At 37.8% G+C, this 72,089-nt stretch overlaps 4 protein-coding genes and 1 pseudogene across 9 annotated transcripts; 1 reads left to right on the top strand and 4 right to left on the bottom strand.

Moving 5' to 3' along the window:
• Positions 1-29,931: 29,931 nt before the first annotated feature.
• LOC122002828 lies at positions 29,932-31,391 on the bottom strand (annotated as a pseudogene).
• Positions 31,392-32,248: 857 nt separating this feature from the next.
• On the bottom strand, positions 32,249-49,905 carry LOC122024146 (transmembrane protein 184A-like). 5 transcript variants are annotated; one of them, XM_042582703.1, is made up of 7 exons: positions 49,502-49,905; positions 49,249-49,424; positions 34,075-34,148; positions 33,748-33,906; positions 33,289-33,574; positions 32,986-33,219; positions 32,249-32,884 (listed from the first exon to the last, which is right to left on the bottom strand). In XM_042582703.1, the coding sequence occupies exons 2-7, from the start codon at positions 49,393-49,395 to the stop codon at positions 32,537-32,539; spliced, it is 1,248 nt and encodes a 415-aa protein (XP_042438637.1). In that variant the 5' UTR covers positions 49,396-49,424; positions 49,502-49,905; the 3' UTR covers positions 32,249-32,536. The 5 variants fall into 5 exon arrangements, with proteins under 5 accessions (XP_042438637.1, XP_042438644.1, XP_042438661.1 ...); XM_042582710.1 differs by having other exon boundaries at positions 33,748-33,897; positions 49,502-49,899; XM_042582727.1 differs by lacking the exon at positions 49,502-49,905 and adding an exon at positions 49,104-49,205 and having other exon boundaries at positions 49,280-49,417.
• LOC122024179 lies at positions 49,700-50,327 on the bottom strand. The gene is made up of 2 exons (XM_042582741.1): positions 49,942-50,327; positions 49,700-49,839 (listed from the first exon to the last, which is right to left on the bottom strand). Exons 1-2 carry the CDS (start codon positions 50,202-50,204, stop codon positions 49,719-49,721), a joined length of 384 nt encoding a protein of 127 aa, XP_042438675.1. The 5' UTR covers positions 50,205-50,327; the 3' UTR covers positions 49,700-49,718.
• A 9-nt stretch (positions 50,328-50,336) lies between these two features.
• LOC122024138 (protein CHUP1, chloroplastic-like) lies at positions 50,337-52,746 on the bottom strand. 2 transcript variants are annotated; one of them, XR_006123344.1, is made up of 8 exons: positions 52,151-52,746; positions 51,822-52,073; positions 51,616-51,747; positions 51,341-51,522; positions 51,142-51,253; positions 50,823-50,966; positions 50,556-50,718; positions 50,337-50,450 (listed from the first exon to the last, which is right to left on the bottom strand). XR_006123344.1 is itself a non-coding variant. In XM_042582697.1 (7 exons), exons 1-7 carry the CDS (start codon positions 52,565-52,567, stop codon positions 50,635-50,637), a joined length of 1,323 nt encoding a protein of 440 aa, XP_042438631.1. In that variant the 5' UTR covers positions 52,568-52,746; the 3' UTR covers positions 50,466-50,634. The 2 variants fall into 2 exon arrangements, 1 of the variants encoding a protein (XP_042438631.1); XM_042582697.1 differs by lacking the exon at positions 50,337-50,450 and having other exon boundaries at positions 50,466-50,718.
• A 3,311-nt stretch (positions 52,747-56,057) lies between these two features.
• On the top strand, positions 56,058-56,776 carry LOC122002819 (40S ribosomal protein S30). The gene is made up of 3 exons (XM_042558170.1): positions 56,058-56,202; positions 56,291-56,428; positions 56,529-56,776. Exons 1-3 carry the CDS (start codon positions 56,199-56,201, stop codon positions 56,573-56,575), a joined length of 189 nt encoding a protein of 62 aa, XP_042414104.1. The 5' UTR covers positions 56,058-56,198; the 3' UTR covers positions 56,576-56,776.
• The last annotated feature ends 15,313 nt before the right edge of the window (positions 56,777-72,089 follow it).

The following is a 72,089-nucleotide window of genomic DNA, read 5'->3' as shown; positions in this document are numbered from 1 at the left end:
CATTTGTGATACGTGTTGCAGTTTCCTTGTGGTATCTCATCTTGTACAGTTGGTACTAGATTAGACATATCTTTTATTATTTCCTTAAGAACAAATTTTCTTATGGGCACATGGTTTATTATATAGTCCTTTTCTAAAAATCGGTCATTGATGCTAACAATGACCTTCTGATTTTTAAGACTATAAACCTACTTTCATTTCTCTAGGATAACCCACAAACAAGTGAATTCCTGTCCAACTTATCATTGTCTCTCTTCTGCATATGTGCTGGACTACCCGAATCCGAATATATTTCGAAATAGGCTTACGCCTATTCATCAATTCTATATGAGTAGAGAGTTCTATCTTTGGAAGGTACTATATTCATTTCTGTTTCCAGAGTATATCCTTAAAATGATTTTGGTAATAACTCATCAATCTACTTATTTCCATAAGAGTCCAATACCTTCCTTTTTCTACACCATTCTGTTGGGGTGTACCAGGTGCAGTTAGTTGGGATTGAATCCCTACTTCTGATAAGTGACTCCTAAATTCTCCCAAGAGGTACTTGCCACTACGATCTTACCATAGTGACTTTTACTTTAACATTTCTCTGCATCAGCCTTGTACTCTTTGAACTAATCAAAGTACTTAGTCTTGCGGTACATTAAGTAAATTTATTTGTATCTTGAATAGTTGTCTAGATGAAATATTCAATACTACCTCTTGTCTGGATAGTCATAGGATCACACAAATCAAAATGAACCAATTTCAACATATCTTTGACTCCATACCCCTTAGACTTAAAAGCTTCTTGGTTATTTTTCCTTTCAAGTAAGACTCGCAGGTTGGAAAGATTTCCACTACTAATGAACCCAAAAGTTCATCAGCTACCAATGAATCCTATTCAAGTTAATATAACCTATCCTTAGATGCCAAAGATATAATTGGTTCATTTCTGAAGGTTACTTTCTCTTAAAGTTAGAAGATGTGTTACTAATTTCCATTTGTTGCATCATGAGAGTTATTGGATTTATAAATTGTCAACCAACGTACCAGAACAGATAACTTCCCTCTTTTTCTTAATAACAACTTTAGTATTAAAAGAGACAGAATATCAAGTTCTTTGAATAGTTTAGAAACTAAAAACTAGTTCTTTCTAAACTTGGTGCGTAAAGACAATTACTCAAAAATCCATGTTTTATTCTTATCAAAAGATAAACATCTCCCACTGCAACAGCTACCAATTTTACAGTAGTGCCCATGTGGACGGTGTTTTAATTTTCATTTAGTTGTCGGGTTTCCTGGAACCCTGCAATGAATTGCGGACATGATTAATGGCATCTGTATCTACACTCCAGGTTCTGGTAGATAACACCACTAAACATGTTTCAACTAATGAATTAAATACACCTATATTGTTCTTAATTCTAAGAAGACAGTCTACCTTAATGTCCAAGTCTTATTTCCAATCATTACAATTGGGATTACTAAGTCTTTTCTATAGTATGACTACTAGGGGATCGACAAACATTTTAAATCCTAAGAATCACAAAAATATTTGGTCAAGATCAACTCCTTAAAATCTCCATGAATTTTGTATGCCACGATAGTGTGAACGTATACAAAATCGAAGAGGAGATTTTATTCATTAATTTTATTATCTCGTCAACTTTACTTTATGACGAATAAAATTAATAGTTGATCTGTCTTTGATCAAATATTTGGTCAAAACTTTTTGAATTTAAAATAACATTGATTCCTCAAACAATATTATTTAAATTCACCAACACCTCAAACACCGTGAATTTTGCATGCCATGATAGTGTGGACGTATACAAAATTAAACATTTGTAAGAGGAGGGGTTTACCCATTAATTACCTTGTCAATAAATCTTTATGACAAATAAAATTACCTCAAACACCGTGAATTTTGTATGTCACGATAGTGTGGACGTATACAAAATCAAACATTCGTAAGAGGGGTTTTTAATTTTATTATCTTGTCAACCTATTTATTTGACAAATTAATAGTTGTTTTCTTCGGTCACACAAATAATAGCAGTGACTCCGATGGGGAGGATACTATTAGACGTGCCTAAGTGTATACCATTACTTGACACTAAGTCCATTAATAAGATTATGCCCCTTCCGATGGGGAAGATCACACGCTCTTAATTAACTTCCTATAGTCATCCAAAATGAAAGTTTAATCTAGTGATCTGCAAACAAGCTCATCCGATATGGAGGAAGGCACTCAGAGCCAACGCTCAAGCTTGTTGCATCACTTATAAACCAGTAATGGAGACCGTGGAATTTATTTAAAAATAAATCCCTCTCCCACTTAGTTATTTAAAGTGAGGAATTTTGCCTATGCTAGTCTACCTAACATGCATACTAACAAGCACACACAACACAGCATAAAAAGCAATAAATAGAAAAATTAATTTTCAACTATTATGGCTTTTATCTATTGCTGTCCTCCGTGTGTCGCCAACCCTAGCTGCTGCCATCTTTAGCCACCGCCACCGGGACTAGTTGTCGCATCCATCTTGCTCCTTGTTCCGCTGCGCCTCTGGTCCTCAAAAGGTTCCACGCCTTGCAAGATTCGATCCGCAACATAAATAGAATTTTACATTTTTCGATCCTATATTCCTCGAAGGAATGTACATGTAAACTAGATCGAACATAAAATAAAATTTACATCCATTGATCCTATATTCCATAAAAGGAATATACATGTAACTAGATCAAAAAATAAAATCTTAATAAAACTAAATACAGCTCCTGCTGTATTTTATAATACAATCATGTACACAGAATAAAATGCCCTTGACATGTCCAAGGGTCCAATCACACACATAATGACTATAAACCATAATAGTTGGATCATGCATCCACAAAGTTAGCACATCCTACTATTATCCTGCCTAAATTATGTATGACATGTGCATAATTAAACTAATACCAAATACACAGAGGCAAAACCCTAGCTCTGATACCAATTGTTGGTTGCTACTCGGAAAACCTAGAGGTTCCACTGTACAAAAATTTTGTACAAAGGTATGAACCTTTTCCTAGCTACCATGTGTTCTTTTAAATTAAATTTTGGATCGCCTGCGGAACTTAACACGTTTGATCCAAAACTTAATCTATTCGTTCTTTTAGGTTTTGACTTGGGTCTCCTGCGGAACTCAACACGTTCGACCCAAATCACCTTAAGTTATTAATTCCATTAAATATTAATTTCCATAATTGGTTCCCAGTACTGACGTGGCGAGGCACACAACCTTCTTGGATATGGGAGCAACCACCACCGACTAGACAAAACCTTTTATGGAAAGCTAATATTTAATTTCCTAAAATAACTTTAGGTTAACCAAAAAGAACAATCAAATCACAAGGAAAAATAAAACAAAAGAACACAACATCGAAAAACATATTCGAAATACTAGAATCGTAAGCCTCTTGTATTTGGTATTATTTTCATAAATAACTAGTATGATGCGGAAAGGAAAAATTACTAGTTATACCTTCTAGAAAGACCTCTTGATCTTCTACCGTATTCCTCTTCTAACCTCGGACGTTGTGTGGGCAACGATCTTCCGAGATGAGAAACCACCAACCACCTTCTTCTCCTCCTAGCTAGGTTCGGCTACAATAAGGAAGCTTTACTAAGGATGAAGAACAAATCACCAACCAAGCTCCAAGGGATGCAAGCTTTCTCTCCTTCTTCTTTTTTTTCTCCAAGTAGTATCCGGCCTCCACAAGATCTCAAAGCAATAGGGATGATTCGGCCACCACAAAGAGGAAGAGAAGAAAAGAGGTTGGCTGACCACAACACCAAGGAAAAGAGGAAGAGAAATAATAGAAGTTGTACCTCATGAAGGCACCCCCTCCCCTTCTTTTATATTCCTTGGCCTTGGTAATTTTAGGAAATTTAATTACAATAAAATTTCCTTAATTTTGCTTGACATGAATTAATTAAGAAAAATTAAACAAAATTTCTTAAAACAACATGTCTTGGCAGGCCACATCAAAGAGAAGCAAATTAGACAAGTTTCAATCAACAAATTAAAACTTCCTTATTTGTCTTTGAAAATTTTAAAAAATAAAATTTCCCTTTATAATCCCTTTATGGTTGATAAAAGAAATTTCTATAATTTTAATTTTTCAACATGTGAATAATTTTTAAAGAGAAAATAAAATATTTCTCCAATCTACAAATAAGGAAAGAGATTTAATCTTTTTCTTTAATCTTTTGTAGATCCTTTTCAAGAGAGATATTTTAATTTTAATTCTCTTTAATAAATTATATCTTCCACATAATAAAAATTAAAATTAAAATTCTTTTTAATTTAATTATGGCCGGCCCCTCTAGCTTGAGTTCAAACTAGGGTCGGCCACCCTAAACCATGCTTAGGTCGGCCCTAGCTTGATTCCAAGCTAGCCTGGTCGGCCCCCTTTAGGTGGGTATAGAAGGTGGGTATAGGTGGGTATAGTACTCTATAAATAAGAGGCTACGATAGGGACCGAGAGGAGGAATTGGTTTTGGTCTCCCGATAAAATTAAGCATCCCGTGTTCGCTCCGAACACACAACTTAATTTTATCAATAATAATTCATTCCACTAGAGAACTATTATTGAACTACCGCACCAATCCCAAATTACATTTTTGGGCTCCTTCTTATTATGAGTGTGTTAGTCTCCCTGTGTTTAAGATAACAAATGTCCACTAATTAAGTAAGTTACTGACAACTCACTTAATTAATATCTAGCTCCAAGAGTAGTACCACTCAACTTCATCGTCATGTCAGACTAAGTCAACCTGCAGGGTTTAACATGACAATCCTTATGAACTCCTCTTGGGGACATTCTCAACCTAGATTACTAGGACACAGTTTCCTTCTATAATCAACAACACACACTATAAGTGATATCATTTCCCAACTTATCGGGCTTATTGATTCATCGAACTAAATCTCACCCATTGATAAGTTAAAGAAATAAATATCAAATATATGTGCTTGTTATTATATTAGGATTAAGAGCACACACTTCCATAATAACTGAAGTCTTTGTTCTTTTATAAAGTCAGTATAAAAGAAACGACCTCTAATGGTCCTACTCAATATACTCTTAGTGTACTAGTGTAATTATATAGTTAAGATAAACTAACACCTAATTACACTACGACCTTTCAATGGTTTGTTCCTTTCCATCATGGTCGTGAGCTACTGTTTATAATTTATAAGGTACTGATAACATGATCTTCTGTGTGTGACACCACACACCATGTTATCTACAATATAAATTAATTGAACAACTACATTTATCACAAATGTAGACATTTGACCAATGAGATTCTTATTTCTAGATAAATGTTTTATACCAAAAGTTAGACTTTTAGTATACATTCTAACACTTTCAACCCAAAATTGCAGCGCGAAATAATAATAAATGCCTACCTGGAGTTATGAACATAAGTCTTAAATACTTACACCAGTGGCCATCTTGGTATGGTTGTCGGCTAGCTCAGTGGGCGTCAGCATCGCCGCCCGGGACCTGACATCGTCCCACACTTGGGCTAGGGGCCCTTGGACCTTGATTTAGTGCTTCGAGGAGATTTGTCGTCCACCCTCCTGCTGCCACTTGGGGAAGGGGAAGTGAAGAATAGTTGTTATTTGACGTCGCCCGCCAGAGCCGGATGACTCAGAGATTGCCTTACCAGTCGACCTGCTCGTGGAGGGGAGACTGGCCGCTCGGATGGAGGAGCGTTGAATCTTCGGGGTGAGAGGTGCGAAGGCAACCGAGGGCGCGATTATAGCCCCCATAGGTAGCTCTGACAGTGACGATGTCCTCTCAAAGGACATTGATGGCCAAAATTCAGAAGCCCCCAGTTCGGCAAAGGGGGTGGTCGTCAAGCGCTCAGGGGATGGAAGTATGTTGAGCGTGCGGATGACGGATGTGGCTGAGCGGGAGGATTCCTTCCCTAGTCACCTCTTACGACGCTTTAACGGTTCCCCCGAAGCAGTTGAGTCGGAAGGTATGGCAACCGGGGTCGTGGCTTACTGCGCGGGGGAAGTATGCTCGGGAACGGCTTCGCCCTCGCTAGGCAAAGTCTGACTGGCCTCTTCGAGGGACTGCATAGGAGTCTCCTCAACGTCGATCGGTGACTCTTCAGTGGTCCCGACCGGGGTCCTGCCTCGGCTCGCTAGCTCCTCGGCAGCGATAGCGTTGATCTCTTCATCAGTAAGGGGGATCTTGCCAATCAAGCACACCCTCAACATAGCTCTCATTGCAAAATAAAGAGAGAATCAGTAAGATTCAAAGATAAAGAAAAGAAAGGGCGTACCTAGATGGGGAGATAGTCGCTTGCGGATCGGACTCAGATCGAAGATGTACAATATGTTGATACAGTCTGACCTGGCTGTTGTTTTGATGTTGACACGGATTTAAGTTTGTATCAGATGTTAATTAAACTCGGTTTGATTAATGATCAAGGTTGATCAAGTGGAAGGAAAAAGTCCAAGTTGGAAACTTGGCACGCGAAGTCAGAGAGGGCTCGGAGAGAGCTCGTTCTCCGGACTAGGTCAGAGAGGGCTCGGTAGCTCGTTCTCTGGACCTGATGAAGTCGGAGAGGGCTCGGTAGCTCGTTCTCCGGACTAGGTCAGAGAGGGCTCGGTAGCTCGTTCTCTGGACCTGACGAAGTCGGAGAGGGCTCGGTAGCTCGTTCTCCGGACTAGGTCAGAGAGGGCTCGGTAGCTCGTTCTCCGGACTAGGTCGGAGAGGGCTCGGTAGCTCGTTCTCTGAACCTGACGAAGTCGGAGAGGGCTCGGTAGCTCGTTCTCCGGAGTAGGTCAGAAAGGGACCTTAGTGGACATTCCATGGTACATTGGATCGGTCGGCAGACCGATCCAGTGATACATAAGATAGTGGATCGGTCGGCAGACCGATCCAGTGAAACTAAGTTTCCATGGATCGGTCTGGTGACCGATCAGGAAACACTCTGAAATCAGAGATTTCTGATCGGCCCTCCGGGAGAGGTTCAGAAGAAGGCATGGATCGGTCGTGGAGACCGATCATGGAGTCGATCGGTCTCCACGACCGATCGGGAATGCGAACGATCAGATATGTCCGATCGATCCATGGATCGGTCTGGTGACCGATCCACACACAATCAGATTTGTTCGCTGTTTCTGCGATTCCTCCACTGCATTTGATCTGCCTGATTCATGTGATATAATCCTCTGTGCTGTTAGCTTTTGAGTTTGCAGGATCACAGGTATCATTCCAAGCCTAATTTCAAATTAAGTCCATAAGAGGAATACGACAAATGGCCTTTCTGCTGTGATTCGCGGCGCATGGTGCATTTGAAGCAACAACGGCTACTGGTGTGATCTGGCTGCGATCCGCTTGACTCCTGGTGATTGGTTCGAGCTCAGAAGACACTAGTGAAGACTGTGATTTCATTGGTGTGAGTTTAGAGAACCAGGTAAGGAGGAAGAGGGATTGGCTGCAGCGACGATTCTGTGCAGATTGACCACGATCCGTGACAGTAGAGAACAGAGGCTTAAGAAGCAGTAAAAACCGAGAGGAAAGAACAACAAGAAAGCAAGAAAGAAAAAGAAAACAAAACGTTCTGTTGATCGTTGTGGTGTGCTAAGTTCTTGAGCTCTCGGGTGAGAAATTGCGATCTGTGAGTTCTCTGTTTCCACTGATCCTCGCTTGGTTGTAAGCGTTAGTTCATTCTTCTTTGCCACCGAGCCCTGTAAGTCTTGTGCTTTAACATATATATTCCTTGAGACTTTGTGGAGAGGTTACTCCACCGAGAAGGAGGATCTTTAGCCGGAATTTATCCGGGGTGCGATCTACCGAAGATCGAGGGATCGTCCACCTTACGGACACGCCGAGGAGTAGGGGCAAGTTATCCCCGAACCTCGTAAACCCGTGTGTTAGTGTGTTTGTTTCCTCTTTGTTTTAGTTTCCTAATTCCGCTGTGCTAACAAGTTTCTTTGTAGAAATTTGTGTTTTAGTTTTAAGAGGCTATTCACCCCCCCCCCCTCTAGCCATCTAAGATCCTAACAAGTGGTATCAGAGCCTGGTGCTCTTCATCTGGACTAACATCCTAAGGAGCAAGAAGATGGCCATGAAGGAAGGATTCAGCACCAACAGACCACCCTTCTTCGATGGAGCAGATTTCCAATATTGGAAGAGTCGCATGGAGTATTACCTCAAGACTGATATCTCCATGTGGTTCTCGGTCAAGGAAGGATTCACACCACCGAAGGACGAAGAAGGTAAGGAACTCGATTCATCAAGGTGGTCTACCGAACAAACTCGTAAAGGGCAAGCCGATGCCAAGGCAATAGTCACCTTACAATGTGGGATTGCCAAGGACCAACTCGTCAAGGTAGGTCCATTCTCGAGTGCAAAAGATTTATGGAACAAGCTTATCGAGCTCCAAGAAGGAACTCGAGATTCTCGGATAGCCAAGAGGGACCTATTCTTGAATCAACTACAAAATCTCACCATTAAGGAAAACGAAACGGTAAGTGAACTACATGGGAGGTTCAAGGAAATCATCAATGGTCTACATTATGTGGATGAACGCGTGGAGAATCGCGATCTAGTAAGGTACGCTCTTAAAGCCTTTCCAAGGAATGCCTTGTGGTCATCTATGGTAGATGCCTACAAGGTTTCCAAGGATCTTTCCATTGTTAAATTAGACGAATTCTTTTGTGAAATGGAACTTTATGAACTTACTAACAAAGGTCAAAGAGAGAAAGGTATTGCCTTAGTTGCAGGACCAAAGAACAAGGATGGAAGAAGAAAGAGGGAAAAGAAGAAGGAGAAAGAGATTTCTTCATCTACATCCTCCTCCGAGTCCGATGATGAAGGTGGATCATCATCAAGCGAGATGGCAAATTTTGTGAGGAGGATCATGAGAAGAAGCCGAAGATACAAAGGAAAAGGTAAACCTAATGATCAAAATATCGATAAGACTAATGTTACATGTTATGAGTGTAGCAAGAAAGGCCACTACCAGAGTGAGTGTCCAAAACTCAAGAAGGAGGAACGGGCCAAAAAGAAGGAGGAAAGAGCCAAGAAGAAGAAAGCTCTCAAGGCCACTTGGGATGAATTTTCCTCAAGCTCATCGGAGGAGGAAGAGAAGAAGGAGAAGAGTACTCGGCAATTGGCACTCATGGCAAGGGAGGAGTCCGAGTCCGAGAGTGATGACTCAAGCACTTCAGCCGCGGCTTCATCATCTTCGGATGATGAAGAGGTAACCTCTTCTCACTTAGAAAAATGCTATAAGACTATTACACATTTGTCTACCTTGCTTAAAAAATCAAAAACAGAAAATAAATCATTAAAAGAAGAAGTAGAAAACTTGAGGGCCCTTAGGGAAGATGAGGTTGATGACCTACATCTAGAGGTCCTTGAGGATGAGAACAAGGCCTTGAAGGGTGAGGTTGAGAAACTCAAGAAAATGCTTGAAAAATTCTCAACTAGCTCTAAGACCCTAGACATGATTCTAAATGCCCAAAGGGCGGTCTACAACAAGGCTGGATTAGGATACCAACCTAAGGAGTCTAGCTTTATTTCTTTAGTGTCAAGAACCCAATTTCATAGATCGCATGTTTCTAGGGTTCATGAGACTAGGAAGAAGGTAACAAAGGCATGGGTGCCTAAGTCTTTCATTGTAGATGCATTAGGTCCCAAGATTTGGGTACCTAAAACATCTATCTTTCGTGTCTTGTAGGCATTGGTAAAGGGGGAGCGTCTATCAACTTGGTTTGTTGATAGTGGATGCTCCAAGCACATGACCGGAGACAAGTCACTATTTTCTACCATTCAAAACAAAAATAGAGGTAATGTGTCCTTTGGTAATAATGGTAGCCTTAAGGTTATAGGGGTTGGAGACATTCATATATCCGAATATCTCCAAATCAAGAATGTCCTTCTAGGCAAGGGGATGACTTTTAATCTCCTAAGTGTCAGTCAATTGTGTGATACGGGTTACACAATTGAGTTTCATTCGAGTCAATGTCTAGTCAAAAACATTGACACACTTGACACGGTACTAGTAGGCACAAGGGTAGATAACATTTATCAAGTTTCTTTTAAAAGTGCTACTAATGCTCTTGCTAAGTGTTTCATGTCAAAAGAAGAAGAATCGTGGCTTTGGCATAGGAGGTTGGCTCATGTTAACATGAAGAATATCCGGAAGCTGGTCAACAAAGGGTTAGTGCGAGGCTTACCAAGCATCAAGTACCAAAAGACCAAATTGTGTGATGCATGTCAGAAGGGTAAGCAAACTAAAGCGCCTCATAAAGGTAAAAGCGATGTAAGTACAACTACTGCCTTAGACTTATTACATATGGATTTGTTTGATTGTAGTAGTGTTATTTCATTAAATGGAAGTAGATACTGTTTAGTGATTATTGATGACTTTACTAGGTATACATGGACCTTTTTTTTGAAAACTAAGGATCAAACCATAGATATTTTTATTTCCTTTTGTAGAAGAACTGAAAATGAAAAATCAACAACAATTAAAACCATTAGAAGTGATCATGGTGGGGAATTTCAAAATCATAGGTTTTTAGAATTCTGTCAAGAAAAGGGATATAGACATGAGTTCTCTACTCCAAGGACCCCACAGCAAAATGGGGTTGTGGAGAGAAAGAACCGAGTCTTACAAGAGGCTGCACGAAGTATGCTCAATGAGTACTCACTACCGAGTTACTTATGGGCTGAAGCTATAAATACAGCTTGCTATGTGCAAAATCGAATCCTGATACATAGGTTTTTAGGAAAGACTCCCCATGAACTTTGGTTTGGAAAACCCCCTACAATTAAACATCTTAGGGTGTTTGGTTGTAAGGTATTTATTTTGAACACCAAGGACCATCTTGGAAAATTTTCGGCCAAGGCTGATGAAGGGATACTGGTCGGGTACTCGCTCACCAGCAAAGCCTATCGAGTCTACAACAATAGGACTAAATTGATTGAAGAGTCCTCTGATGTAGCTTTTGAAGAAATCCCTAACTTAAATGATCAAACAAGGGATGTAGGAGAAATTCAATTTGAACTTAGAAGGCTAAGTTTGAATGATCGAAACATAGAAAGAGTCGAAGTTGACTCTGATGATAATGAGCAAAGGCAACAAAGAACTCAATATGATCCTTTGCCTGATATTGAGTCCTTGCCTGTGCCTAGTGATACCATTCATGAGGCACCACCAACACCAAGACAATCTAGGATAGCCACTAGTCATCCCCAAGACCAAATTGTGGGAGACATCCAACAAGGGGTTAGGACTAGGTCATTCTTTAGAAATGAGTCTAATGAAGTCGCATTGATTTCAGAGATTGAACCAAAATTAGTTGATGAGGCATTGCGCGATCCTGATTGGATCATAGCTATGCAAGATGAGTTAGGTCAATTTGAAAGGAGCCAAGTGTGGGACTTAGTTCCTAGACCTAAGAAGACCACCATTATTGGAACTAAAATGGGTCTTCAAAAATAAGTTAAATCAAAAGGGAGAAGTTGTAAGAAACAAGGCGAGACTTGTAGCCAAGGGCTATAGTCAAGTCGAAGGTCTCGATTATGATGAGACTTATGCTCCCGTGGCCCGATTAGAGTCCATTCGTTTGATGCTAGCTTTTGCTGCACATAGAGGTTTCAAGCTCTATCAAATGGATGTTAAATCTGCCTTCTTAAATGGCTTTATTAAAGAAGAAGTCTATGTTGAACAACCACCGGGGTTTGTGAATACCGAAGCTCCAAACCACGTGTACAAGCTCAAGAAAGCACTTTATGGACTTAAACAAGCACCACGAGCTTGGTACGAAAGGTTGTCAACATATTTACTAGAAAAGGGTTTTGTAAGAGGCCAAATAGACCCAACACTATTTCTGCGTGGAGATGGTGAAAACATTTTTGTAGCCCAAGTGTATGTCGATGACATAATTTGTGGCTCAAATAACAAGGGCTATTTGAATGAATTTATTTCTCACATGGAAAGTGAGTTTGAGATGAGTCTAGTAGGAGAATTGACATTCTTCCTTGGACTTGAAATCAAACAAACTCGAGATGGAATTTATGTCCATCAGACGAAATACACTCAAGAGATGCTCAAAAAATTCAAAATGAGTGACTCTAAGGAAGTATCCACTCCAATGGCGACAAACACTCGTCTTGACAATGATGAGAGTGGGAAACCAGTTGATCTAACGCAATATAGAAGCATGATCGGTAGTCTTCTATATCTCACAGCTAGTCGACCGGACATACTTTTTGCTGTGGGTATGTGCGCTAGATATCAAGTTTGTGCCAAGGAATCTCATTTAACTGCAGTTAAGAAAATTTTAAGATATCTCAAGGGCACAATTAGAGTAGGACTGTGGTACCCTCGTACGGAGTCTTTTGATTTGATAGGCTATACCGATTCCGATTATGCTGGATGCAAATTGGATCGGAAAAGCACTAGTGGGGGTTGCCAATTCTTAGGATCATCATTGGTTAGTTGGTCAAGTCGGAAGCAACATTGTGTTGCTCTCTCAACGACCGAGGCTGAATACATTGCCATGGGAGAGAGTGTATCACAATTGTTGTGGATGATTCACACTCTAGAAGATTATGGACTTTCATATAAAGGAGTGCAAGTGTTGTGTGACAACATTAGCACAATAAACCTAACGAAAAACCTAGTCCATCATTCAAGGACTAAACACATTGAAGTGCGTCATCACTTCATTAGAGATCACGTAGCTAGGGGAGACATTGCACTCACATATGTTGAGTCAAAGTCAAACTTAGCCGACATTTTCACCAAACCCCTTCCGAAAAATAAATTTAGTCATTTAAGGAGAGAATTGGGGATGTGTTTGGCTCAATAGGCCATTAGGATTTCATCATGATCAATAAGGACAACTAAAACTACAAGAGAAATTGGGAAATTAATTTGGGCAACTTAGGGACATCTCACACAAACTATAAGGTTTAACAAATTGTTTTTGTTTGCTAAATATGGGGTGAGATGCTAGGATCAACCAAATTATTCAAAATGTATCATGCATCCCTTGAATAATTAGGTTGAAGAGACATAAATTGAGTATGGGGAAGGTCATTACATAATTCATGTGTATTTGGCTCCTAGATCTTACTCATATATTCCAACCAAGGAATCTTGGTTGGACCTGTGTCTAGAAATCATCTAACCTTGTTGATGTGTTGATTGATACCCTTGATTGATACCTTCCTGATTTTGATTGAAAATAGGACAAGTTGGTGAAGAAATTTTGACATATTTTGACAAACTTGTAACTACTCATAGCAAGGATATATTTTGAACCGATAGCCTGAGTCATATTTATTACCTTGGTTCACTATAGATCATAGTTTCAGCAAACAAACAAAACAAACTTCTCTGGTTTTGAAACTTTGAGATTCGACACATTTGTTATGAAGTGTCTGAAACTTTCGAGCCCTAAATAATTCCAAATCATTAGAGCTTATCATTAGGAAATATTCATTGGTATCACTGAATATAATCTGTGGGCTCTTCAGATTCTAGGTTCTGAACTTGGATGTTGTTAAACCAAGTTTCAGAGCTTTCGATACGAATTTCAGAGATTGAAATCACTGATTGTCAGACACTGATCGGTCCAGGGACCGATCAGGATGATATCTGATCGGTCTCTACGACCGATCAGGAGAGTTCCACTCTCTGTTCGATATCTGATCGGTCTGCAGACCGATCAGGGGTTCTGGCACGTGTCACTAGTCACTGATCGACCTCTGATCGGTCCGGGGACCGATCAGGAGGTTCCCTGATCGGTCCCCACGACCGATCAGGACAGTCCCTGACCGATCAGGACGTTCCCTGATCGGTCAGGATTTCTCCTGTTCGGACAGCCATCCGATCCTATGATCTGATCACCCTCTTTAACTTCCCCCAATCCTTCGTCCTCTCATTTCACGCCGAAAACCCTAGTCGAACCACTCCTCAGTCCCGACTCTTCTCTCCATCTTCTTCGAAAGCCTCAAATGGCGCCCAGGTAACTTCCTTTCTCCCCAAAATCTGTTCATTTTTGGCATTTTAGCTTCTTTTCATAGTTTATCTCTGTGTGTTGTCTCGGTTCTCGACTCTGTGGCTCCCGTGGACTCCCATTTGCCCCGACCATGTCCCATTTTTGACCTATTTAGGAAGAAATCAGCCGGTGAGGGTACTTCTAAGTCATCTGCTGAGAAATCCAAGTCCCATGCACCCTCCCGACCTCAACCTTCTTCTTCTTCGAGATTTCCGAACCGACAGTTTGAACAAGCGTTTCAACAGAGGACATTCAAGCTACTCCCATGTCGATCTGTGGATCGAAAGTACATGGATGAGTTTTGTCCCTCTGTATCTGAAACCCTGACTTATTATAAACTTGACTCGTTAGTCTACCTGGAAAGGGACATCAACTATAACCTAGTATCTGAATTCTACAACAATCTTCATCAGGCTAGTGATGGTGCTTATAGAACCAGAGTGGCTAAGAGAACTATCGATTTCTCCGTTGTAGAATTCTTTGGGTATCTAGGTTGCCGAATGTGTTCAGGAGATCCTTTTCCCATTTATCCTGATTTGCCCCATCCTTTACCTCCTCCATTTGATGTCTCACCTGATTCCATCTATGAGTACTTCTTCGGTCATCCTAGACCAGATGGACTGGATGAGTTGGATGTCGAGTTTCCTACTTTTGTGGCTCTGAGACTATCTCCTCCGGACTATATTCTTTTTAAGGTAGTCACAAATTGTCTTCTTCCAATCACATCCAAACCTCTAGCAGAGATCCGATCCTATCATTGTTTGATGCTTTATGAGTTGCGTCGGCGTCTCGACTTTGACATTATGTCCAGCATCTATTCTTTGATCATCTCATATACTCAGCCTAGCAGCTCCACTATTTATATGTCTTATGGGCATATAATTACAGATTGGCTCGAGACCCTTCTGATAGATGTGTCTAAGGGTAGGATAGTGAAGATGGTCAGACAGGATTGCAGACTTGGGAAACGGGCATTTTCCAAGTCCGGTATCTTGGGACAGAATGGGGTTGTTCGGTGGAAGGATGGGAGAGGTCTGGGAGAGCTACCACGGGCACTTCCTCGACAGGTTGTTGCTCCTCCTCCTGCTGCTGATGAGGCCGATCCTGATCTGCGCTGGCAGATCGCTGAGCTAGAGAGCCGCTTCGATCAGCACGATGAGCTGCTGTCTGCTGAGCTCCATGGACTGCGTGTTCGGATCGTCCAGCGCTACGTACTTCTGGGCTGGATGGCCAACTACCCACCTCTGCAGCATTTCTCGGGTCATCCACCTTCGAGCTCCAGTATGCCGCCTCAGGGTTACGTGCCTCCCGCAGATGATGATGAGGTTCCTCCTGTTGAGGATATTGATTGATACATTCTGTGTCACTTTGCCTGTCTGTATTTTGGATACTATTTATTGGATATCTTTGTCTGACCTGGATACTTATGCTACTCATATATTTTTTTGCTATTCATTTGTCTATTTCTTGCTTTTCCTTATGCTTCAGTTCATATTAATATGTTGTTCCTATGCCATGACTTGATTGTATCTTATCTCTTTCTTGCTGTCATATAATACACTTAGAGGGAACTCTAGGTGCATTAAGAAAAAGACAGTATGGGTTAAGGGGGAGCCTTTTGAGTTTTGTCACCTCATTTGCACCTTTTCGGTGTTTGACAAAGGGGGAGAGGATACCTAAGTTTAGAGATGTATGAATGTTTGATTTTAGGGGAGAAGATAACGGGAAGGATCTTGATTCCCGTTATTGACTTAGTGGTATATCCATCTTAGGGGGAGGATCTTGATTCCCCTAAAATTATGAAAATAAGAACATTTCTGATCTAAACTTAAATCGTGTTGTCAAACAACAAAAAGGGGGAGATTGTTGATACAGTCTGACATGGCTGTTGTTTTAATGTTGACACGGATTTAAGTTTGTATCAGATGTTAATTAAACTCGGTTTGATTAATGATCAAGGTTGATCAAGTGGAAGGGAAAAGTCCAAGTTGGAAACTTGGCACGCGAAGTCAGAGAGAGCTCGTTCTCCGGACTAGGTCGGAGAGGACTCGGTAGCTCGTTCTCCGGACCAGGTCAGAGAGGGCTCGGTACCTCGTTCTCTGGACTAGGTCAGAGAGGGCTCGGTAGCTCGTTCTCTGGACCTGACGAAGTCGGAGAGGGCTCGGTAGCTCGTTCTCCGGACTAGGTCAGAGAGGGCTCGGTAGCTCGTTCTCTGGACCTGACGAAGTCGGAGAGGGCTCGGTAGCTCGTTTTCCGGACTAGACCGGAGAGGGCTCGGTAGCTCGTTCTCTGGACCTGACGAAGTCGGAGAGGGCTCGGTAGCTCGTTCTCCGGACTAGGTCAGAAAGGGACCTTAGTGGACATTCCATGGTACATTGGATCGGCCGACAGACCGATCCAGTGATACATAAGACAGTGGATCGATCGGCAGACCGATCCAGTGAAACTAAGTTTCTATGGATCGGTCTGGTGACCGATCAGGAAACACTCAGTAGCACACTGAGTGCAATCTGATCGGTCTTGCGGACCGATCAGGAGAGGGTATTGCGAAGAGAAGAAGGCATGGATCGGTCGTGGAGACCGATCCACCTGCAGTCTGATCGGTCTCCACGACCGATCAGACAAGCTGCGGACCGATCAGGATATGTCCTGATCGGTCCATGGATCGGTCTGGTGATCGATCCACACACAATCAGATTTGTTCGCTGTTTCTGTGATTCCTCCACTACATTTGATCTGTCTGATTCATGTGATATAATCCTCTGTGCTGTTAGCTTTTGAGTTTGCAGGATCACAGGTATCATTCCAAGCCTAATTTCAAATTAAGTCCATAAGAGGAATACGACAAATGGCCTTTCTGCTGTGATTCGCGACGCATGGTGCATTTGAAGCAACAACGGCTACTGGTGTGATCTGGCTGCGATCCGCTTGACTCCTGGTGATTGGTTCGAGCTCAGAAGACACTAGTGAAGACTGTGATTTCATTGGTGTGAGTTTAGAGAACCAGGTAAGGAGGAAGAGGGATTGGCTGCAGCGACGATTCTGTGCAGATTGACCACGATCCGTGACAGCAGAGAACAGAGGCTTAAGAAGCAGTAAAAACCGAGAGGAAAGAACAACAAGAAAGCAAGAAAGAAAAAGAAAACAAAACGTTCTGTTGATCGTTGTGGTGTGCTAAGTTCTTGAGCTCTCGGGTGAGAAACTGCGATCTGTGAGTTCTCTGTTTCCACTGATCCTCGCGTGGTTGTAAGCGTTAGTTCATTCTTCTTTGCCACCGAGCTCTGTAAGTCTTGTGCTTTAACATATATATTCCTTGAGACTTTGTGGAGAGGTTACTCCACCGAGAAGGAGGATCTTTAGCCGGAATTTATCCGGGGTGCGATCTACCGAAGATCGAGGGGTCGTCCACCTTACGGACACGCCGAGGAGTAGGGGCAAGTTATCCCCGAACCTCGTAAATCCGTGTGTTAGTGTGTTTGTTTCCTCTTTGTTTTAGTTTCCTAATTCCGCTGTGCTAACAAGTTTCTTTGTAGAAATTTGTGTTTTAGTTTTAAGAGGCTATTCACCCCCCCCCCCCTCTAGCCATCTAAAATCCTAACACAATACCCCCTCTCATAGAAGCTTGTGAATATGGTACTTATGATCGACCAAGGAGGAGGCCGCTTGAAGGTAATCTGAATGGTTTCGATACCTGGTCAGTACAGGAGGAGCTGATAGTTTCGTTCGCCAGCCGGTCGGAAACTCTGGTCAAATGGGAAATCATACAAAGAAATAATGTTTCCTCCAATGCTTGTTGGAGGTCGACATCTTGTCGAAACAAACTGAGCCCACTCAGGCTTGAAGCAAAAAGGTGTCCGGTTCGGACAGCTTTGGATAATAGAAGTAATGGAAAGCCTGAGCTGTCAAGGGAATATCGTGCACTCGGAATAGCACGACCACCCCGCACAGTAGCCGAAAGGAGTTTGGCACGAGCTGGTTCATGGATATGCGAAAGTATTTACAAACAAAAGTAATAATGGGTGAACAGGGAAGTGTAGACCGCTAAAGAACTAATCCCTAAAGAAGGTAACAAAACCTGCGAGAGGTTCGTGAGGCCGATCGACAGAAGAAGGAGCAAGGATTTGAAGATTACAAGGAAGACGATAAAAAGACCTAAAGGCTTCTACATCATCCTCTGAAAACTTCGACACAGTCGAAGTGTACCAGATCCCGGGAACAAAAACAGGGGGTTGGGAATAACTGACCATTGGAAAACAACCGAGCAAAAGAGAAGCAAGAAAGATTACAGCGAAGGAAGCGAGGAGTTGCTGGAGAAATCGCCGGAGAAGAACTGTGACCGGAGGAAGGAAATGCAAGAGGAAGAAAGCACAAGCGAAAAAAGAGAAGGCGGCGGGGGTTTATAATGCCTGCCGCTCGATTGTTGCCAGTCGTTCGATCCAGGGCACAAAAGGCGAGGAACTCATCTGGCCGTTGAATTTGAAAAGGCGTCTGTCACATCACGCTACATATATCCACCTATCATGTCAAGCGTGCGGCAGCAGAGAGCAGGACATGTGGCATTCAATTACCGAACGACATTAATGAGCCTTTATTAAAAGGTATCGTCGTGTGTGTGGCCAAATGATGAGAGATCTACACGGTCTTCGAGAAATTCAGATGATGTCAGGATGTTTTGCAGCGCAGCAAGCAAAATCTTCTAAATATTACTACTAAATGGCCAAACGACCGGATAAACATTGATCGACCGGCCGAACGGTTAGATAAGATATGCGCTTAGAGACTCCGGTTGAACGACAACTGCATCAGGTGACAACATAGCGGAGCGGGGGAAAGAATCGTCGGATACCATTGGTCCAATCAGTCGAACTTGCAGCCTCCTTCGACTAGACTTAAAAGGGAGGCATCTGATGCGGGCAGGAGAAGGGCCCCACCCTACGGAAGTCAATGGTCAGGGTAGAGGTCAAAGTCAAGGTGGTCAAATGTCCCGTCATAGGACGAGTGGAGGATCGAGCGATCGGTCAACCTAGTGTCGTGACCGGCTGGCGGGAAATGTCAATGAGGGCAACGCACTCGTCAAGTCCGAATGGGGATCCGAGCTACCAGTCAGCGTAGGGTCAAGACCGACTGGAAGGAAACAAATACGAGCGGAGGTCAAAAGCAACCCGCCCGGAGCATCTCGGATTGATCGAACGGAAGAGCCACGCCCGAGCGGCTACCCCACGGTCGAGCAACAGGATCATTAGTACCTTCGACATCCTTTTGGGAGAGAGTGCCACTGACAGGCGGCATGGCCAGTAGGCGGATCGTACGGTGAAAGCTTCCATCGTACTGTCAGAAGATATGCTCACCTTGTTAAGGTATGGTGTCAGGAACACTTTCCTACTTGGTCTTTTCATGGGAAACCTGGGAAAACATGCTCGTATGGGGAAACTGTTGGTTAGTCCTAGGAAAATCGTACCGGTTCCACTGTACAAAAAATTTTATACAAGTGTCGAACATTTCCTTAAATAACCTATTGTGTTCTTTAGAAGTTAAATTAGGAATCACAAACGGAACTTAACATCATTGATTCCAAATTTAACCTATCTATTCTTAATGGTTTAGATTTGAATCACAAGCGGAACTTAACACTATTGATTCAAATCCACCTATGTCATTAATTCCATTAAATATTAATTTCTAAAATTGGCTTCCAGGACTGCATGGCGAGGCACATGGCTTTCTTGGAAATGGGAGCAACCACCACCGCCTAAACAAAGTCTTTTAAGGAAAACTAAAATTTAATTTACTTAAATAACTCTAGGTAAATCAAAAGGAACAATCGAATCACAAATTCGAAAAATGAAGAAAACACAAACTCGAAAAACTAGATCTAATGCCTCTTATGTTTGGAATTCTTATAAAAAGAAATAACTAGCATGATGCGGAAAACAATTGCTAATTATACTTTCTCTTTGTATGCTAATGACCTCGAGATCTTCTGCCGTATTCCTCGCCTCGCCTTGGGCGTCGTGTGGGCGACGATCCTTCAAGATGAACATCACCCAAAAGCTTTCTTCCTCTTCCTCTAAAATTCGGTCACCACTAACACCAAGGAGAAGATAGCAAAGGGAAAGGGAGAAGAGAGAGGGTCAGCCACACCAAGAGAACCTCCAAGCAAAAGAATAAGAGTTGTGTCTCATGAAGCCTCCTCACCCCTTCTTTTATATTACTTGCCCAAGGCAAATAAGGGAAAAATTTTTACAAAAATAAAAATCTTTCTCTAGTTTTTCCTTTTCCCTTTTATTTTTCCTTTTCTTTCCTCTTGATTGAATCAATCACCAAATCAATGGTTGGATTGATTTAATCTTGGTCGGCCCCTTGCTTGGGCACCAAGCAAAGGTGGTTGGCCACTTATAGGAAGAAATAAAAAAAATTTAATAAAATTTTACAAGAAGAAATCCTCTTATAAAATTTTACAAGCTCTCTTTCCTAAAGTGGATGTTAAAAAGGAAAGTTTTAAAAATTAAAACCATGTTTTAAAATTTTAAACTTCTCTTCAAAAGTTTCTTTTTTTAACATGAATAGAAAATTTTAATTTTTAAAACTTCTCTTCTTTTTTTCTAAAACCATGAGGATGGTTAAAAAAGGAAAGTTTTAAAACTTTTAAAACTCTCTATTAAACCATGTGGCCTAATTAAAATAAGGAAAGTTTTTAAAATTAAAATATCTCTTTTAAAACTTATAATTTTCTACAAAGGGAAGATTTTAAAAATTCAAAACAACCCTCCTTGTTTGATTAATATGGTCGGCCCCTACTTGTTTGGTTACCAAACAATAGGGTCGGCCCCTATAGAAGAGGATGTGGCCGGCCCTTGCTTAGTCACCAAGCATTGGACCGGCCTCCTTCTTGGACACCAAGATGGGCTTATATTTGGATGGACTTGAGGCTTTAATGAGGCTACGACAGGGACCTAGAGGAGAAATTGATTTTGGCCATCCGATGAGCTTGAGTATCCCGTGTTCGCCTCGAACACACAACTCAAGTTCATCGATAATAATTCATTCCACTAGAAAGTTATTATCGCACTACCGCACCAATCCCAAATTACATTATGGGCTCTTTCTTATCATGAGTGTGTCAGTCTCCCTGTGTTTAAGATAACAAATGTCCACTAATTAAGTAAGTTACTGACAACTCACTTAATTAATATCTAGCTCCAAGAGTAGTACCACTCAAATTTATTATCTTGTCGGACTAAGTCCACCTGCAGGGTTTAACATGGCAATCCTTATGAGCTCCTCTTGGGGACATTCTCAACCTAGATAACTAGGACACAGATTCCTTTTATAATCAACAACACACACTATAAGTAATATTATTTCCCAACTTATCGGGCATATTGATTTAACGAGCTAAACCTCACCCTTTGATAAGTCAAAGAAATAAATATTAAATATATGTGCTTGTTATTATATTAGGATTAAGAGCACACACCTCCATAATAACTAAGGTCTAGTTCTTTTATTAAATCAGTACAAAAAGAACTTACCTAAAATGGTCCTACTCAATACACTTAGAGTGTATCAGTGTAATTTATTAATCAAGATAAACTAATACTTAATTACACTACGACTATTCTGATGGTTTGTTCCTTTCCATCTTAGTCGTGAGCAATTGTTTATAATTTATAAAGAACCGATAACATGATCTTCTGTGTGTGACACCACACACCATGTTATCTACTATATAAATTAATTGAACAATTACATTTAATAAATAAATGCAGATATTGACCAATGTGATTCTTTTATTTTAAAAATAAATGTTTACAAAAGCTAGGCTTTTAGTATACATTCCAACAGAAACGAGCCCACGAGCTACAAAAGCTCTATAAAAGGGGGGGGTCCAAGGCATCGACGGAGGTATGCACAATTCTACTATTCACTCTTGTGCGCTACTGTTCTACTACTATTGCTCCACTTCTTTGCTCCGGTGACTGACTTGAGCGTCGGAGGGTCACCGTCGAGGATCCCTTCCCCGGATTGGCACTAATGTTGCTTGTGTTGCAGATCAGAGGGCAGTCCACGTGAAGTTGGCTCAGCGTCGACATCCCCGGTCTTCATCTTTCCTACTTTCAGACAGGATCACCCTTGTTTACTTGGGAAAAATATATTTAAAAATATATCTATCATAGATCCTGAGATTGACACAAAATTCAAAACTATCTAAATAATTCAATTGAACCTTACCCTAAAGTCTTAGTTTTGGCTTCCTCTTGATGTATCTTCTCATACTAAACTATAATGCATCCTTAACATTAGTTTATATGATATCTATACATCTAAAACTAATTTTCATGTAATATAAATCTCATTTAATATTTTTATAGATGAAACTCATCTCAATTGTGTCAATTCCTTGGATTTGAGACTCAAGTCCATCTTCAAATCACTTGACACACTTCATGACTCTTCTAGAATTCCAAGCAAGGTCTACTTGAGATTCATTGACCATGTGTTCCAACTTGACTCTTTGAGCTCCTCCTAGAGCTTTTAACCTTAACCACCTCCCTAAGTGACTCATCTAAAAATATGAGGTCACAACGGTGCACCTCGGGTAACGATTGGTTAACCCATTTGACTTTCTTCTTCTTCTTCTCAATCTTAGACTTTCCCTTATCTTTGGTTGATCTCTCCTTGTCCTTAAATGACTTTATCTTGTCATTTTTTGACCTTTTCTTGCTATAGTCATATGTCAGCCTAGCATACGACTCTTCTCTACCCTTGGAGAATTCCCCCTTGCCATTTGTACTTGCAATCATTGTATGTGACCTTCTTTTGGCCTTAAGGAACTCTACTATGGTATACCCGCCAAAGTGCTCCATGGGTAATTTCCCCTTACCCTTGTTTGATGAAGACCGGTATCCCAAATTATATCTATCACCATGGGGTCTTTGACTACCCAACATCATACCTAATCCCTTAGATTCAACATTGAATCTCTCTAGAGATTTCTCTAACCTATCAAGCTTTTCCCTTAACGTTTGATTCTCCACTTCTAGGTTCCTAATCCTAGAATTAACTTGCCCACCATGGACATTCTTAGACCTACCCTTCCTAAGCATGTGTCTCCCCTTCTTGGGATTAACACCTAGGTTTTCCACCACCATCATCTCTTTAGGCAAAATGGGTTGTTTTTTGTTAGGTCTAACCTTAGAGTACAATTTCCTAAGGTTATCCAACTTGTTAACTCTATTCTTATCATTATACCTAAATATAAAATTATGCATGGGTAATAACCTACATTGTTATCTCTAGCATGCATGTCCCTAAAACTTGAATTAATATAAGAATTAAAGATCAAGTTAGGGATTACTTTCCTACCTACCATTGGAGCTCCCCCTTGACACGAGCATCCACATGGCTTCATTCTCCTTCATTGCTTCAATTGCTCCATCTTTATGAGCGCTCCCTTCCTTCGGCATTTTGTGTGGTAATGTCCCCTTCCACCACACGTGAAGCGAATGATGTGTCACTTTCTCTTCTTGACACCATCTTTCCTACAATTCATATCAGATTCTAAATGAACTTTAGTGAGTTTAGGGTTTACCTCTTTTATCTTCTTGCGCGAAGGACACCTACTTTTGTAGTGTCCCATTTTCCCACACTCAAAGTACTTGATGTGGTTTTCCCTCTCTTCTCGATAGATGAGGTTGAGGGTTGAACTTCCAAGACTTCTTCCTCACTTATCTTAGACTCTTCTTCCTCACTTGAAGATGTGGACGGTTCCACTTCTTCCTCCTCTTCGGATGTTGAGTTCGTCTCCACATCCGATTGGTCCTCCTCTTGGAACAATGCACCCTTCTCCTTTGGCTCCTCCACTTCTTATGCTTGTGTAGGATTTTCATAAAGAGCAATCACTTTGCTCCATAGCTCATGAGCATACTTATACTCACCTACACGCGATACAATATTAGAAGATAATAAATTGAATACAATTCTAATTATCTTCTTACCCGCCTTCGATTGTAGCCTTTACTTTTCGGTCCAATATCGTGGCCGGAGGCGCTTCTCCTTCTTGTCCGTTGGAACTTTGAAAGGAACTTCCAACACAGTCAAATGGTCCCAATCCATTTGGAACCAAGTCTCCAAATGTTTCCTCTAATACTTGAAATCTTCTCAATCATATGGAAGTGGGATTCGGATATCTCATCCTAATTGTCATTCTGCCTCCATCTTCTTCCTCCAGCACGTGCTCCTTCAGGCGATTAGTCCTTTAAGAGTACTCTTGCTCTGATACCAATTGTTAGTACTTTTGACATTGGCTAGAGGGGGTGAATAGCTGATCACCCACGTCGTTCCCTTTCCTACACTTGTTAGTGCAACGGAAATACAAAACAACAAGTATGAAAGATAAAGATTATAAAGAAATACAAACAAAGTGCTAACACGTTCATTTACATGGTTTGGAGATTAGGGTTCCTACTCCACGGTGTGCCCGTAAGGTGAACGATTCCTCAATCCGTCGGTGGATCAATCTCCGAAACTCTGGCTAGTACAATCCTCTTTGTCGATGGAAAAACCTCACCACAAACTCAATCAAGACCTTGGATTGCAATGAGAGCTTGGGGACTCTAATTAGATGTTAACCACCTCTAATTTCATTGCACAAGTCAGTCATCCCAAGCTCCATTATATAGAGCTTGAGGGAAAACATCCAAGCTGTTTTCCCGCTACCAGTCAACTGGTAAAGCCATCAGTCAACTGACCTCTGTGGAAAATCAATCATTACACCCCCAACGACTTGACACCAATTGAATGTCATACTTACCAGTCGAGAGGTCTTCATGGGCTAGTCTACTACTAACTTTAGCAGTCAACTGGACCAGACGACTGGTAACTTTAGCAGTAAGTTACCAGTCGAATGGTAACTCTGCAACCACAAACCACAAATTCTGCATCCTTCCGAGTTGCTGGTTCTCAACCACCAGTCGACTGGTAAACTCTAAAGCTAGGGTTTTACCCCGAGTATAATCACTCATGCACTTATCCTCATCCGCACAACTTGACCTTCCCTTCTAACCTCCCCCAGCAGCCTTGCGTCCCTAAGATGCTTCCTTATCATTCACATTTTACTTTCAAGAGCTTCCTTCGACCTTGTTTTTGTTGTCGAACCTTCCATTGCCAAGAGGTTCCTCACCTCCAGGACTTCAACCTTGCCAAGTGTTAGTATTAGCCCTTAGTACCAATTATGAGATGATTGACTTAGAATATATTGTATCATTTTCATTAATAAAAAGACAATGATTATTATATTACTTCACATCTATGCTAGATGAATAAATATAATAATGTCCTAGGGTAGTATGTTCTAGTCTGCAACATACTAATTGGTTGAATTGATAGTGGGAGCCTATAGATATATATAGACACTACTCTTCACTATTCCTGGTCAAGCATTACTATGCAAGGGCAATATTAATGCATTGAGACTAGCATGTAAGTCAATTGATGACTTAATCCCATAAGTTATGAATATGAGATATCACGTTGATACATGTGTATATATTATAGAATATGTACTGAATTAACCCGTCATAAGAATGTTTCATGGATCGTTATATGAGTGTCATAAACATTCTTATAGTGATTATTGGTATGAATAGTCCTTAGACCTGAAGTCACTACGGTTCCTTACATAAGAAATAGTATACTTCAGTATCAACAAACGTTACCTATAACAAGGTGAACTATAAAATCAATCATTGGATGTACAATAAGTTATGCGGAAGGGTGTGAGTGATGTAGATGAGATCTATCCCTTCCATATGATGGAAGTGATATCTGTGTGCCCCTTGATTAATATGACACAAGAATGCATGGTCATGCTCAAATTAGGTAATAGGAGATATTAAGCTTATTTAATTGAGTGTGTCTACTTAGAGATTAAGAAACATAAATATTGATAAGAGGATTACACGATTTATGCCTCGTTGATTAATCTAAATATCAAGGATAGAAAGATTGAGTCATACAAGATAATAGACACAGAAATGTTAGGTCGGATCTCGATATTCTCGTCACTTGGAGAACAATGATGTCTTGCTAAATGTCACTCATTGCTTATATATCTAAAATAGTTTTAGAGACATTACCAATGTTACGAGAACCTATTGGGTCACACACAAAGAATTGAACATGTTAATTAGGAGATGGGCTCATATGATAGATCATTGGATTAAGTATAATCCGAATTAGACTCATTGAGTTAGACTCAACTGGATCCAACTATTGGATTGAGTCCAATTCGAATTAGACTCATTGAGTCAATTCAGATTGATGATCAATGAGTTAGACTCATTGAGTGACTTGGTGAATTCGATTTTACCAAGGAAGAGGAATGGTCAATTTTGAATTGATCATGCGTTGGATGAAAACCGAAAGACATATTGGATTAATGGAGTATTAATGTCAATTAAGTTTGTGAGTTCGTGAGACGGACGGAACGTGTTCGTGTAGATATCGAAAGAGTCATGAATACTTAATCGTGCTGAGATCCATTGAGGACAAAGTTACTATCAGGAGTTCGTGTTTATGCAACTGATACGGATATAGATAAAGAGCAGAGGAGGAATTATGATAAGGAGGGGCATTTTGAGCTTCTCACTGTTTAGGGTTTTAAGAGGGGATAGGAAGCACTGTTTATGGAGGGGGGCTGGTTCGGGTTTCTATGCCACCGCAAGGAGGGGGTCTTCTTCTTCCCTCTCACACTCCTCTCCTCGCCAACGCTGGCCATTGGCCGCCGGCCGCCACCTCTTCCCCTTTCTCTCTTTCTCCCGCGACCATAGACCTGTGTGTGTAATTTTATAATAATCTGGTTATAGTAGATGACTTGATATTCTCTACTAGAGTGGCTGGTAGAGATATTAGCTTTTACCATACTCTTTTGGTTGACTACTTAGTGCTACGACCATCTACATGCCTATTTTTGTGTTACCCTAGTAGGGAGCTACCATTTGGGGTATCCTATTCTCATATTAGCTTAGATACTATTCACTTGTATTTTTTTGGGAGGACAAAGTCTCTACTGTCACTGACTTTAGGTCTCTATCCCTGAGGGTGTAGGATTATGTTTTATATCGAGTCCTTACTACCTACATCCTACCAGTCACATCTTGTGACGTTGCTATGATGCATCCATCTCACTCTTTTTTTCTTTATGCACCGTGTCAACGGCTGGACATAGATATTTTCCTGTATATCTTTCTTAATATTATTCATGCATCTAGCATGGTCACTATGGGATGCATCCATATGCCTTATTGTCTTGTATCGACCTCTATCTTTTCATCTATAGGAGTTGATGTTACCCAGGGCACCCTCACTCCTTTGAGTGAGTATGACGTGTTTGGTTAGCATCAATTAACATTAGTCCATATAGAGGTTACTGCTCAGGGGGGATCTGACTTGAAGAGGGGGTATTCGGCCATCCATACCCACCGAGGTCGATGAGGTAGTTGAGGTCGCGGAGGAGATGTTGGAATTCACATTTCCTGACATATGTTCATCTCTTCCATTTTCGACCCCACCTTTGACTTCTAAGACTTTAGAGGAGTGCATTACTAGACTCGAGAAGACTTCCTCTCATCTCAGGGAGTCAGTTTCTAGTCTTTGTGAGAATGTGACTACTGGATTGTCTAGCCTCCGTGATGAGTTGATGATAGGATTTTGGCAGATGGATTAGAAGATGGACGACATTATTTGTATTTACATATGATTCACCCTCCTCCACACCCATCCGTTGATGACTCTTTGACATTCTTAGTACTTTGATTTATGTTCCTTTGTTTGATATGCTTGTACCTTCTATATGTTTGACTTACTTATTGGTCTCTTTTTGGTATATATGTTTACTGGTCTTATATTTTGATGAATGCCAAATGGGAAGGGTAAGAGTTTAAGATAAGAAAAATCTAAAAAATCTTAAATCATAACCCAACAATGAACAAAATGCTAATTTCTTTTCTCTTAAACATTATGTTTTTTTTTTCATATTTTTTTAATTTTAACTCGGGTTGTCATTTCATTAAAAATGGGGAGATTGTTGGTATAGTTAGCAGCGATAGTCAAACTCATATTTTGATGAATGACAAATGAATTAATGTTAGATGTTGTGTTTTCTAACCTATTTACTAAGTGTACAAGATTGAAAGACTTGATGAGACCTGATACTAGGCTGAAGTCCAGTTAGGTTGATAACTTGCATGGGAAGACTAGATAGGTTGATATCTAGCAGGAAGTCCAGTTAAGTTTGTGGTACTTGACAACTGGCTGAAGTGTAGATGGGGCATCAAGCATAAAGTCTTGGTGGGTCAAAAGTCAATAAGTCTACAGTGGTAAGTAAGATAAGCACTGGAGGAAAGTGATCCAATGAGGATGAGTCCCAGTCGGGCTGTAGGCGCTGGTCCAACTTAGAGCTATTTTGGAAGTCTAAGCTGAGACCATGACTAGATTTTGATCTTGATAAGACAAAATCTAATTAATAATTTCGTCTTATTTTTATTGTGCTAACTCTATTTTTAAGGGTACATTTGTTATTTAGACTAACAGACTTTTGCAAGAGTTAAGTGCAAAAATAAGTCTCAGATTAATAGTGTCTAAGGTGTCTCGAAGCTGCGGGGAGATGCCTCGAAGCTACATGAAGGCACCCTGGATAGGGCGGTGGCGCCCTCATGCGGATAAAGTTTGAGGATAGAGTTTCGCTATGTGGAGACACCCTGGAGTACATTGGAGGCGCCTCGGAGCACATTGGAGGCCCTTGGAGCAAATTGGAAGCGCCCTCGCGCAGATAGAAATTGACAACTGTGAATCGGATAAGTGTTATTGGAGGAGCCTTGGGCTGTTGGAGGTGCCTCCAACATTGTTTATAAGGAGGTCAACGACAACCCTCAGTACACAGATCTTCTACATGATTCCTTGACTATTCTGATGCTACATTCTCGCGTTGATGTTGTTCTACTACTCGTCTATGTCCGAACACTGACAACAGACCAACGGCAACACCTGAGCTTCTACACTTCAACATCATTGTATTGGGTAACATTTATTTTAAAAATCATTTACTTTATTGCTAAGGAAAGCGTAGGATTGTTACACTTTTTTATTTCTCTATTTGTACTCAATTACTCTACCGGGAGTTTACCGGTAGGGAATATTAGCGGATTGTCCATCGATAAATTCAAGGGACCTGAGTCTTGAAATATGAGTCATCGAAGACTCCAAATCAAGTAACCCAACTATATTACTTTCACTTTTTCAATTATATTTTTTTATTAAATTTTATTCCGCTGCGCATTTGATTTTTATAAAATGGAAAAAAAAACACACATGATTTACCTTCCCCTCTCATGTGTCTGCAATCCTACAGAATGAATATTATTTCTGAGACAAATAGAGAATTGAGGTGGGGAAGAATTGGTCAAGTGCAAACATGGACAAGGACCAAGGCTTCGCTACGATGTCAAAGGACAATTGTCACCAACAACTCGAAAACAAAAGTTGTCATTTATAGTATCTATTGATTCTCCACCCAAAGTCATTGCATCAATCTATCGCAAACAATCTCAAGATACGATAGCGAGTTAAACAAGCATGCAATGAATCCAACATCACACTTATATTAATAAGAGGGACATCAACCTGTTCTTCAACAACAAATTACGAGATTCAAGCAATCTCCATTGCTTCTCTCGTGCAAGAACATCATTAAATGAACATGAAAACACCAGAAGTAAGATGCATCATATAGTTTCAAATCAAAATGACACCCTCTCAGGTGTGATGCAGTAGTAAAGTACTCGAGGAACAATAAACATAATAAAGTTTAAATTTTAAATAGGACGAATATCCTAGAAGTCTACTTCTGAGTATGCATCCTCTCAAGGGAGAAGACGTTTCAAGGACTCACAATAGTGGCCCAAATGAAAACTACAAAAGAGCAAAGCAATCACACATAACACCACAAGGAAACACCTCTCAACAGCTCACTTGCCATTTTCCTCTTCTTCTTCTATTTCTACTTCCACTACCACATCATTGGGATTGATCCACCAACAGCCACAATCTTCTGCTCCAACTGCAATTCAAAAATTTAGTATAAGATTCATGGCATTACCAAGAATACCTCCAACCAAAGCTACATGATCATTACCTTAAATAAAGTTTCCAACTTATTCTTCACCAGAAAATACTCCTGCTTAAGTTGCTGGAGACATGTGAGGCATCTACACAAACAAATTTTTTGACAGCAAGTCACTAGATGATTCAAATTGAGTGACCATGAAGACAAACTAACCCTTCGTGGTCCATTTCCTCACAGTAATTGCGGAAGGCCATGCAGACATTTTTAACCCTTTAGGCAACAATGCTGCAAGGCGAAGGAAAAAAAGGGATTTTGAATCAGTTGCAAGTATCATCTTGTTACTAGCTAGTTTCTATGAGCAAAAGCCAAATCTTGAGGATCTAAAGAATATCTGCTTTAAAAATGAACAAGGAGGAAGAAAACAAAGAACAAAAACCTGGCACTGCTGCCTTTCAACTGGTGAACATGGGCATCCACTTTCTTGAAGTCCACAGTCTTCTGGTCTCTGGAGAGAAGAGAAGATTGAACAAGGGTGAGTTGGAGCACCAAGCTCATGGAACAGGACTAGGGTTTCAGAGCAGGTGACTCACAGGGTCCTGGTTAGCTCATCGAGGAGCTTCTCAGAGTCCTCGAAGAAGAGAGTCACGACCTCAAGGACAAACTCAGGGTTGCTCTCGTCCTGCAGCTGTTGTAGCTGAGTGAACTGGCTGTCCAAATAACCCTTTTTGTTGTTGTTGTTGTTGTTGTTGTTGTTGTTCCCACACATCAAAACCCTAAACTTTAGGGTTTACCAGCAAAATAAACCTCAAAAGAAACTAGAAGAAAGCAAAGGTGCACACCTCGTTGAAGAGAGTCGAGGTGAAGTCCACATATCTCCTTTGCGAGTTAGCAATCTCCATGGTGATGAGGAAGATTGATTCTGATGGAAGTTTTGTGGGTTTAGAGAGATTTATTGGAGAGTCACACATTCCTTGAAATTACTGCTGCCTTGAAGGGAAATATGCAATAAATTCACCTTCCTCTTTGCACCTCTCTGCCTGCCTTGACAGCCTATGCTACCATTTATAGCTACAATCAATGAACATGCACTCTGCTCTCTCGCTCTCTCTCTCTCTCACTCTCTCTCTCTAACGTCTTGAATGGAGGAGAGTGCCTTTGACGAGTATCTCAAAGGGAAAAAACACCAGTAAGCTACAACAAGAACCTCGATGATTTGGGAATGTAAAAAAATTGTGGCGGGATGAAGCTGCTTATTGTTTGAGACTTTGAGGTACTGCGAAGAAAATGTTTAGTACCTGTATTTTCAAATATATATACATATAAGGCCGTAAATAAATGAAATTTAATGTTCGTCTTTGTAATATAAAATTAATTAAATAAATAAATTTAAACATCTCATTAAATTAAATAAATAAACTTAGATTTCATAAATAAATTTAAATTATCAAATTTAAAAATTTCAAATAATCAAATAAATTTAAATAATATTTAAACGAATTAAATTTAAACTAAGTCTCAACCAAACTCAAAATTATAAAAAGATAAATCAAGCTAAAGTTGAATCATTATTTCAATAACTTAGTTCATTTTAAACTTAGCTTAACTCGGCTATCTCATCAAATAAACTTAAATACTCAAAAACTTAGTTAACTTGTTTATTTAAGTTAAAGATGATTAATTTTGTTTCGTGTATCTTGAAATTAGATACCGCTCTAATGTCATTTGTCAAGGAAAACAAATAAAAGGAAAGCAAAAAGAAAAAAGGAATTCAATTTCCTTCCTTTTACATATCTAAATTCTAAAGATGATATGCTTTACTCCGTTCTGCTCTGTTTTTGTTTTGTTCTGCTCTTCTGATATGTTCTTTCTCACGTACTTGCTTTCCTCCTCCGGCAATCGCTGCTCCGTGCTTGATTACTCACCCTTCCAAGACAGACGACGAGGACCGGTAGAGGTCGTAAGGAGCCCAGAGATAGTCGACGGCACAGGGCTTCTCCGAGGCAAGCCTCATAAATGTCATTATATAAAATATTTAACTAATCTGTAAGGAAAGATTATAATGTCATCTCACTTCATTAATCATCTAATTTCCATCAAAATAAAATTCTATAGATCATGGAAAAACTTTCGGGGCGAAAAGAATAAGAGAAACGTATGGAAGCTGTAGTCAGTTTGGCGTTCGCAACCCTAACTAGGGTCGATTGCAAAGTAATCTCAAGCACCATTACAAGTATGGAATCACTCGAGGAGTAAAACAATGCCTGCTCCATCTTTGAAAGCTCACTCCAGAACTTTCAATTTGATAAGTTTCAGCTTTCACATGTTCTACGAATCACTGATGATTTGGGTTACTGGCTGCGGGAACATTGGCAGGGCAATCCGACGACCCGGTATCAAGTAAGACTGAAAGATCATAGGGATGCACAGGAGAAGCAGCATTTTCTTTGTGCAATGAGAATTTGATTGCTTCCAAGTCGATTCGATCTTGCAATGAACTTGATATTGCAGGGCTAGCTGACAACTCAATAACCTCCAACTTCTCTGGGTAAATTTGTTTGTTCTTTTTGGAGACATCCATATCTGGCCCTGTCGGGACAGATGTATGCGATTGAAATTTCTTTGGTTCTTCATCGCCCTCGGTGTGATTATACAGGACATACTCATGATACGTAGGGGCAAACTGCATAAAGAAAAATTGATCAGAATATCATGCAGCATCGGGTTGTGATATGTGAAACCAAGATTAAGGTTAACAAACCATAAAGTTTCATGAGAAATTACCTGGTGAACTGTGTCATGATAGAAGTCGTTGAACTTGAGGGCATGAAAAAGGTTCGCCCTGAAATCACCAGAAACACCAACGTCAGCACCTGCATATTCTTTGCAAGGAAATGCATAGAAGTGACCAACAGCGGCTGCAAGCATCTCGACACATAACACAAAGTTCTGAAGATCTGCAGCTTCTTCAGCACTCTTTATGAACCCAGACTTCGCCGCTAGAAACACCAAGACACCCTGCACAAAGGATATATCGATAAGTTCATTTATAGTAGTAGATCATTAAAAGAGAATAATACAACCTACCTGCCAGTAAGTGAGGAAAACGACAGACTTGATTATGATGAACTTTGGAACTGGATTGAAACGCCACAGCAGATCTCTACATGCGACATAGAACAACGCTAGGGCATACAGTGCCATAGAGTATGATACAGTGTAGATTATTGTAATGTAAAGGTAAGACTGATACACACTGAAGTTTCCATCTTCGTATTTTCCTTTTGCATAGAGCATGAATGTAATTACAACTAGAATAGGCTTCAAGATCACAAACTGCAAACCACCTTGCTTGCACCTTCTTATAAAACGGCTGTTGAACAAAGTTTGTTCGAGGATGAATAACAAAAGAAATGAGCAAATTACATTTTCAACTTGAAAAAGAGAAGTTTAGTATAGTGCCATGAAGAAGATTTATCAACTTGATAAGTTATCTGAACTTTTTTAAAATGAACATTACATAAATGACAGACACAGAGAACAGACCCATCGAGAGGAATAGCATGGAAACAACATGTCATGAGGCACCATGATGGCTTTAAAGATTGACCACTTAAACTTGAAACGACTGCACCAGGACCTCCCACCCATGCTAAACAGAGTGACAGGAAGTTATATATGACCCAAGCTTCATATCTGTAACATCTGATTATAGTTAAAACAAAATTTTACCAACTCCATATCGCTAAAATAAGTTCAGTATCTAAAAAAAAGCTGATCTGAATGAAATATTATCACAGTACTATAATGCAATCACAATTCATTTAACTTCTACTTAGCTTTAAAGACAGTTTTAAAAACTTATTTACTTACACTTCTCGAATAGAATTGAAGTAAATGGAATTATCAGGAAGGACTAGAGACAAGAATGACATCAGAGCATAGATCTGCCAAGATGAGATTGGGCAAGTTAGTTAAAGAACAGTACAGTTGCTATAATAAATGACAAAGAAACATATGTTGATGTCGCAAAAAACATTAAATCTATTAAATCATTTTTGTATGTTTTTTCTCAAGAACTTCTTTTTTTGCCAACTTAGTTGAACACGTTGGTCTTCCATTGCATTTCCTTGGTTTGTGTAACCATGAACTCAAACACCTCATGTGTATAGACTCCATAACAGAGAAAAAGACCACCAAACTATACTAAATTGAGGGGGAAACATTAAAATGTGGATACATTTGGTATGAGAAATATGTGGGGTGCTTATGCAACTTCATAAGAAAAGTAATTTAAAATTAATTATAATTAGAAAACCATAATTAATAAGTTGTTGAAAAGAAGTTTATGTCAAACATTAAATGAATACTACAACCACCAAATCAAACCTTATCTCACTAGGTGGGATCGGCTTTATGGATCCTTCTATATTATTGAACTTTATCCCCCATTATATCATCATTTCTGTTTTATCGTAGCTCACCAAATTTTCTTTGGTCTTCCTTATTTAATACAACAATAACAACCACCAAGTCTTATCTCACTAAGTGAAATCAACTTTATGGATCCTTCTACGTCATTAGCCTCTATCCCCTATTATATCATCATTTATACAACAACAAGAACCAAGTTTTATCCCGCTAGGTGGGTCAGCTATATGGATTCTTCTACGTCATTGGGTTCTATTCCCTACTATATTATCATCTATACTTAAATAAATTTTATCTTGTTGTATTGTTGCTAATTAAGTTTTTGGTCTTCCTCATCCTCATTTGATGTATGTATTTGCCAAGTTTCATATCGCCTTACAAGAGCATTTATTAGTCGTCTGAGTATATATTTGTACCATCTTAAATGCATCTCTCATAGTTTTCACTCAATATATGCAATTTTGACTTTCTCTCTAATGATCTCATTTATTCTGCTCATCCTCGTATGTCCACACATCCATCTTAATATCTTCATCTCTGCAACTCTCATCTTCTGCTCATGTGCTCGAATCATATTCCAACATTCAGTGTCATATAACATAGCAGGTCTAACCATCGTTTTGTAGTCTGAGATACTTTTCAATCACATAAAACATCAAACGCTCTCCTTCATTTCAACCATCTTACTTGTCTTTTATGTAAGACATTTCACTCAATCCCTCCATCATTTTACAAAAATGATCCTAAATACTTAAAGCTCTTAGTTCCAGATAATTCGTCATCTCCTATATTAACGATTATCTCATTACGCCTAATATTACTAAACTTAAATTTTATATATTCTATCTTTACTCTACTAAGCTTAAAACCTTTCACTTCTAGTGTTTTCCACAAAGATTTTAGTTTAGCATTTACTCCTTCACGTGTCTCATCTACCAAACAATATCATTTGCAAATAACATACACCACGGTACTTAGTCTTAAATGTATCAAGTGAGTTCGTCTATGAATAATGTACAAAGATAAGGACTTAGAGTTGATCCTTGATGTAATCCTATCTTTATGGGAAATGCTTCAGTTAATCTGCTTGAAGTTTTCAATCTGGTCATTACATTTTCATACATATCCTTAATTAGTTCAATATATATTACGCTAACACCTCTCTTTACTAGAATTCTTTATATAATTTCTCTTGGGACTATATCATAAGCTTTTTCTAAATCAATTAATACCATGTGTAGATCTTGCTTTTGCTTCCAATAATTTCAATTAGTTGCCTAAGAAGATATATAACTTCTATTGTCGACCTTCCAGATATGAACACAAATTGATTTTCGATCATCGTAGTCTCCTTAATTTTTTTTCTAATACTCTGTTCTAAAGTTTCATAGTATGACTCATTAGTTTAATATCCCTATAGTTTATACAATTTTATAAATCTCCTTTGTTCTTATATAAGGGAACTAAAGTACTTACCCTCCATTGATCACACATTTTTTTCGTTTTCAATATCTAGTTAAATAATTTGTAAGTAATTCAATACCTTATTTTCCTAGGCACTTCCATACCTCTATCAAAATATCATCTGGTCCAACGACTTTTCCATTTTGCATCTCATTTAAAGCTTGTTCTACTATTGAAGTTTGAATTCTACGAAAAAAATTTAAATTTCTATACTCATTTTACCTACTTAAATTAACTAAGTTTGTCACTTAAACCATCATTAAAAAGTTGAAGAAAATACTTCTTTCACCGCTCTTTTATTTCTCAGTAGCATATTATATTCATCTTTAATACATCTTATTTGGATAAGATCTATTGTCTTCCTCTCTCTCACTTAAGATATTCTATAAATATTTCTTTCCTCTTCTTTTGTATTTAATTTTCGATATAACCATTCAAAATTTCATTCTTTTCTTTATTCACTGTTTTCTTAGCCTCTTTCTTAACTATAATATATGTTTTTATGTTTTCCTCGTTATTATAAATATATAATTCTTTATTGGATGTTCGTTTTTCCTTAACTTTCTCCTACACTTTCTCATTCCACTACCAAGATTCCTTACTTGGTGGTGCATGCCCCTTTGACTTACCGAGCACACTCTTGGCTACTATTTTCAATTTTGATACATACCATCTTATCTCATGTCATATTAGAGTCACCGTATATTTCACCTAATGCTTGTACTCCTACCTCTCCTTAAATATATTTTGTTTCCCATCCTTTAACTTACACCGCTTAATTTTAGGAGTCATGTATATTTTCCTTTTATTGATATTATGATTGATGTGTATATCCAACACTACTAACTTATATTGGATAGTTAAACTTTCTTAAAAGATGACCTTACAATCTTTATAAATCTTTCTATCCCTCTTCCTAACCATAAGAAAGTCAATTTGTAATTTATTATTTCCACTTTTGAATGTGACCAAGTGTTCTCTTTTCTTAAAAAACATATTAGCAAGTATAAGGTCCTTTGCTATCACAACATCCAATATAGTTTTTCTTTTTTCATTTCTTGTTCTAAACTTATAACCCTCATGCACCCTCTCATATTCCTCATTTTACTCCGACATGCTCATTTAGATCGTCTCCTATTAAAATCATTTAATTTTGTGGAATGTTTTGTAATACTTCATCTAGGTTGTCCCAAAATCTTAATTTGATATCTTCATTTAATCTTACTTGAGGTGCATATATGCTAATTATATTCATAGTTTCTTTCGCCACTACTATTGAGCTATAATTCTATCTCTTTTTCTAGCTACTTCTACAACTTCATCCTTTAACGACCTATCTACAACAATACCCACTCTATTTTTTATTTTATTTTCATGTGTACCATAACTTAAAACCCGAGTTCTCTATCATCTTTATCTTTTCGCCTATCCATTTTGTCTCTTATACACACAAATTAATAATTTTTCTCCTAATCATCATATATACTACTTCCATTGCTTTACCAGTGAGGGTTTCTATGTTCCATGTTGCAAATCTTAGACTATTAGTTTTTATATAATATTTGTTCTTATTCAACCTATAGTATGAGAACTCTTGCCTATTTAACACAATCCCAAGTTCTCATAAAGATATAGCAATCTTTGCCGATATGTTACAATCGGACTTTGCAATGCGAACTCTTACATATTTAACACTACACCCGGTTGTGGAGATGTAGCGGTCCTTGCCGAGGCATTACCCTGCAACGCGTTCCTTCCAAGAAATAACCTAACATTAGAATAATAGTTTAATACATCCTTTCATGGAACATTGATCTTAGTTTAACGATAGCTAGCAACCTAACGGAACCCTCCTCCTTTATTCGGGCTTGGGACCGGCCATAACGAGGTAATTCATCATGGGCAGGGTTTTATATTATCATCTATATTTAAATAAATTGTATCCTATTTTATCATTGCTAACCAAGTCTTCTATGATCTTCCTCGTTTAATGTGATTATTTGTTATAGTTTTACATCAACTAACTAGAACATTTATTGATTATCTAAATACATGTTTGTAACATATTAAACACAACTCTCAGAGTTTTACCTCAAAAATGACAAATTTCTAGCGCATACCAATATCAGAGTAGTTATTAAATTATAATCTGATTCCTTATGATCCTGGGTTACAAGTTCAATCTTTTTTATCTAGATCAACTTGTGGCTCATTCATTTCCTAAAACTTATTAAATTACAAAGTTTTTGGAATAAAATTCTCTGTGATGCCTGATTGAGATGTGATCTCTTCTTGTTTTGAACTACTAATAAAAATTTAAGTATGGGTTTTTTGTGTGTGTGTGCCCATGGGTACTCTAGATTTCTCATTTTATAATTCTTCATAATTTCAAAATATAAACAATATTGTATTATCTTCTCCAAAAGTTCAATATTTCTTTAATTGTCACTGAATCAATTCATAAAAATATAAACTTGGCTTGAACCCAAGTTTGATGTGGATTGTGTAGTGTCATACGTAGGCATGGATTAGGTAGTTTGGCATAACACTATACACACTGCACTTGTGCTATCTCAAAAACTAGGATTCTAAGGGCATTAGAGAGGCTTTAATTTTTGTGTGACATGTCAACAAACATGTTGACATGTCACCTCCCATTGTACACACCACACTTGTGCTATCTCAAAAAACAAGCACATATTGAATTTCTTAATATTATTGATCTTCTATAATAAAATAAAAATCATAATATTCATTTAACTACGACCTGACCGTTGATATTGCTTGTGTTTGATTACTTATTCGTGAGTAGATTTTCCTAAATGTGTTATGATTAAAGGCATATATACGATCGTTCGAGATTGTTGATATTGCATGTGTTTGATTACTTATTCGTGAGTAGATTTCCTAAATGTGTTATGATTAAAAGCATATATATATGGTTGTTCGAGATTTGATTTAATAGATTAAATAAAGCTCAATAATGGAAGCTCATAATATATATGGATAAGACAAAAGTTAAAAAATAAAAATTAAAAATTAAAAATTAAATTAAAAAATAAAATTAGACTTTAGTGTCCCTATTTTATTTTTATGGATCAGTCCAATGTTGGCGGAAGGTGCAATGAATTTATGATAAATGCAAATGTCAAAGTACTTTTAAGATAATACAAAATATGAAATTAAAAAAGATATAATTAATTATTTATTTTTAAGCTTTTCAATCAATTTCATTTTAATCTGTCGTTACTACTTTAGTGCTCAGTTTAAGGTAAAAATATAGCGCATGTAAAAATACAATCATAGATGTTATCTAATATAAAATTCTTCTTTTCTTTTTCTGATTTAGCCGATTGGATATAAATCTTTTCTCTCTCTTTTCTTTCAACTTATAACATCTATTTTTTTCTAATTTTTCCTGTCTTCTACAACTTTTTTTCTCTAACTAAGCTACCTAACATATAACATCTTAATCATCGCTCACACAGGATGTTTGACTCATAAATTATAAAAATTAAACTCTAGTGTTCGAAGTACAGTTTGTTCTCCTTCTCCTATAGTCCTAGTGGAAGCCAAGCGACCATCTTCTCTCCAACTCCGCTCGCTACCGGCTTCCTGCAGCTTCATCACCGACGAACAATGGTGTCCTTCTGGTGACCTCATTTTCCCAGGTTTCTATTTCTTCATTCTTTATCGCTTTCCTTTCTTCGCTAACATTTCTTCACCTTTTCACCACCGCACCTCTTCGCCTTCACTTAGTGGCGGCCGAAGTAGATTCCGGCACGGACCATAGTCCTCTACTCCTCATTTTCTATATTACGTCTATAAATCAACCCTTCTCTCATGAGCGGAGTTTTATATCATCATCTATATTTTAAAAAAAAATTATCCTATTTTATCATTGTTAACCAAGTCTTCTATATTTAAATAAATTTTATCCTATTTTATCATTACTAACCAAGTCTTCTTTGGTCTTTCTTGTTTAATGTGAATATTTGTTATAGTTTCACATCACCTAACTAGAGTATTTATTGCTCATCTAAATACATATTCATCCCATTTTAAACATGTCTTTCAAAGTTTTACCTTTAAAAATGACATAAATTTCAGCGCAAATCAATATCATTGTACTATTAACTTATAATCCGATTTCTTATGATCCTTAGTTACCAATTCAATCTTTTTTTATCTAGATCAACTTGTGGCTCATTCATTTCCTATAACTTATTAGGTTACAAAGTTTTTAGAATAAAATTCTTTGTTATGCCTTATTAAGATGTGATCTCTTCTTGTTTTGAACTACTAATAAAAATTTAAGTCTAGTAATTTTTGTATGTGTGTGACCATGAGATCTCGAGATTTCTCATTTTATATTCTTCATAATTTCACTATATGAACAATATTATATTATCTTCTCCAAAAAAGATCAATATTTCTTTAACTATCACTGAATCAGTTCATAAAAATATAAACTTGGTTCGAATCCAAGTTTGATGTGGATTGTGTATAGCGTTGTATGTAGGCATGGGTTCTAAAGGAAACTCTAATGCAGAGAGGTTTTATATGCATGTTAACAAAAATGTTGGCATGTAAACTCCCATTGTACAAACTACACTTGTGTTATCTCAAAAACCATATGCATATTGAATTTCTTAATATTCATTAGTCTTCTATCATAAAATAAAAATCATAATATTCATTTAACTGCGACCCGAACGTTGATATTGCCTGTGTTTGATTACTTGTTCTTGAGTAGATTTCCATAAATGTGTTAAGATTAAAAGCATATATATAATCGTTTGAGATTTTTATTTAACAAATTAAATAAAGCTCAATAATGGAAGTTCATAATGTATATGAGATAAGTCTGAAGTGAAAAATAATAATAAACTTTAGTGTCCCTATTTTATTTTATTTTATTTTTATGGATAAGTCAAATGTTGGTGGAAGGTGAAATGAATTTATAATAAATGCAAATGTTGAAAGTTTTTTAAAGATATTACTAAAATATGAAATTTAAAAAGGTATAATTTAATTATTTATTTTTAAGCTTTTCAATTAATTCATTTTAATCTGTCGCCACTACTTTAGAGCTCGGTTTTTTTGTAAAAATATAACACATATAAAAATGCAATCGTAGATGTTACACAACACAAAATTTTGATTTTCTTTTTCTAATTTATTTTTAGTGAAATTTATCCAAATCGGATAATCTCTGTCTTTTCTTTCAACGTATAAAATCTAGTTTTTTTTCTAATTTTTCCTTTATCATCTACTACTTTTTTTCTCCAGCTAAGCTACCAAACAAATAACATCCTAATCATTGCTCACACAATATGTTTGAACCATAAGTTATAAAAATTAAACTCTAGAGTCTAAAGTACAGTTTGTTCTCCAATAGTCCTAGTGGAAGCCAAGCAACCATCTTCTGTCCAACTCCGTCGGTTGCTGGCTTCCCACAGCTTCATCGCCAATGAACAATAGCGTCCTTCCGGTGACCTCGTTTTCCCAGGTTTGTGTTTCTTCATTCTTTATTGCTTTCCTCTTCGCTAACATTGCTTCACCTTTTTACCACCGCCCCTCTTCTCCTCCACTTAGTGGCGGCTAGGGTTGATTCCAGCATGGACCATCGTCCTTTGCTCCCCATTCTCTATATTACGACTATAATGAATCCTTTTGGCATGAACGGAGTTTTATATTATTATCTATATTTAAATAAATTTTATTATATTTTATAATTACTAACCAAGTCTTCTATATTTAAATAAATTCTATCCTATTTTATCATTGCTAACCAAGTTTTCTTTGGTCTTCGTCGTTTCATGTGAGTATTTATTATAGTTTTACATCATGAGCATTTATTAGTTATGTAAATATATATTTAACTCCGCCCATGATGACCGGTCATGGCCGGTCCCAAGCCCGGATAAAGGAGGAGGGTTGCGTTAGGTTGCCAGCCAACGCCAAACTATGACAAATATTCAATGAATGAATCCATTAAACTATTGTGCTAATGCTAGGTTGTTCCCCGGAAGGAACGCGTTGCAGCGTCCGACTGTAACGTCTCGGCAAGGACCGCTACATAGTTCGCGTTACAGGATCCGACTGTAACGTCTCAGCAAGGACCGCAACATCTCCATGAGAACTTGGGTGTAGTGTTAAATAGGCAAAAGTTCTCACATCATAGGTTAGATAAGAACAAATATGATAGGAAAACTAATAATCTAAGATTTGGAACATGGAATATAGGAACTCTCACTGGTAAATCAATGGAGGTAGTAGATATGATGATTAGGAGAAAAATTAGTATTTTGTGTGTACAAGAGACAAAATGGATAGGCGAGAAGGCAAAGATGATAGAGAACTCGGGTTTTAAGTTATGGTACACTGGAAAGAGTAAAGCAAGAAATGGAGTGAGTATCATTGTAGATAGTTTGTTAAAGGATGAAGTTGTAGGAGTAGTTAGAAAAGGGGATAGAATTATAGCCTTTAAGATAATAGTGGCGAAAGAAACTATGAACATAATTAGCGTATATGCACCACAAGTAGGATTAGATGAAGCTACCAAATCAAGGTTTTGGGAGGACTTAGATGAAATATTACAAAATATTCCACCAAATAAAATGATTTTAATAAGAGGTGATCTAAATGGGCATGTCGGAGTAAAAAATGAGGAATATGAGAGAGTACATAGGAGTTATGGGTTTGGAACGAGGAATGAGGAAGGGAAAACTATATTAGATTTTGCGATAGCATATGACCTTATATTAGCTAATACGTTTTTTAAGAAAAGAGAAGAACATTTTGTCACATTCAAAAGTGGGAATAATAAATCACAAATTGACTTTCTTATGGTTAGGAAGAAGGATAGAAAGATTTGTAAAGATTGCAAAGTCATCCCTGGAGAAAGCTTAACTACCCAACATAGGGTAGTAGTATTGGATATACGCCTCAAACATAGTATCAATAAAAAGAAAATATATACAATTTCTAGAATTAAGTGGTGGAAGTTAAAGGATGGGAAACAAAATATATTTAAGAAAAAGGTAGAAGTACAAGCATTAGGTGAAATATACGATGACTCTAATACAACATAGGATAAGATGGTATCAAAGTTGAAAATAGTAGCTAAGAGTGTACTCGGTGAGTCAAAGGGGCATGCACCACTAAGTAAAGAATCTTGGTGGTGGAATGAGAAAGTACAAGAGAAAGTGAAGGAAAAACGAATAGCTTATAAGGAATTATATATTTGTAAGAACGAGGAAAACTTAAAAAAATACACAATAGCCAAGAAAGAAGCTAAGAAAGTAGTGAGTGAAACAAAAAATGAAACTTTTGAACGCTTATATCAAAAATTGGATACAAAAGAAGGGGAAAGAGACATTTATAAAATAGCTAAAGTGAGAGAAAGGAAAACAAGAGATCTTAGCCAAATAAAATGTATTAAAGATGAATGTAATAGGGTATTAGTAAATAATGGAGAAATAAAAGAGCGGTGGAAAAGATATTTTCATCAACTTTTTAATGAAGGTTTAGGTAACCAACTTAACTTAGGTAATTTAATTAGGTCAAATGAGCATAGAAATTTTAATTTTTATCGTAGAATTCAAACTTCAGAAATAAAACAAACTTTAAATGAGATGCACAATGGAAAAGCCGTTGGACCAAATGATATTCCGATAGAGGTATGGAAGTGCTTAGGGAAACAAGGTATTGAATGACTTACAAAATTATTTAACATGATATTGAAAACGAAAAGAATGTCTGATCAATGGAGGATAAGTACTCTAGTTCCCTTATATAAGAACAAGGGAGACATACAAAATTGTGCAAACTATAAGGGTATTAAACTAATGAGTCATACTATGAAACTTTGGGAAAAAGTAATAGAAAAAAGATTAAGGAAAGAGATCACAATGACAGAAAATCAATTTGGGTTCATGCCTGGAAGGTCGACAATAGAAGCTATACATCTCCTTAGACAATTAATTGAAAAATATCGGGAGCAAAAACAAGATCTACACATGGTATTCATTGACTTAGAAAAAGCTTATGATAGAGTCCCAAGAGAAATTATATGTAGAATTTTAGAAAAGAGAGGTGTTAGCGTAACATATAATGAACTAATTAAGGATATGTATGAGGATATAACGACCAGAGTAAAGACTTCAGGCGGAGTAACTGAAGCATTTCTAATAAAGATACGGTTACATCAAGGATCAACCCTAAGTCCCTATCTTTTTACACTAATTATGGACGAACTCACTGCGCACATTCAAGACGCAATACCGTGGTGCATGTTGTTTGCAGATGATATAATTTTGGTAGATGAGACACGTGAAGGAGTAAATACTAAGCTAGAATCTTGGAGGGAAACACTAGAAGAGAAAGGTTTTAAGCTTAGTAGATTAAAGACAGAATATATGGAATTTAAATTTAGCAATATTAGAAGTAATGAAACAATTGTTAAGATAGGAGAGGACGAGTTGCCCGGAACCGAGAGATTTAAATATTTTGGATTATTTTTACAAAATGATGGAGAGATTGAGAGAGATGTCTTACATAGAACACAAGCAGGATGGGTGAAATGGAGGGGAGCGTCGGGTGTTTTATGTGATCGTAAAGTACCTCTTAAACTTAAAGGTATGTTCTATAAAACCGCAGTTAGACCTGCTATGTTATATGGAGCTAAATGTTGGGCTATGACTCGAGCACATGAGCATAAGATGAGAGTTGCAGAGATGAGGATGTTAAGGTGGATGTGTGGACATACGAAGATGGACAAAATAAGGAATGAGAGCATTAGAGAGAAAGTCGGAGTTGCATCTATTGAAGACAAACTCCGAGAGACACGTTTAAGATGGTACGGACATGTACTTAGACGACCAATAAATGCTCCAGTTAGGCGATGTGAAACTATGATAAACATGTATATCAAACGAGGAAGAGGACGACCAAAAAAGACTTGGTTAGCAACAATAAAACAAGATAAAATTTATTTAAATATAGATGATGATATAATAGGAGATAGGGCTCAATGGCGTAAAAGGATTCATACAGCCGACCCCACCTAGTGGGAAAAGACTTGGTTGTTGTTGATGTTGTTGTTGTAAATATATGTTTATACCATCTTAAATATGTCTCTTGGAGATTTACCTAAAAATGACATAAATTTCCAGTGTGTACCAATATAATTGTAATTATTAACTTATAATCTTATTCTTTATAATCCTTGGTTACGAGTTCAATCTTGTTTATCTAGATCAACTTGTGGCTTGTTCATTTCCAATAACTTATTAGATTACAAAGTTTTTGTAATAAAATTCTTTGTTATGCTTGATTGAGATGTGATGTCTTCTTGTTTTGAACTACTAATTATGGTTTTTTTTTGTGTGTGTGCCCCCATGGGTTCTCTAGATTTCTCATTTTATAATTCTTCATAATTTCACTATATAAACAATATTGTGTTATCTTCTCCAAAAGATCAATATTTCTTTAACTATCACTTAATCAATTCATAAAAAAAATAAATTGGTTCAAACCCAAGTTTGATGTGGATTGTGTGTAGCGTCGTACGTGGGCATGGATTAGGTAGTTGGACATAGCACTGTATACACTGCACTTATGCTATCTCAAAAACTAGGGTTCTAAGGCATCTCCAATGCAAAGAGGTTTTAACTTTTGTGAGACATGTCAACAAAATTGTACACACTACACTTGTGCTATCTCAAAAACCAGACGCATATTGAATTTCTTAATATTAGGGATGGCAATGGGACGGGTTGAAATCCGGACCCGTAGTAAACTCGTCCCAGCGGGGCAGGTTTAAACCCACCTAAACGGGTCTCAGGTGGGTTCGGGGTAGGTCACGGGTTTAACCAGCCCCGCCCCGAACCCACCCCGTATAATTTTTTTATTAATTATTAATTGTATAAAAATTGATAATTAATTTTTAATTGAATCAAAATTGATAGATTTTAATTTGTGATAATATTTTTTGGTTACAAAATATTATTAATATAAATGTTGAAAATAAATTTAATGTTTGATTAATTTTTAAAAAAAATTATTTTTTATTTCAAAAAAAAATATGGCGGGTCTAGAGGGTCTAACCCGGACCCACCCCACCGGGTTCACAAGGCGGGGTTGGGCGGGTCCAAAGGGAGGTGGGGCGAGTCACGGGTTTGGCCAAACCTGCCCTAACCCGGACCCGTTACCATCCCTACTTAATATTCATTGGTCTTCTATCATAAGATAAAATAAACAATCATAATATTCATTTAACTACGACCCATTGATATTGCTCGTGTTTGATTACTTGTTCTCAGTAGATTTTCATAAATGTGTTAAAGATTAAAAGCATATATATGATCGTTTGAGATTTTTATTTAATAAATTAAATAAAGCTCAATAATAGAAGTTCATAATGTATATGGATAAGTTAGAAGTTAAAAAAAAATTAGTGTCCTTATTTTATTTTATTATTATTATTTATTATTATTACTTTATTTTATTATTATTATTTTATTTTATTTTAATGGATAAGTCAGATGTTGGTAGAAGACGCAATGAATTTATAATAAATGCAAATGTCGAAGGTATTTTAAGATAATACTTAAATATGAAATTAAAAAAGGTATAATTTAATTATCTATTTTTAAGTTTTTCAATCACTTTCATTTTAATTTGTTGCCGCTACTTTAGTGCTTAGTTTCAAGTAAAAATATAACGCATGTAAAAAAGCAATCGTAGATGTTACCTAACACAAAATCCTACTTCTCTTTTTACGATTTATTTTTAGTTAAATTTTACTTCATCTAGATTGGATAATAATCTTTTTTTTTCTCTCTTTTCTTTCAACGTATAAAATCTATTTTTTTTCTACCTTTGTCTTCTACTATTTTTTTTCTCCAGCTACCTAACAAATAACATCCTAATCATCACTTGCACGGGATGTTTGGCCCATAAATTATGAAAAATAAATTCTAGTGTCCAAATACAATTTGTTCTCCAGTAGTCCTAATGGAAGTCAAGCGACCATCTTCTCTCCAGCCCTGCCCGCTACCGGCTTCTTCCATCTTCATCGTTGACGACCAATAGCATCCTTCCAGTGACCTCGTTTTCCCAATTTTCTATTTCTCCATTCTTTATCGTTGTCCTCTCTTCGCTAACATTTCTTCACCTTTTCACCACCGCCCCTCTTCGCCTCCACTTAGTAGCGGCGAGGGTTGATTCCGGCATAGACCATCGTCCATTGCTCCTCATTCTCTATATTACGTCTATAAATCAACCCTTTTGTCATGGGCAGAGTTTTATATCATCATCTATATTTAAATAAATTACATCATATTTTATCATTGTTAATCATGTCTTCAATATTTAAATAAATTTTATCTATTTTATCATTACTAACCAAGTCTTATTTGGTCATCCTCGTTTAATGTGAGTATTGTTATAATTCACATCACTTAACTGAAGCATTTATTGGTCATCTAAATTTATGTTCATACCATCATAAACACGTCTCTTTGTAGTTATTAACTTGTAATCTAATTTTCAATCTTTTTTTATCTAGCTCAAGTTTTTGGAATAAAATTCTTTGTCATGCCTGATTGAGATGTGATCTCTTCTTTGTTTTGAACTGCTAATAAAAATTTAAGTATGGTTTGTGTGTGTGTGTGTGACCATGGGATCTCTAGATTTCTCATTTTATAATTCTTCATAATTTCACTATACAAACAATACCGTATTATCTTCTCCAAAAGTTCAATATTTCTTTAAATGTCACCGAATCAATTCATAAAAATATAAACTTGGTTGGAACCCAATATACTTATTCTAGGTGAACTAATTGAACATTAACAGTAGGGTTGTTCATTCCATCGAACTGAATTGACATGTAAAGTGATTGAAACTGAACAAAAATTGGTGGATTAGTTTGGGTAACTTGGGATTGAATCTAAATTGCATCCAAACATAACATTTTTAAATTTTTTATATTGAATTTTAACTCTTAATGGGCCAGATTATTTTTCAATAAAAATAATATAGTAACTTTAGTTTTCATATTATCAATTTTTGACATGCACTTTATAAAACTAGTTTATTTTTTTTTCAAAATAAATTACAATAACAAATATATTTTTATTAACTTTTACTAATTTAAAAAGACAAATTGGTTTTCTGGTTTGGTTTGTTTTGATTTACAATTTAACCAAGACAAAATAACACTGAAACTTTAATATGCTTTGATTACCAAATCGAATTGAACATGTAGTTCACATGCACTTAACGGGAAATAGTTAGATTCACATGTGCATGGGTGTATGAGCTTGACATCCATTAAAGTTGACATGCCTTTTCATAATACTAATGATTATATGAAAACCTACTTCAAATTGTTTTCAACAAACCACTAAACCACAACGCTTATATTGTGAGATGAAGTGAAGTTGTGCATATCACCGTATAACCACAAAAACATTCTAAATCAATAGACGTAAAAGATATAAATATGACTATCAAACCCCAACTTCAGTTCTAGTTATGTCCTACCACTCAATCACAGCCTCCACAAAAACATTCATACACTGATATGCCTTCCTACACTACCAGGCTTGTACATATGACCATTGGCACATTACTAGTTTAAGGCATGTGGAATTTAAATTCATGGCTCAAAGGACAAACAAGAACATATATAATGGCAACCTGCTTCTGTATAGGGCAGTAGAAAACAAGGAGAACAATGATTCTATATTTAAGAAAACAATAGAATCAAGCATTTATGCATCAAGTAATTCTTAAATTCAAATTAACATTCTCAGATGATTGATCTAGGTCGCATCCCTCATTTGTAAAGGTTTTAGAATGAATAAATGCAGAGTACATAAAGAAATAAGGAACAGCAGAATCACAGTTTTCAAATTTCACAGTTCTACATCAACTGTGCTTGGCGACCTATATGTGATATGGCAAAATTCATGAAAACTGAAATGCAGCAGAACCTGAGTTTAAGAGGAAAGTCCATCACTGTTTCCTCAAAACGCCATATAAAAGAGAAGAAACAAGGAATCGAAGAAGACGAATTTTCATATCATCAATATGACCTATCACAACAGCAATTGAGAAACAATTTATCAAACAGCATACCGGTACCATGAAGATGATGCGCACTATGTACCGTTGGTAAACAGGCTTGGTATAATTCAAGAGGTGTCTGTATATGTGCAGCACCGCGAGCGCTATGGCTCCAATTGTGCATGGAAATGAAGCGATGACAAATAGGGCAGGAGCCATCGAAAGATGAACAGCAGCAAGAAGTGAACCTGAAATCATGAACCATAGATTGAAGCATATGCACCCAAGGAAACTGAACCGAGTATTGGATAACAGTAGCAATAACCTTGACGATAGCCAAATTGAGCTCTCAAATGAAACTTGTTGTTCAGGAAGTCACTAACCCCATGGTACGACCTCGGCCTCAACTAAACGAAGATCGACTAGGACAAACCTAGGAAAAGAGCGGATCGAGGGATATCCAGGCTAGGGTTTGAGCACGGTGGAGATTTCTTGCACGAGATTACCAGAAGCAGAAGAGGCGAAGACGAGAGAGGAACAGATTAGGACAAGGAGAAAGAGGAGAATGCAAATCTTTTATGAGGAAACCGATCAAATCGCTGACGAGAGTACCTTCTTCTTCTTTGATCATGCTGCGATCTCAATTCCCAGTCCAAGTGGCGACTGCGAGAAGAGGGGGGAGAAAACGAGGAGGAAGTTAAAAAAAAACGATTTTTATTGGTCAATCATAGAATCCCTTGCTTTCGGCAAAATATTAATTAGCACCTCGGCGTCGGACGGGCGACGGTTGGGTGCGCATCCGCGCCGTCCATCGACCGTTCATCACGCGCCCCGCCGATCTCAAAGCGGAACCACCTGCTTAATGGACGGCGAGATTGAAGCTCTTCCTGGGCCATACTTGGCGCCAGCGAGTTTTCACCTTCCCAGCTCCCCTCAGTCTCTGGCCACCGCCGGCTGTTCAAGCTCCGAGCTTTTGGCCGCATCGCTCCGCCGTGGAGACCGTCAGCGTCCCCGGCGGCTCCATCCATTTAACGGCGCGAGCTCTGCGTCGCAGCGTTGCTATTTTGAGCTTTGATCTATTGAAACGGATCTTAGCGAAGAAACCGCGATGTGATGGATCTAAATCAGTGGATTTCTCTAAATTTATGGATCATTACATCTGTTTTAGCTTCAAATTTCCTCTTTTGCCTTTGTGTAATAAAATGACTACCACTCTTCATCTTCAATTGGTTGATTCTTGATTGGATAGATGCTATCATCCTTGTTGATGGTTTCTGCATCAATATCGCTTTCGATGAAAATTTTAACGATGCAATTCGATAGATACTACAGTCTTTCTTGGTCGAAGTCAATATACACACTTAACTACAAGTTCATACATGAAATTGGATGAAGATTGTTCTCACAGAGGAACCTCTGCAACTTCTCTTTTCACTATCAGACTTGAATCAGGTCGATCTAATGTCCTCTACCTTGCGATTCGACTCGCGTTTTTAACTCCTCGAAGATGAGCATGGTTTCCGAGTCCAGACCTCCTGCAAACTGTTGAGCAACACAAGGAACCATGAAGACCATTATCAATCAACCTGTTTACTTTGAGGAATCACATATACTAACAGATAAGAGTTCGAAGTCGAATGACTTGCCTGATGTGCTCGATAAGCAAAACGCACCCCTTCAAAGAGAAGTGCCTCCTGTGCTGATTCCCTTTCAGCATGTCGAGTCGATTCTAGCTCCAGTGACACTTTCCTCATGTAGACTTTTGCAAGCATTACAGAAACTTGCTTCATCTGTAACAAACAGCACATTATACTTCCTGCATAGCATCTCTTCAATTTGCCTGTTTATGGACTTAACATTGATTCCCAAAAGAAAAAAGATAACTCGCCAATCGACTAGAATTCATCGTAATGAAGTATCATAAATACATAGAACTCCAAGCGATAGATGCAATATATAGTCTACCTTGCTAACCATCCCGGAATCAAGCATCCAATCTGTTGGAATTTTGCACTCCCTATACAAAAGCATACTTGTAGCTCTCAACTTAATCAACCTACTTGTGTTTCGCTCCAACCTTTCGGGAAAATCATGGATGAGATTAGTCAGTTGCAATGGACACAAACATTAAAAACATCAATAAACTTAAAGATTGAATACTCACTTAACTAGAAAGCTTGAAATCCTTTTTAGGGTGGTCTCACATGCTAAGGAGTCATCATCCTTGAAACAAGAAGCTTCGTCTTCGAGCGACTTTAGAGCACGGAACTCATATGCTGCTTCTCTCAGAGCATCGGCTTTCTTTTCAGGCCAGTCAAAATGCTTCAGAACAGCACTCTCATCAGCCTGAAACCATTACAAATGGTATGGCAAAGTTGGCAACTTTACACATTCGTCTAATCTAGCTAATGTGAATCGGAATTTGTTTACGAGCAATACCAAAGTAGAAAGCTGCCCATCAAACCAATCGACGAAAGATAGGGCTTCTTCCATATTAGTGAAAGAGGCTGATTGCACCTTCTCTATGAGATGCTTGATGAGGTGCCCTTTTGTTTCAACATCTGATTTAATCTGTGGAAACATAAAAGCAAACACTTGGTGTTTCATTACTTTCACAAAAGTCCTTCAAATAGGAAAGCACTTACAGCTAGTAGATAAGCCGATCGATTTCGAAGCTCCCCGACAATGCTGATGCGCGCGATATCTGTAGCCATGGAGCCTTGCTTTCCATCTCTCTTGGTTAATGAATTGTACAGTTCAACTAGTGCAGAAGCCTTGTGCACTGTCTTCGCCCTTCCCAAGCCACACTGAACCCCTGCTGGTGGTGGCGGTGGTGGAGGTGGCGGCGGCGGCGGCGGCGGCAGTCTAGCGACACCAGATATGGTGATTGAATTTGCCTGCACTCGTTGGGAACAAGGAACAGACACATCAATTACACCCTCGGTGGAAAAGAAAATGAGATCTTTCTGCAAACCTGATCACACTTGTGCTCCAAAGATTTGATCTTTGCTTCAGCAACAGTCAGGCCATCAGCCAAATTCTTGTTCTCCAACTCCAATTCAGCATTCAAAACCTGCAACTTCTCGACCTGAGCTCTGAGCGCCAGCACCTCTGCCCGCGAGTCCCCCAGCAACTTCTCGCGCTCACCAAGTCTCCTCTCCAACTCTTCCACCCCGGCGTCGCCATTAGCTCCAGCTCCCCCGCCGCCGAATGCTGAAGCTCTTCTGTCTCTGTCGGCGCTGCTTCGGCTCACCGTCTTCGCAGCCGGCTTCGGACGGGGCAAGGCCCTGTTCGCGGAGTCTGCTCTCGGATTCCTGGACTCCGTTGCGGAGATTCTTGTTCTAGATGCAGGCAGAGCATTGGACGAGGCCTTGCCGAGCTCCTGCCTCATGGCTCTCTCTCTCACTCTCTCCCTCTCTCTCCGCTTGTCGAAGAAGTGGGAGGAAGGGGAGTAGGAGGAAGCGGTGGTTGATACAAGGCGTGGAATGCAGTGTGGATCATGTGGAAAAACCAGGCAAACTTCTCAGCATTTGTCCACGAACATGTTCTCATTGTCTTGGGCTGCACATGAAGAACAAGAGACAAGGTAGGTAGACAAAGGAGCTCAAAATAATTTTTATTTTTTAAATATATTTTTTATATTATTTAAAATGTGTTCATAAAATAATTCAACCTAATAATAACTCACTCCCTTCCTTTGTGCGTGTAAGGAAGGGAATTCACAAATTGATGTGTCTCTACAATTGATGACACTAAATTATTGATGGGCTTGAGATTAGGTTACAATGATTGGGTGGAGCGACACAAGCTCTTTGTTTTTCACAAGCTCCAAATAACATTCTCTTCCTAGTGAACCCACATGTACTTATAAATTAGGGCAAAACTCAAAGAAATATCCTTTTTTAAAAAAATTAGAATCATCATTTTTGTTATCAAAAAGCATCCTCACCTCATCAATCCCTCTATGAAATTATATAATTACCCTAACCTATTTTATTTTTTTTATGGACGGATTTCAAATTTAAATCTTGAATCCATTAGACGAACTTAGCATGTTCAATAATATTCATGTTGTAGTAGTTATAATTTTATATCGCTATAATTCGTATTGTAACTAGGGCAGAAAGCAAGCTTAGCCGAGTTTTCGGATGTTCAAACTTTTTTGATAAAGTAACTGAGCCAAGCCGAATTGAGCTTAAAATGAACTAAGTTTTTGAAATGATTGTTCAAGTTTAGCTTGGTTAATTTTTTATAAGCTTGAGCTTGTTTGAAATTTAGCTTAAACTTGATTTATTTAGATGTTATCGAGCTCTCAATTCAAAATTGTTTAATTGTTTTAAACCTTTACTTGCTAGATTGATTATTGAGCTTGATAATTCAAACTTATTTATTTATTTTATTATTTATTTAGCATGAGTTTTATTATAAACATGGTTCATGAACATTGTTCACGAACGTTATTTACAAATATTAACGAGCTGAACACATATGTGTTCAAGTTTATTTGTTTAGTTTAACGAGTTGTTCAAGCTTGTTTATTTAATTGATCTTGTGTATATTGAACAAACATAAATAAACTTTTATCAAACTAAATAGCAAGCTTATTCACGAACATTCGGTTCATTTAAACCTCTAGTTGTAATAGTTACACAATCATAGTTGCTATTAGGGGTGTAAATGAATCAAACTGTTCATGAGCTATTCGAAGCTCGATTCGATAAAAGCTCATTTAAGCTCATTTAATGAGACTTGTTAAGATAAACAAACAAAGCTCAAAATTCACAATATTCGACTCGTTGATTCGTGAACATGTTCCTCATAAATCAACTCTTAAATAAAAAAAATAGTTTTGATATTGAATTTATATATTTTACACACTACTTATAAAATATATAGACAAATATATTAAATTTATTTATTAGAATAAAATTATAAATTTTAATAAGAATATTATAATTTTCTATAAATATATAATTTAGTTTTTAATACATATTTAAATTTAAATTTATATTTATTAAATTTGTAGTTTTTAATCCATATTTATAATTTTAGACTCGATAAAAGTTCGAATAAGCTCGTGAGTCATAAATATATTTGTTAAATAAAACTCGAGCTTGCCTCGATTATAAATGAGTCAAACTCAAACATTCAAGAGTTTGACTCGACTCATCTCGTTTACACCCCTAGTTGCTATAATATGGACTTAACTGGTTCACTTAACATTCACATTATAACAACTATGAAATTCTAGTTATTACAACACCAACTTATCCTATTAAATAATATTAACATTATAACAGTTATAAAACCGTAACTAGAATAATTTTATAATAATTACGAACTCATAATTACTACAATACAAACTTATATTATCCATACAATTGGTTTACCGATTTGTAGTTTAAATTTAAAATCGACTTATTAAAAAGTCAAAATCGATCGAATAGTGTACTTGGTAAATGACTATATAATTTTATAAAGGAACTGATGAGAAAGAGCATCCTTTTGTTTAAAAAAAATATAAAGAAGACAACCCTTCGACGATTCCAATAAAAAAAGATGCTCGTTTGATTTTTGTGCCCATAAATTAAGGTTCAACTTATGTGGACCAAAATTTTAACTCTCCTTTGATCTCAACCGTTCCACACAATCTGTCTCTAGATCATGTGAAAAAAGATAAATCATAAATTTTAACTCTCTGCTCAAACAAGATGATTGATTAGACACCCAATAGTTCATCTGAGTGTTATGGTTAGTTTGATCGTTTATGTTTGATGATCAAGTTGCAAGTAAAAGCAAGGTTACATGGCACTCAAAATGTGAAAGTTACCCGTATGTACGACAAAAATTTTGACGACAATGGTGCTTAAATCAAGTGGTACGAAAAAGGATGTTTCCTCTTCTTTGCCCCCACCCCCATCCACTCCACTGTATCCCTAAAATAGAAAGAATAACTAAAATAATTCTTGGTAACGGAGAATTTCAATTGTGAGATTTATAATTTGAGGATGTTTTTCTTTTAAATGGTTAATGAACTTGCCAATGTAGACAAATTATTTCGATAAATAGTTCTTGTACAATGGGAGACCTAAGCTGAATTTTCAAATGAGAGGTGGAGCGGAACTTAGAAATCTTTATTAGGATAATTTTAGCGTTTGCTTGAGATAAGATGTTGATGTGTTAACCACCGCTCCAAAGAGGAACAAAACACGGATAGAGTTCCAATGAGAGGATGTTTACTAATTTGTTAGGTATTAAGAATTGAATCTTTGGTTAGATGATGAATTAATAGATGATTTTTTTAATGATTTATTGATCTAAGAATACTGGATCAATGGATCATCTACTACAAATGTTTCCCTTAATGGAAAATTTCGATAAAGTCAAGCTGATCATCTCTAGGATTAATCGACATAAGCTATATATATATATATATATATATATATATATATATATATATATATATATATATATATATATATATATATATATATATATATATATATATATATATATATATCAACTAAAAAATATTAATATATTAATTATATAATATAATAGATATCAATTTTATCCTCAAGAAAAAAATTCTTTCCATTGTTATGATGAATTGATCATATAATTTATTTCATTTCACATCATTACAAATTGCAAGAGGATATGAAATGAACTCATTTTTTTTAAATTATTATTTTTTAATTATTTTTTTAATAAACAATATTAAAAGTTCTCCAAATGTTGATAACTTTGAGGAGGAGTGAATCTGATTTCCACAAGCTGAATAAAAAAAAATAACTATAAGATTTTATATATATGTATATATTTTTAAATTAGGGAATTTAATTAAGTGCTTCGCCTTCTGGTTGGATCGAACCGAGCACAGCGAACAAAATGGGCCGGGCCGTATCGTGGAGGGTATAAATAGCACGCGGCACAATCTTCCCGAAACCCTAGTTTTGGATCGTGGGAGAGGAGGATTCTTCGTTGCCGTCGCTGCCGCCTCCAGTTCGCCGCACGCCGCTATGGGTTAGTTATCAAAATTTCTCTGTCCAATTGCAATTCGTTTCCTCCCTCTTGGATACCGACTGGTCGCGTTTATTTTTATGGGATTTAGGTAAGGTGCACGGTTCTTTGGCTCGCGCGGGGAAGGTCCGAGGTCAGACGCCGAAGGTGGCGAAGCAGGACAAGAAGAAGAAGCCCCGTGGAAGAGCCCACAAGCGCATGCAGTACAACCGCCGCTTCGTGACTGCTGGTAATCTTATCTTTTTCCATGGAATGTTTTCTCCCGCCTTTACCTTTTGACATTGGGGTAGATCCTGATGTTTTCTTGTTATTCTTTTTGTTCATTGCAGTTGTTGGATTCGGGAAGAAGAGGGGTCCAAACTCGTCCGAGAAGTAAAGTCAGCGATGATGGTACCAAAATGAAATTTTTAGCTCTTTCCCCCCAATTTTCTGGCTCATGCTTATGCCTCATTGTCTTTCTTATGCATTTGAATCCTTGTTCCCCTATGTAGAATGGTTAAGTGGTAGATGACTTTGAACTGTGGAATTGTGTAGTAAGGTGTGTCGTTTAATCATCAGTTGCTTTGCATTAACTTCATTGCCCGTTCTTGCATTGAAAAGTCTGGATTATCAAATATTTTTTTTCTCTCCAATTGTTTTCTAAAATCGTTGTGTCTAACCAATCATTGGTGACTTGTTTGATTTGTCTGATCCATAATTGCTCATTTTCAATTTTAGTGCATCGCATTCATATGGTTTGATTGTGAAAATCAATTAACAAATCAAAGAGTGAAATGTACAAGTGAAGATGAACAGTCATAGATGGACTCATAGAGGTTCAAGAAGGGTCCTTTCTATAATTTTTCATTCCAGAGAGTAAATTCTAACCAAGTCATAAACCTCTAACCGAGCATTTCACCTGGAGACTTTGAACTAAAATAGCTCATGTCCTACCGTCGATATGATGATCCTTGATGATTAATGTTCTATCTCATCCTAGATTATAGTTTTGCCTAGAGCACAATCTATAAGTGACTAAGTTTTTGGGGAAATTTAGGCTTCTACTCATAAACTCTATCCTTTTCACTCAGTAATTCTGCAAATGAGTCACCTATTCGAACCAGCACATATATCCCCCGTCTCATTTGGAGAACCCATAGATGCTTCATGGCAACACAATCTATCCTCCTCTCCTTGCTGACTAGGCAATGTGGTAAAAGTGCTACTCTAATTGTACAGGGAGACTGCTATTGATTTCAATAGTCATTAAGCTTTTGCTAAGTACTAAGGCATAGATTAGTTGAAGACATGGTTTGAGGCGTATCAGTCTACCCGCCCTTTTGCTCATTGCAATTGTAAGAGGCCATGTCCAGATTGCTTCCTTAATGTCCGATGTCGCTGAAGAAGGATGATTAGAAAGAAGGATGTCCTAGTAGGAAAAGAAAAAGACAAAAACCAAAAGGGCACGCCTTTTTTAATGAATCGTTTTAAGGGATGTCTTATTTTGATTTAGAGAAAGGAAAAATTTTAAATAAATATTTAAGGATAGACGTATAAATTGATGGTCAATCATTTCATTTTTTTATGGATCTTATTATTTTATATGTCTATCTTTAAATATTTTCTTCTTTCAATCATATTATTTTTCTTTGATTTATTATTAAAAGGACTCTCCACTCTCTTCTACATTTACCCTTCTATCCTTTAGTATAGTATTCGCTTCTGATGCATGCATGCATTCGACACGCATTTCTCTCTTATATTTTTGTGTAAATCTTCATTCGAGGTCGCATTGCAGTAGTTGTGTCATCATCCTAGTTGCTATACAATTGCAACAACTACAGTTGCTACCGCATGAAAAAAAAACTTTCATAAAGAGGATTAAATTCTTTGTAACCTTCAAAAGGCATTAAATGATGTTTTTTTTAATCTAAGGGTTGTGCATTTTTGAGGTTTTTTCTGATAAGCTATTTAAGTGTGGGGCTAGAAATTAATTTGGCGTGTGTATTTTTAAGTTTGTTTCTGATAAATTAATCTGAGTTCAGTTCGTGGAACTAATCCAATGTAAAGTTTCCCAAAAAGCTAATTTGATTTTTATGTAATTCTTTTAAAATCAAAACTAAGACTTATTAAAATGCTCTTTGTATCAATAACTTAGAGATTTTGACAAAAGGATATTTATATATTAGAAATGTATAGTTTAGCGCAATTAATAAAAGATATTACGAGAATAATTCTAAAAATTCTTCATCAAAATCTTAACTCATCATTATTAGTTGTAATAATTATAATTTTATAATTGAAAATATAGTAGTTATAAAATTATAATAGTTATAATTGTTATAATCATGTAACAGCTAGGAGTTGTGAATTTGATAATAATAATAATAATAATAATAATAATAATAAACTACTAATGTACACTGGATAACAGTTAGACTATTTTACAGAGATGGGACATATTTTTATAATAAATTTAGACGTCCCTCATACGCTATAAAAAGGTCCTTCGGGATTTTGTCCAAAAGAAAACCCAAACCCTACTACTCAACTCTTGTTAGTATTAACTTTAGATGAGGAACATAGAATATAGAAATATTAAATAACATAGCAAGTTAAAAGCAGCAGCAGCAGAAAACCATCAACGGAGCTATGTTTAATATAAAAAGGTCCTTATTTAGCTCTATCGTTAAAAGGAACTTCTACTTTTTAATTTATCAAAGCAATATCTTGTCCATAATTTCTACCTAAAATTAGACCTGATCATAGGCCGGTGTCCACGGGTTGGGTATTTGTTGACTCAATTTTGAGTCAAAAATCATAACTGGCCCGACCCTTTGCCTAGATGGGTACAATTCTAGTTCAAAATAATAATCGAAACCGTTGATTCAAGTTTTGTTTTTTTCTCTTTTGAATGTTGGAAACGGGTGGTTCTAGCCGCTTCCAAATTTTGTTTTTTTTTTCTCTTTTGAATGTTGGAAACGGGTGGTTCTAGCTATTGGAACCGTCGACCAACAGTTCTAATTGTTGGAGATAAATGAGGTTTTTTATTTGTATTTTTTTAATGATTGAGATTATTTGATTTTTTTTATCAATGACTATTATTTAGTATTCATTTTTTTTATCAATGATTATGATTTAACTTCAAAAATTTTTGTTCTCAATATAGTAGGTCGATATTTAAGAATATAAATATAATCAGGAGAGTTAAATGAACACATATAATCAAATTTCATGTCATTATGAGTTATCTAGATTTATCAATTAATTTTGATCAAAATTGATTAAAGTCGACTGATTTAAAAAATTTGGAATGATTTATAATCAGGTCCTATATATTTATTATATCTAATGCCTCCAATGTCATTTAAGGAATGAATCTAGAAATTAGAATTGAATTGGAATATAATTAACCAGGACCACCCTAATCTGAATCCATAAAGTGTGACGAAAGAAATTATAAAATATCCATTTTAACTTTTAGCTCATTTTAATAGTAAATCTCAATATTAACTCATATTTAATATCAATTTTATACCCCTTTTTAAATAATGATACTAGCTATAAGCCATTTAATTATTTATACATAAAAATAATTTAAGGAGATAGAAAAAGACAATTGTACTTACCTATGTGCGTAATTATGCTATAAGATTTGTCTAATACCGAGCTGGTTGAGAACCCGAATCTATATAAAAAAAATAACTTAACGTTTTACTATAATCTTAAATAACATATTTTTGAGAAACTAAATCCCCTCCACCTTCTAGTTAATTTGACGATTGATTATAAATTTATTTTATGATTTATTCAGAGATATAAATGAACTAAGCTACTCATGAGCTATTAAAAATTTGATTCGATAAAAATTTATTTCAGCTCGTTTAATGAGGTTCGTTAAGATAAATAAATCAAGTTCAAGCTTAACAATATTCAACTCGTTAGCTTATGAATATGTTCGTTAAAAACTTGTGAATTAACTTTTAAATGAAAAAAATAATAGTTTTGATATTGAATTTATAGATTTTATATTTTATTTATGAAAAATATAGATAAATATATTAAATTTATTTATTTGAATAAAATTATAAATTTTAATAAGAATATTATAATTTTCTTTAAATATATAATTTAGTTTTTAATGAATATTTAAATTTAAAATTTATATTTATTAAGTTTGTTTAGACTCGATAAAAGTTTAAATAAGTTCATGAACCATAAATATATTCGTTAAATAAAGCTCGAGTTCTACTTGATTATAAATAAGTTAAACTCAAACATTCAAGAGTTTGGCTTGGTTCAATTATACCCCTAGATTTATCTTCCTTTGTATCACTTAGTCCATTGCTTGGTTCAATTATACCCCTAGATTTATCTTCCTTTGTATCACTTAGGAATGGACTGTGAGGAACGCTTGGATGAATATAATCATCTTTTATTATAATAAATAATTAATCTATTTAAATTAATCAAATAGTTTAATAAATTTAAATCATTAAATATTATTGTTATTAAATCATTTACAACTTACCCTTTTAATTACTTGACCACTCAAATTTACATTTTAATTATCTTTCTAACTCCAATTAAATTTATTTTCAGTGGAAACTTTTCCTGGATCATCCTTATGAATTAAAATAATTAATTAATTAATTCGTATCCTTTGTGGTTGCTTTTTTTTTTTTCTTTCTCTTCGGCCTTCTCCATCATGATGCAAATAAGGGTGAACATTCGATTAATTTAATTAAGTTAGTATTAATTTTGTATAATTTTTTTATTATTATTTTACATACATTTAGTTAATTTGGTGTTAACTGAAATAACTAATTCAGTTAATTCAGTTTTAGTAAAACTTTGATTTGATTCGGTTAGCAAACATTAAATCAGTTTTTCATTAATTCGATTAATTTATTGATCGAATTAACCGAATGTTCACCCCTAAATGTAAATAAGCGGAAAATTCTATTGAATTTATATTTTTCTCCCCTTTGTCTTCTCCCTTGCATCGTAATGCAAAACTAACAAAATTTCAGAAACTCGGAGGAAGGAAAACTTCGTTGCTTTTTCATCTTCTTCCTCAGCTTCCTCTTTGTATATAGTGATCACTCAATAGAGGTAATCAGGGACGGATCGAAAAATGACTAAGTTATAGCCCAAGATAGCCCTTATCTGGATTCATCGCTGGTAATTTCCATATGTCATATTGGGAGTAGTAATTTTTTTAATACGAATATATTTAAAAAATTTTAATTTGTATTTAAAAAATTACTGCTCTGAATATAGTGTGTTAAATTGATACTTGAGAGTATGAATATGACCAAGAGAATTACACGAACACATAGAATCTGATTTCATATCATTTCAAGCTCTCTATATCCATAAGTCGATTTTGACTAAAATTGGTCAAAACAGACTGATGAACCTAGAGAGCTCAAAATGACATGGAATCAAGTCATCTGTGTTCGTCTCCTGATTATATTTATTCTCTTAAATATCAATTTGATACATTATATTGAAAGCAGTGATTTTTTGAATATGAATGTGTTCGAAAAATCTGATTTGTGTTTACAAAAATCACTGCTTTCAATATAGTGAGTCAAATTGATATTTGAAAGCATGTATATAATTAGGAGAACTAGATGAACATATAGAATTTAGTTCCATGTCATTCTGAGTTCTCTAGATCTCTTAGTTGAAATTGGTCAAAATCGATTGATGAATCTAGAGAGCTCGGAATGATAGGAAACCAGACCCTATGTGTTTGTTAGTTCTCCTGATTGATTATATTCATGCCCTAAAACATCATTTCTATATGTCATATTGAGACCATCAATTATTTAAATACGATTGCGTTTAAAAACATTTGATTCATATTTAAAAAATCAAAATTTTTAATAATATAATGTGTCAAATTGATATTTGATAGGATCATTAAAATCAAGAGAACTAAACGAACACATAGTATTTGATTCCATGTCATTCTAAACTTTCTAGATCTAACGGTCAATTTTGGCTGGAATCGACTGATGGATCTAATGAGTTCGGAATAACATGGAATTAGGTCATATGCATTCGTTTAGTTCTCCTGATTATATCTGTATTCTTAAATATCAATTTGATACGCTATATTGAAAGCGATGATTGTTTAAACACAAATCAAAATTTTCAATCGATTGTAAGTATCGATTGGGATAAATATGGAGGGGTAAAATGGGTATAGGCTATGATCCGGTGGTAAGAGGAGGATGCCCGCCTAGCAGAAGGTCAAAGTGGTCAACACCAGGCAGACGTTCGACCCGGACGGGGGGTACCTTCCTGATCAGCAGAAGGATTAGCCGACCCGACACCTCGACAACTCGGCCTGATGTCGAGTTTCCGACGCTCATAAGGCAAAGCAAGAAGAAACGAAGTTCGGCCGAGTGGCCATCCCGCTCGGCCAACAGTAGCCACGACGTTCGACCGAGTGGGCATCCGCTTGAAGGTCGTCAGTTGATGGGCCTCCGCTCGGAAGACCGTCGAGCGGCGACGTTAAACCCCAGGGTCGGAGCGGCGACTATAAATATCCCGCTCAGAAGACCGTCGAGCGACGACGTTAAACCCCAGAGTCGTCACAGTGACTATAAATACCCCGCTTGGAAGACCGTCGAGCGGCGACATTAAACCCCAGGGTCGGAGCGACGACCATAAATACCCCGCACTGAAGACCGTTGAGCGGCGACGTTAAACTCCAGAGTCGACGCAGTGACTATAAATACCCCGCTCGGAGGATCGTCGAGCGGCGACGTTAAACCCTAGAGTCGACGCGGTGACTATAAATACCCCGCTCGGAAGACCGTCGAGCGGCGACGTTAAACCCCAGAGTCGACGCGATGACTATAAATACCCCGCTCGGAAGACCGTCGAGGGGCGACGTTAAACCCCAGAGTCGATGCGGCGACTATAAATACCCCGCTCGGAAGACCAGGGTTGGAGCGACGACCATAAATACCCCGCACTGAAGACCGTCGAGTGGCGACGTTAAATCCCAGAGTCGACGCGGCAACTATAAATACCCTGCTCAGAAGACCGTCGAGCGGTAACGTTAAATCCCAGAGTCGACACGGCGACTATAAATACCCCGCTCGGAAGACTAGGGTCGAAGCGGTGACCATAAATACCCCGCACTGAAGACCGTCGAGCGGCGATGTTAAATCCCAGAGTTGACGCGGCGACTATAAATACCCCGCTCGGAAGACCGTCGAGCGGCAACGTTAAACCCCAGAGTCGACGCGGCGACTATAAATATCCCGCTCGGAAGACCGTCGAGCGGCGATGTTAAGCCCCAGCCTTGGAAAATCGTTCTAACGTAAATACTAAAACTGAAGTCGAGCGACCCTAGAGGTATGATCCTAAGCGAGTATCAGCATAGGCACTGCCGACCGGAACTGCGCAGCCAAATACACAGCAAACAGACAGCATATGAAAAGACGCAGAGGGATTTCATTAATAGACACTGTCGAATGACAGGAATACAGTTAACACTTGCAAAAACAAGGCTTACAAAAAGCAAAGCTTACAAAAAACTATCGCCTCCTCACTCCAAGTAATCAAAGATCTCGTCAGGAATGATGTTGAGGAGCTCGGCACGGTCCGAAACCAAAATGGCCGTGGCTTCTGGAAGGTGACCCTTTGCCTTCAAGTAGGTAATCGTGGCATTGATGGCTAGCTCGAAGGCACTGACAAGCCGTTCGCACGTCTTCTTGACAAATTATTCCGAGCGGATGTAGTTTTGCCTCATTACAGCAAAATGACTCAACTCAGCGTCCTGATATTCCTTGAAGGAAAGACAGGAGGCCTCAAGCATGTCCTGGGAGGTCCTCAAGTCCTCCCAAAGAGCAGTCGCTTTCGCCAAGCGACCCTTTTGCTCGGCGTCTAGCAGACTCATCAGCTCCTTAACCTTTTGATCAAAAGCTCGGACCTCCACATTCTTCTCCTCCAGGTCAGCAACGGCTCGGTTCTTCCTGGTAGTGGCCAGATCAATCTTCTAGTCATACGAGTTGACTTGAGTCTCGAGCTGACCCACCATGGTCTGCAGGCCGGAGGAGTTCCTCCGCTCCTCCTCCAGTAACTTCTGGGTCTTGGCCAGGTTCTCTTGCAGCTCGGCATATGTAGGGCCCTGGGAGGGACCCGCCCTAGAAATTTTGAGCCCCTTGAGCTCCTCCTCCAACAACGCTAGGCGGTTGCATACCGCCACGCTTTCCACCTAGTATTGCAGCCGATCGGCGGAAGGTTAATACCAAGTTAAAAATAAATCATAAAATAGACAACTTACCCCAGTTGCCATCTGCATATGGCTATTGCCGAGCAGCTCCGACGACATGGTCGCAACCCGAGCCCGAGCCTCCTCCCAAACCTTGGCTAGCTGACCCTGGATAACTATTTGATGTTCAGGGGATGTTGGCTGATCGGCAGTCAACAGAAGCTCCTCCGTCGGGAGATGCAAGGTCGCCTTTATCGACTGATGATCGCTCTGGGTGAATGGAGCAGATATCGCCGGGCTGAAGGAGGGGCCGGTCGGAATGGAATGGATCCCTAACCAAAGAATGCTCTTGCGAGTGGGGGGGGGGAGGGCAAGATGCTAAGCGGCTGAGCGGCGATTGGATCAGACGGGAGGTCGCACTGCAAAGGTATCCTATCGGAGGAGACAGCTTCCACGGTCTCCGTGGCCGGGAGGGGGACACTTGTCCCCTCAGACGCTCTCACCGCCGAGGAAGCCGAACGAGTTGGCGTGCCCGTTCGGCATCGTTTGCGTCTGTTCAGTGGCTCTTCATCGCCAGCAGACTCAATCTCTTCAGGGCAAGCGGTCGGTTGCACGTCGGAGGGGGCAACCTCCCCAACAACCTCAATATGTGATGTTCGGGTGGCGGACCCATCACCAGTAGTAGGAGCTTCCTCGCTCTCACCCTCATTAGAGCCGACCGACGCAAGGCCAAGTCGCTCCATCTCCTTAGCAGCGGCTGCCTCGACCTCGGCAACCTTAGCCTGCAGCATGCCAAGCACTACCGATTTCATCATTGTGTTAGCTGCAAGAGAAAAAAAGAAAATCAGTTAGACCCAAAGGAAAAAAGTCAAGTGGAATTCCTTACCTATGCCGCCCAGGAGAGGCGTTTGGATCAGGCTTAATCCGAACATATATAGGACACCCTCTGGTAACAGCTTGTGGATGTCGAGTTTCAGGTCGGCAAGCATGTTGGCCGCATGAAGGTAGTCCGGCCGAGTCTTATACCTCTTCAGCTCGGGGGGAGGGGGGAGTCCAACCTGCCACTTGGTTCGGAAAGGAGGCAACTCGAGGAGCTTTATATAAAAGAAGTAGTCCTTCCAATGTTTATTAGAAGTGGACATTTTATCAAAAAAGACTAAGCCGATCCGAGACTGGAAGAGATAAGTGCCCAGCTCGGACTGCTTAGAGTAGTAGAAGTAGTGGAATATTTGATGCTTAAGGGGAATGTTATGGACCTTGAACAGTACCACAACCCCGCACAGGAGGCGAAAGGAGTTAGAGACAAGCTGGGTAAGCGGAAGGCTAAAATAGTTACAGACTTCAATAATAAAGGGATGGACGGGGAATCGCAGGCCGACCACGAATTGGTCCCGAAAGAAGCAAATGGTGCCGATCGGCGGGTCGTGTGGCCGATCGGATGGGCCGGCCAAGACAAGCTCGTGGTCGGACGGAAGGTCAAAGGCGTTTTTGAGATATGCCACGTTGCTTGCATCAAACCTGGTCTCCATGGTGGTATACTAGGGACTAGGGGTGAGGTCGATCGGCTGGGAAGAACTGGCCATAGGTGGAAAATGAAGAAACAGAGGAGTTCGTTTAGAAGATCGTCGGAAAAACGACGAAAGTTCACTGGGCAAGACAGCGGGACGACGCAAAATGCTAGAGGACGAGAAAGGCAGACGAAAGACCAGGAATTAGAGCTTACAGGGAAAGGAAAAGCCGCTGGAAGAAACCGGAAGTCGCCGGAGCGTTGGGAGCAGGCAACGTCGCCGGAGCAAACAGTCGAAAGGCAGAAGGAGAGCGCAGTGGAAGAAGCGGCAATGTTGAGGCTTTATAAAGATGGACGCGACCGATCGGGGCCGTCCGATCTAGGGCGCAGGAATCGAGGCGCGCATCCGGCCGATTGAATTTGAACCGCCAAATGTCACATCAGCAGCTGTCACCTCGAACGTGCGGCGACTGCACCAGCGACACGTGGCGTCGTCCCACATGTTAGCATTTAATGGGTGTGTGCTCGGTCTTAATGGAACAGATTTGCACGTATCACGAGGAGATTTGGACGGCGTCAGCATTAGTTAACCGGCCCGCGCCCCTCCGACAGAGGTAAGGAAAAGTATCCAAAATAGCCAAGTGCAGAGGCACGAATCGCCGACCTGAGGAGAAAGATTAGTCCTATGGAGACCGAGCGGGGGTCCCACTCATTCAATAGGCTGACCCCCCAACCACTCGCCAGACTATTTGTCCAGTCAGTTGAACTTTCAGCCTCCTTCGACTAGACTTGAAGGGAAGGCATGTGATCTGGTGGTAAGAGGAGGAGGCCCGCCTGGCAGAAGGTCAAAGTGGTCAACACCCGGCAGACATTCGACCTGGGCGGGGGTACCTTCTTGATCAGCAAAAGGATTTGTTAGACTTTCGAGCCAGAAAAATCGCTTTTTGCGTTGCGGAAACCTCGAAGCTAGCCACGGATCCGTGTGAAGATAAATAAAAATATTCATGTACATGTTTGTCTACACTAGATTTACCTTAGATCTACATGAAAAAGAAGTATTACCCTTATAGCGATGCCCTTCGCTTATCCCACTCGTCTAAATGATTGTCGGATCTCGTAGAGTGTCAAGTGTACACTCCTCTACACGTATCCACACAGACAAAAAGTGGAGAAAACCACTTAGAGTGTGCTAGCACTCTTGAGAGGTCTCGGCAATGGAGGAGAAGGAGAGAAGAAGAAGAGAGGAGGAAGAAGAAGCCTTGAATTCAATGTGGTCGGCCACTTATTAGAGCTCTTATATCTCCATGTAATACCAAGAGTCATGACTCTTGTTCTTCCTCATGAGGTGGCACACAATAATGTAGCTTTGATGATGTGGAACATCATCATTAGCAGACCCATGCCAAGTCACAATGAGGTGACATTTGGTCAAGTCAAACTTGTCCCTTCATCTTCCCTCTCAAGTCAAGTCAAACTTGACCTCTTATCTCCCATGGTTGATCAAATCTAACATTTGATTCAAATCAATTTAGTTTAATGAATTTTTATTCATTGGTTTAAATTGATTCAATGAATCATAGTCTAAATTAGACTCATTCGACACATAAATCAAATTGAGTCCAACTCAATTAGTCTAATCTGGATTGCTCTTAATCCAATTTGGTTCATCACATGAACCTAATCCTCTTGGTCCATCATATGAACCTAATCTCCATCTAACTGCCCTTTGTGTGTGACCCTATAGGTTCTTGTAACGTTGGCAATGCTCCTAAACTCATTTAGAAACATAAGTAATGAGCGGTATCTAGCAACACATCATTACTACCCAAGTTACAAGAATGTTGAGATCCAACATCACCATTGTGACTACTAATTGTGACTCTCATAATATGTGACAATGTCCTTCTATCCATGACATCTAAATTGATCAATTGAGGCATAGACCGTGTCATCCTCTAATCAATTTATGTCTTGAACTCCAAGTAGACTCACTCTAATCAAATGAGCTCAATATCTCATATTGACCTATTTGAGCATGACCATGCACTTAGTGGTCTCACTCTATCAAGAATCATGATGTCACTCCCGTCATATAGGAGGGATAGATCCCATCTACATCACTCACATCCCTCCTCATAATTTGTTACATACCCAATAGTCATCTTTATAGTCCACCCATTTATGAGTGACGTTTGACGAAGCCAAAGTATGCAACTCTTTATGTAGGGAACTATGGTGACTTCAGGTCCAAGGATTGATAGTCATACTAATAGTCATATGAGAAAGTATATGACACTCATATAACGATTCATGATACTTTCTCATGACGGGTCATTCAGTATACATTCTCCAATGAATACTCATGTGTCAACTTGATATCTAATATCCATGACTTGTGAGATCAAGTCATTGAGTTGACCTACATGCTAGTCTTATCGCATTAACATTGTCCCTGAATGTTAATACTTGACTAGGAATGATTAAAAGTAGTTTTCTCTATATCATCTCATTATCAATTCAACCAATCGATTGATATAGATAAGCTACTCAAGGACGCTATTATACTCAGTTATTTGACACCAATACAAGTAAGTATAATAATCATAAAAAAATGCCTTTATAAATATATATAGAAATATAATATATCGAGTCCATACAACAATCATCATATGATCGGCTCTAGGGCTCTCACTAACAGGATTAGCTGACCCGACACCTCGACAGCTCGGCCTGACGCCGAATTTCCGACGCTCATAAGGCAAAGCAAGAAGAAACGGAGTTCGACCGAGCGGCCATCCCGCTCGGCTAACAGTAGCCACGGCGTTTGGCCGAGTGAGCATCCGCCTGAAGGCCATCAATTGACGGTCCTCCGCTCGGCTCGGGAAAAGCTCTGGTCGAGTGGTTCCTCCGCTCGGCCCGGGAAAAGCCCTGGTCGAGCAGTTCCTCCACTCATCCCGGGAAACGCGCTAGTCGAGCGGTCCCTCCGCTCGGCCTGGTAAAAGACAGAGGGAGCAGGTGGTGAGATCTTCCTAGGAACCAGTGTCGCCGACAAGAGGCATGACCAACGGCCTGGTAGAACAGAGAATCGTACGGCGAAAACTTCCACTGTCGCATCAGGGTTATGCTCATACTATTGAGGTATGATGTCAGGCACGCTTTCCTGACACAACCATTCCAGGTATGTTTCGAGGGACATGCACATCTCGAGGAGCGTGCACGCACCTCTGGGGAGCCCTATATAAGGACCCCCAGGCTTCGACGGAGGTATGTTTACATCTCTACTGTAGCTACAGTTCTTGCTTCTGCTATACTTCTTTCTTTCTCGTTGCAGGAAGTTTGACTTGAGTGTCGGAGGGCTATCGCCGGGGAACCTCTCCTCGGCTCGACACTGTGTTTACAGGTTCACGGTGGCAAGGGATCTATGTCTTTGGGGTCTTCGATCAGTCAACAGGAGCGCCACATCCCCAGCGTCCATCGACTCAACACTCAGACAGGATCAGGATATATAATTCGGTAATTTTAAAATTTGGATATGTGATTTGTATATTCTGGAACTTCATTTATATGGTTTAGTAATTTACTATTTTTTTTTATGAATTTATATTTTTTAATATAATAATTTTGAATCATAGCAAACTATGAATTAATAATTTTGAATCATGAATTGTAACTATCTTGAATGAATGATTAAGATTAAGTATTGACTCTCTAGGAGCCATCGAATAAATCATTCTGAACTGTTAATTTCGATTCACTTTAGAGACTACCTAAAATGCTATTTTGGAATTGATTCGTTAGTATAGATAGAGTAAATGAATCAAATGAGTTTATTTATATTAATTTATCAAAGCAATATCTTGTCCATAATTTCTACCTAAAATTAGACCCGATCATAGGCCGGTTCCCGTTTTGAGCCCGTAACCGGATCCACGGATTGGGTATTCGTTGACTCAATTTTGAGTCAAAATCGTAACTGACCCAGCCCTTTGCCTACATGGTTACAATTCTAGTTCAAAATAATCGTCGAATCGACAATTAATCGTCGGTTCAAGTTTTTTTTTTTCTTTTGAATGTTGGAAACGGGTGGTTTTGGCCGTTGGAACTGTCGGCCAACGGTTCTAATCGTTGGGGATAAATGAGAGATTTTTTTTTGTATTTCTTTAATGGTTGAGATTATTTGTTCGTTTTTTCTATCAATGACTATGATTTAGTGTCCGTTTTTTATCAATAACTATGATTCAACTTCAAAAATTTTTACTCTCAATATAATATGCCAAATTGATATTTGAGAAAATAAATATAATCTAAAGAGCTATATGAATATATATATTCTAGTTTCATATCATTCTGAGCTTTCTAAATTTATCAGCTAATTTTAATCAAAATTGATTATAATCGGTTGATAGATTTAAAAAATTTGGAATGATTTATAATTAGGTCCTATGTATTTATTTATTTCTTCTCATTATATCTAATGCTTCTAATGTCACGAATGGATTTAGGAATTAGAATTGGATTGAAATATAACTCAGGACCTGAATCCATCAAGTGTGACGAAAGAAATTATAAAATATCCATTTTAACTTTTAGCTCATGTTAATAGTAAATCTCAATATTAACTCATATTTAATATCAATTTTATACACCTTTTTAAATAATGATACTAGCTATAAGCCATTTAATTATTTATATATAAAAATAATTTAAGGAGATAGAAAAAGACAATTGTACTTACCTGTGTGCGTAATTATGCTATAAGATTTGTCTAATACCGAGCTGGTTGAGAACCCGAATCTATATAAAAAATTAACTTAACGTTTTACTATAATCTTAAATAACATATTTTTGAGAAACTAAATCTTTTCCACTTTCTAGTTAATTTGACGATTAATTATAAATTTATTCTATGATTTATTCAGAGGTGTAAACGAATTAAATTACTCATTAGCTATTGAAAATTAGATTCGATAAAAGTTCATTTCAGCTCGTTTAATGAAGCTAATGAAAATTCGATTCGATAAAAGTTCATTTCAGCTCGTTTAATGAGGCTCATTAAGATAAATAAATCAAGTTCAAATTTTACAATAGTTAGCTCGTTAGCTCATGAACATGTTCGTTAATAAACCTGTGAATCAACTTTTAAATAAAAAAAATAATAATTTTGATATTAAATTTATAGATTTTACATTTTATTTATGAAAATCATAGATAAATATATTAAATTTATTTATTTGAATATAATTATAAATTTTAATAAGAATATTATAATTTTCTTTAAATATATAATTTAGTTTTTAATGAATATTTAAATTTACAATTTATATTTATTAAGTTTGTTTAGACTCGATAAAAATTTAAATAAGTTTATGAACCATAAATATATTCGTTAATAAAGCTCGAGTTCGACTTGATTATAAATAAGTTAAACTCAAACATTCAAGAGTTTGTCTCGGCTCAATTATACCCCTAGATTTATCTTCCTTTATATCACTTAGGGATGAACTGTGAGATAATCATCTTTTATTATAATAAATAATTAATCTATTTAAATTAATCAAATAGTTTAATAAATTTAAATCATTAAATATTAGTATTAAATCATTTACAACTTACCCTTTTAATAACTTGACCACTCAAATTTACAATTTAATTATCTTTCTAACTCCAATTAAAATTATTTTCCGTGGAAACTTTTCGGATCATCCTTATGAATCAAAATAATTAATTAATTAATTCGTATCCTTTGTGGTTCCAATTTTTTCTTTCTCCATCAGGATGCAAATAAGGGTGAACATTTGGTTAATTTAGTTATTTTAATATTAATTTTATATATTTTTTATTATTATTTTAAATAAATTTAGTTAATTTGGTGTTAACTGAAATAACTAATTCAGTTCATTCGATTTTAATAAAATTTTGATTTGATTCGGTTAGCCAATATTAAATCGATTTTTGGTTAATTCGGTTAATTTATGGATCGAATTAACCGAATGCTCATTCCTAAATGCAAATAAGCGGAAAGTTCTATTGATTTTCTATTTTTCTCCCCTTTGTCTTCTCCCTTGCTTCAACAAAATTTTAGAAACTCGGAGGAAGGAAAACTTCATTGCTTTTTCATCTTCTCCCTCAGCTTCCTCTTTGTATATAGTGATCACTAATGGAGGT

Source organism: Zingiber officinale, chromosome 1A (genome assembly GCF_018446385.1).
Source record: "Zingiber officinale cultivar Zhangliang chromosome 1A, Zo_v1.1, whole genome shotgun sequence".
In the NCBI taxonomy this organism is placed as follows: domain Eukaryota; kingdom Viridiplantae; phylum Streptophyta; class Magnoliopsida; order Zingiberales; family Zingiberaceae; genus Zingiber; species Zingiber officinale.
Note: the sequence above shows the minus strand (reverse complement) of the source record. Positions and strands in the feature narration are given on the sequence as shown.

Coding starts and splice junctions, on each gene's coding strand:
- LOC122024146 (XM_042582703.1), bottom strand. CDS start 49,395: ATGGCTCCTGCCCTATTTGTCATCGCTTCATTTCCATGCACAATTGGA. Junction 33,575..33,747: donor CATGCTATTCCTCTCGATGG/GTCTGTTCTCTG, acceptor TTTGTTCAACAG/CCGTTTTATAAGAAGGTGCA. Junction 33,220..33,288: donor TTTTCCTCACTTACTGGCAG/GTAGGTTGTATT, acceptor TCCTTTGTGCAG/GGTGTCTTGGTGTTTCTAGC.
- LOC122024179 (XM_042582741.1), bottom strand. CDS start 50,204: ATGGATGGAGCCGCCGGGGACGCTGACGGTCTCCACGGCGGAGCGATG. Junction 49,840..49,941: donor GTCGCCCGTCCGACGCCGAG/GTGCTAATTAAT, acceptor CTCTTCTCGCAG/TCGCCACTTGGACTGGGAAT.
- LOC122024138 (XM_042582697.1), bottom strand. CDS start 52,567: ATGAGGCAGGAGCTCGGCAAGGCCTCGTCCAATGCTCTGCCTGCATCT. Junction 52,074..52,150: donor TGGAGCACAAGTGTGATCAG/GTTTGCAGAAAG, acceptor CAACGAGTGCAG/GCAAATTCAATCACCATATC. Junction 51,254..51,340: donor ATTTCAAGCTTTCTAGTTAA/GTGAGTATTCAA, acceptor TTTTCCCGAAAG/GTTGGAGCGAAACACAAGTA.
- LOC122002819 (XM_042558170.1), top strand. Junction 56,429..56,528: donor CCGCCGCTTCGTGACTGCTG/GTAATCTTATCT, acceptor TGTTCATTGCAG/TTGTTGGATTCGGGAAGAAG.